General features: G+C 45.8%; 2 protein-coding genes across 2 annotated transcripts; one reads left to right on the top strand and one right to left on the bottom strand.

The window, feature by feature from the left end:
* Positions 1–17,467: 17,467 nt before the first annotated feature.
* RNF169 (ring finger protein 169) lies at positions 17,468–45,628 on the top strand. Its single transcript, XM_063127751.1, has 6 exons — positions 17,468–17,783; positions 27,434–27,510; positions 30,840–30,983; positions 34,774–34,886; positions 36,244–36,340; positions 37,583–45,628. The coding sequence occupies exons 1-6, from the start codon at positions 17,468–17,470 to the stop codon at positions 38,783–38,785; spliced, it is 1,950 nt and encodes a 649-aa protein (XP_062983821.1). The 3' UTR covers positions 38,786–45,628.
* Positions 45,629–48,137: 2,509 nt separating this feature from the next.
* Positions 48,138–56,208, bottom strand: LOC134399671 (X-ray radiation resistance-associated protein 1-like). Its single transcript, XM_063127753.1, has 6 exons — positions 56,085–56,208; positions 54,430–54,623; positions 53,021–53,186; positions 52,389–52,504; positions 51,217–51,322; positions 48,138–48,890 (listed from the first exon to the last, which is right to left on the bottom strand). Exons 1-6 carry the CDS (start codon positions 56,206–56,208, stop codon positions 48,580–48,582), a joined length of 1,017 nt encoding a protein of 338 aa, XP_062983823.1. The 3' UTR covers positions 48,138–48,579.
* Positions 56,209–71,413: the final 15,205 nt, after the last annotated feature.

Genomic DNA, 71,413 nt, shown 5'->3' on the forward strand with positions numbered 1-71,413 from the left:
CAGCAGCAGTGAATCTCTTCATATGTGTGCAGCTCACTGAGGCCTAGGCCTAATTTACCCCAAGCAGGATATTGCACTATGGAAGTGGTATGAAAGCGGTATATAAAAGGCAGGAGCCACACCGAACAGGATATAGCACTGTGAAAGCAGTATGTGGTTTGTGTCAATGGGCCCCAACAGTTGTCAGTGTAGTTCAATACCACTATAAAGCAGGAGTGTGGCTCCTGGCTTTTATATACCGTGTTTATTTATTTATTTATTACATTTTTATACCGCCCAATAGCCAAAGCTCTCTGGGCTGTTCACAAAAATTAAAACCATAATAAAACAACCAACAGGTTAAAAGCACAAATAAAAAATACAGTATAAAAAGCACAACCAGGATAAAAACCTCGCAGCAAAATTGATATAAAATTAAAATACAGAGTTAAAACAGTAAAATTTAAATTTAAGTTAAAATTAAGTGTTAAAATACTGAGAGAATAAAAAGGTCTTCAGCTGGCGACGAAAGGAGTACAGTGAAGGCGCCAGGCGGACCTCTCTGGGGAGCTCATTCCACAACTGGGGTGCCACAGCAGAGAAAGCCCTCCTCCTAGTAGCCACCTGCCTCACTTCCTTTGGCAGGGGCTCACGGACAAGGGCCCCTGTAGATGATCTTAAGGTCCGGGCTACATATGGGAGGAGGCGTTCCTTCAAATAACCTGCCCCCAAACCGTTTAGGGCTTTAAATGTCAATACCAGCACTTTGAATTGGGCCCGGACCTGGACTGGCAACCAATGAAGTTGTAAAAGGAATGGCATAATGAGATCTCGCCGGCCAGTCCCTGTTATTTTTTTATTTATTTATTTATTATGTTTTTATACCGCCCAATAGCCAAAGCTCTCTGGGTGGTTCACAAAAATTAAAACCACAATAAAACAACCAACAGGTTAAAAGCACAATTACAAAATACAGTACAAAAAGCTACAGCTTAGCTATAGCTTCTGTTAGTAAACGGACTGCCCTGTTCTGTACCAGCTGAAGCTTCCGGACCATTTTCAAAGGCAGCCCCACTTATAACACATTGCAGTAATCCAAACGAGAGGTTATCAGAGAATGGATAACTGTAGCTAGGCTATCTCTGTCTAGATAAGGGCGTAGTTGGTATATCAGCCTAAGCTGATAAAAGGTGCTCTTTGCCACTGAGTTCACCTGTGACAGTTCTGGATCCAAGAGCACCCCCAAACTACGGACCCGATCCTTTAGGGAGAGTGCAACCCCGTCCAGGACAGGGCAAACATCACCTCGCTAATACCACTTTCATAGTGCAATATCCTGCTTGTTTTCTAACGTCTTAGCTATAGCTTCAGTGGACACAAACAAACCTTTCACAATGTTTTTATTTTTTAAAACACACACAATAAAACAACCCTTCTACCATAGGAATTATGGGAGGAAGAAAGGCTAGATGGGTTGGGAAGGAATATAGAATACAGAATATGTGGGCAAATAGGATGCGGTAAGCAATTATTACTCTTAGTAGTAGTAGTAGTAGTAGTATTTGCGTTTTTATACCGCCCAATAGCTGAAGCTCCCTGGGGGGTTCCCCAAAACTAAAAGAATTCAAAATATAAAACAAACAGTATAAAAACATGATATAAAATACACATTAAAACGGATTAAAACATACCATACATGATTAAAACATCTTTAAAACATCCTGAAAACATTCTAAAATTTCACTGAATAGGCCTGCCACAATAGATCAGTCTTTATTGCTTTTTTAAATTCTAAAAGACTGTCAAGTTGACGAATCTCCTCCGGCAGGCCATTCCACAGTCTGGGAGCAGCAGAAGAAAAGGTCCTCTGGGTAACCGTTGTTAATCTAGTTTTTGCTAGCTGAAGGGGATTCTTCCCAGAGGACCTGAGTGTGTGGGGTGGATTGAACGGGAGAAGGCGATCCCACAGGTAGTCTGGACCCAAACCATGTAGGGCTTTAAAGGGAATAACCAACACTTTGTACTTTGCCCGGAAACTAATCGTCAGCCAGTGAAGAGATTTTAAAACTGGTGTAATGCGGTCACTCCTAGGTGTACCAGTGACCAGCCTGGCTGCCATATTTTGGACTAATTGAAGTTTCCAGACTAGGCACAGAGGTAGCCCCATGTAGAGCGCATTGCAGAAGTTGAGCAAATAGAAGGAAGAATCAGTGGGTAATGCGAAGAAGCCTTTGCCATCTTCAATTGGATCTTCCATGACCCAACTTTTAAAAGGAACTAAGCTTCTAGTTCTTATTGTTAAGTATCTTAGTTGGATAAAATGAAATCAGTGTGGGAGAAAATGACAGAAAGCTGGCAAAGAGAAGCTAATTCATGCAAATTCCTGCCACGGGTATCTAGATTAGATAGATGTAATAACGCTCAATGTGGGCCTGCCTTTAGAATGTATTTGGAATGAGCAGCTGGTTCAAAAGTAGCTGCTAGATTGTACTGGGGCTGGCCATGTGGAGCATACAAATGCTGGTTTTACATGTTCTTTGGCTTCTACTTGGTTTGCAAGCCCATTCAGTTGCTCTAAACATGCTGGGTCCAAGATACTTCAAGGACTATCTTCTCCCATAGGAACCTGCCTGCCCATTAATATCTCCCACAGCAGCCTGCTCTGTGTTTCCCTCACTGTCTGAGGGTCAAGGAGGATTTTTTATTTTTTTTACTGCTGCTAACTGCCACATGGGGGGTGTTTTCATCGGAGGGCCCAGTTGGGGAGAGAAGAATTAAACCTCCCCACACACTGCAGTTCCAACCCAGTTGGCAGGGAGTGTGTTTACTCTGAAATAAATAAATAATAGAAGGGGGGAGCAGCACACTAGTGAGTTAATGTAACGTGTAGTTTAACCCTGAAGTATAGCGAGTACTAACATGGGACCCCATTTTTTCACAGCCTATCACATTGTTTTGGGTCAGTTAAAGCTCCCAGACATATTGTAAATGGGAGGTTTCATGCAGAGCTCATTTTAGTTATTTTACAAGTCAGGCATGTTAGTTATTTGATTTGCCAGGTCTGATTTAGAAAGAAAACCTCACAGCCATCTTGTCCAATAGAACAATATTCCTAACCAATGCATTTCTTCTTCTTCTTCTTCTTCTTCTTCTTCTTCTTCTTCTTCTTCTTCTTCTTCTTCTTCTTCTTCTTCTTCCACAGAACTTTTAGAGGAGGATTCCTCAAAAGCAGAGGAATGGAGGAGCAAACTGAAGAGGGTAAGGAAGGATCTCCACCTCTTGCATCTGGGTTGCTTTCGGCTGGGTTTAACGTTGACATCAGAGAACAAAGCATAGAATTGGGAACTTCGTGGTTCTCTCTACATGATGGTCGATTTAATAAATTATTCTGGAAGTTATGCCCAGGATGGGGCCCATTAATGGCAGGGAAGCCATATTGATGTTACACCCAGGGCAGATAAAATGTTTGCTTGTCTTATGAGGCAAAACACATGGCAGGTGAAACTTCTGCCTTGCAAAACTATCCATCTTCATCAGTGGCAGCTCTGCTTTGATGGACTCCTGCATCTCCCCAGCACTGTTATCTGAGGGGTTCCCCCCTTTGTGCCAGCATGGCATGGCCAAGGACGGCTGATCAGAATGTGGAGCTCTGAACTAGGCTTGCTGGGTAACAAGACCTGAGATGATAGAGAAGTGTCCCTGTGTAACTCATGCCCTCCTGGAGGCCTACTCTGACTAGAACCTGTGAAGTAGACTGTGGCATAGCCAGAACCTGTCAGCCTAAGCATGGTAGTAGTCGGGAATGACTATTTCAGTGTCAGGGATACAATGGCCATCCTAAGAGCACCTTGACCTGAGATTGGAATCCAAAATAAAAGAGAGGAACAGAAGATGACAGGGCGCAATGGAAAGGCATGCTGGATCAAGCCTGTTCGGACAGTGGGAGGGTTAGACATCCATGAATGGTGAAAGGCTTGATTTCTTTTCCAACAGCTTGGCGCCAGATCCCTTCACTACCATCAGGAGAAGGAATTATCCGGAATCCTCCACCAAGTATTCAGGGAGGAGGGAAAGACCTCAAGGGATTCCGCCCTGCCAAAGGTCAGTGGAAGCTGTCTAAAGTTTATGGTGACCAAGCTCACCGTAAAGCAAGGTGGAATAGTCCAGTTTGGAGATGTCTTTCTAGATGCAGAGCCAGTATCTGCTTCTGTATTTTCTTTTTGATAATGAGGTTTGGTCCAGAGTGGCAGGGAGGTGTCTCTCTTTTTGTCTTTTTCTCTTCACAAATGAACAGGGGTACAGACTAGTGCTAATACAGCATGTTTAGACTATGACTAAGTTTAAGTGTGTGACATTGACATGACACGGAAGTCTTGCTCATTCATTCCTGCCTCCCCGTCCCTCCCCTCCCCTCCCCTCCTTCTGTTATCTCCCCTATGTCAAAATAAAGATTGTATATTGACCAAAACCTGCACTTTGTAAACTACCATGAAGATGTAATGGTGGTACAATAATAGTAATATCCAACTTTCTTTAGGGCAAGATGAAATCATGAGATAATGGAGTCTATCTACATTTGCTGTCCCAATAAATGCAATCTTTGCCACTCCTTCTTGCAGCTCTTCCTGTACCAATATTATGGGGCCATTCTCCATGCCTCAGGAGATCATGCCCTCGTGGAGGAATCTCTGAACAACCTCCTGCAGTCATTGCTGACGAAACCATCAGATAAGGAGGTGAGAGGAATACAGCTGTCAGGCTTGGAACCGTAATATTTATTTTGAGCTCTATTTAGCATAATCATTATTATTAAAGTGTTACATTGATACATGCATTGTATTAATATTTTACAACGTGAAACCATCCTGCACTTTTAGCTTCTTGCCTTCCATCCTGGTATGATTTGAAAAGGCCCTCAAAGTGTTGCTACAGTGACGCTCTCGGATTGTGACTGTGTTTGCAACAAGCGGGAATTTACATCCTTTGAGATCCCTCCCCCTTCGGCATCCAGGCACCTGATAAGAGGGAACTTACTTCACTGCCAATTAAATACTCCTCCTGCTTCCCCATGTGTGCACGTTAGCAGTCCGCCCCTTAATCAGACCTGGGTATTTAATGCACTTCCCTACCTGCGCTACAAAGGAATATGTCTCTGAGCAGATCATAGGCTGAACAGAGCTTGGAAAGGAAACCAACTTCCCTCATACTTTGGAGAAGAGAATTTCTTGTTAGAATATGGGGAAGCATAGCAGGGGAGATCCACAGGCTTCTAGAGTGTTCTGTTTTCTCAGCCTTTGTGGGATGCACGATGAAATTATGAATGTGCGATGTCTCGAAGATATCGCGCATTGAACAGGGATCTGTGACCCCCATTCACAATGGAGCTATAAATGGAGCCCCGTGTCCCTTTTCATTCTGTATTTCTTGCCCTGGAGTTGGAGAGCAGAAAGGAAGCACACCCTGGCCTCCAAAATCCGCCAGGCGACTGAGGGACACTGGGAGGCTGCCTCTCCTGCTTCCCAGGAATAACACCATGCCAAGGGGGAGACCAACCTGACCCATCCTTCAGCCAGAGAAGGAGCGGTTGCAGGGAATTCTCTCCTCCCTCCTTGCCAGAAAGACCACTCAGCTCCTACTGCCTGTAGCTCTGCAACTACAGTATCAACAGAGAGAATGCTCTGGTCCCATCCATTGGCCAAATAGCCACCAAATAGTATTTGAGCAAGAACCCCAGGGAGAGAACACCCGCTTGGCCCAATGTCCATTTAAATGCCACTGCTATAGCTCAGTGCTTTGTTCTGGCCTTGAAAAACAATCTCCCTCCTCTTTACATTTTCCCTCTACTCCTTGTCTCTATTGTCTCTTTACTTTGCAACCTAATGGCAAGAACTGTCTCTCTTTTCAATTGTTGTGGACCACTTTGGGAGACAATAATTTGAAAATACATCAGATAAATGTTTTTCAGACTCTCAAGGAAATAGGAATCAACTGAATAACCCCTGATTCTTCCTAGGGCATTCTTTCTGCCATCGGGCTTATTGCATCTAGCCATATCGAGTCCGTTTTCAAAGTCCTGAAGAAGTACTCTTCAGAGGAGGTCCTTTCATCAGAACCTCATCAGGTATCATGTCAGAAAGATAATGCATTTGGGAAGAACTGTGAGCCAGCACACTAAGCATGTGCGAGAAGTTATGGTCTCTCCTCACTCACTGAACTGGGGCTCTGTACATCAGGGGTGGCCAGAAGATAGATCTCCAGATGTTTTTGACTTCAGTGTTTCATGGAGATCCATGTTCTGCTCACCCACCCCCAGCATAAATCAGGAGCTTCCAGGACAAACCTGACGACTAATCATGTATCATGATGGCCTGCCTGATGCTTGTTTACGTGGTCGTAGCCAGGCAGGCAAACCAGCCAGCCTTTGGAGGGCTTTTTAGCAGGATGACTTGAAGGAGCTTCAAAGTGTGCAGGCACTGGGAAGTTCATTTGTGAATTGATGTAACATAGGGATATCCTGTTCGTGGGATTTGATCCCTGATGGCTTCTTCATACTTGCCCATAATTGTCGATTAACATCACTATACAATTTGATTAGCTAGGGAAGTTCTAAGTAAAAAGTCACTTTTACCAGTTAAGGCTGAAATCCTATACTAGGGATGTATGAGAACTTCCTTCACCTGTGAAAATGTGAGGAAAGCACCCTGAATGCAAACTTGTGCATTCTTGAGCTTGCCATCACATTTGGAAGGGTGTATCCGTTTTGAAAAATGCACACTCTAACATGAGCATTTTTCAAAAAAGGACACATTTTTACACCATGGTTAATGTGGTGTGGGGGCATTTGCATTCTTGCTTGAATAAGTGTACATTTTCCCTGTTCGGAGATGTGCACACATTTACGTGAAAATAACTTCCCTGAGGCTTACTTCCGAGTAGTCATGCATATCTGCACCGTAAGCTTTTCACATCTTCACATTACAAAATTCTGACAAGTTTCTTAATAGCACTAGAGGGACTTAAAAGATATTCTCTGTCTATTCCACTTAGGATAACATCCAGAACATACTGGTGGAGTCTATTGAAAAGATTGCTTCAACAGTAAGTGTCAATTTGAAGGGATGGTTGCCTGTTTGACTCAGCTTTTACGGTACCAAACGTATTTCGATAATCCTTATATTTTAAAGTTTGGGATACCATGAATTGCCATTCAATGTAACTAGAGGGGATGGCTTCTTAAGAGGAAGCCAAGGACTGGGGAGTGATATGAACTGTACAATAAGCGGGCAGTGCTGTGAAGTCGTTTTTCAAAACAGGCTCTTGGATTTGCACACCAAAAATCATTCCGACTCATTTCTGTACTAATCTGCAGGATACAAATCCATGGCTTGTTTTGTGTGTGGATTATCCAAAGGTGCACATGTATGCATTTGCTCTCCCCATCAGATAAAGCGACTGTGCACGTATTTGCCCACATGACGTGCCTTTTGAAACATGCACAATTTGGGGACAGATTTTTTTTAATTGATGGAACTTTAGCCCAGCTACCCAAGAAAGTGCAGATTTCCAGTTACAACTGCATTCTGGAATGCGTTTTGGTCTGAGGGATGTGCCAACTGGATAGGTCTGCAGTAAAATGGAGACCCAATTAAATTATCATCTAGCCCTAATGGCCAGTGCAGTTGAACCCACATGAGAACTAATGCTTTTTCCTTCATAACTCTTTCTCCAGGAAAGATACGGAAGCCTTTTCCAAGTTCGGCCCTTTAAGAACATGAATGAAGAACACCAGTCTTGAAGAGGGATTGATGACCTGCAATTATTTAGGCTGTCAATTCAACTGGGGCATCTCTCTCTTTCTTTCTCTCTCTCTCTCTCTCTCTCCTTTGCTAGACTTACCATTAAATCTGCAACTGAGGAGGGGAAAGCCCACGATGCAACTATCCAGACATCACGTGTGGTGAGCTCAAGAAGAGAGCAGTCATGTCTGCCATTTTTGTTTGTTTTCATGCGCACAGGTATTGGTTTTTTAAAAAAATTAAATTGATTTTCCTGCTCCCCCCACCCTGCCCCCGACGGGCGCAGCACTCCTGGGGAGCGCTGCACCCCGTGCGCGGCTCCCAGCTACCTGCGAGTAACTGCGCGGGGCCGGGGTCAATCCACAGAAACGGGCCACACCTTCCGCGGTCCTGGGCTCAGCTTGGGATTGTGGAGAAATCGGGCCCACAGGCCTTTGCTAGACCAGGCTATATCCCTGGCGTATAACCGGGATCACCCCTGTGTGTCCAGATGATGCACAGGGGATCTCAGGCTCCGGCAAGGATCAACCCTGCCTGGCCTCGGGATATAGCCCTACACTTTGGGACTGCTTTTTCCACGGTGCCGGGCTGAGCCCGGGACCGCAGAAGGTGTGGCCCGTTTCCGTGGCTTGACCCCGGCTCCACGCGGTTACTCGTGCGAGGCTGGGAGCCGCGCACAGGGTGCAACACTCTCCAGGAGTGCTGCGCCTATCGGGGGCAGGGTGGGGGAGTGGGAAAATCAATTTAATTTCTAAAAATAAATTACCTGTGTGCACGAGCGTTCGTGAGCATCATCCCTTTAAGAAAACAAAAAAATGGCGGATGTGACGGCTCTCTTCTTGAGCTCATCACGCGTGACGTCTGGACTAGTGCAACAGCCCACGATAGTTGCATCGTGGTCAATCCCCTCCTCCGTCGCAGATTTAATGGTAGGTCTAGCAAAGGCCTCTGTCTCTCTCTCTCTCTCTCTCTCTCTCTCTCTCTCTCTCTCTCTCTCTCTCTGACACACGCCTGACTCCAAGCAGTAGCACAGCCTGTTTTTTGAAGTGATGACACAATGTACTGCATGTATGAAAAAAAATATTAACATATTGTACATTAAAAAATATAAAGGTTTTATTGACTTCAGCTTCATTCTGTTTCATTATTACTGTTGGATCCTGGATTGGATCTGGTTTTTCTTTTTCCACTATTTTTCCAATTACCTGGAGACCTGAAGAAAATGAGGAGTCAGCAGAACATGCAATTCCCTCAAATGTCAAGGTGTCAGCTGGACAGTTATTGAATTGAACACCACAGGAGTTAACAGAGGCCGGATCAGAGTTAGAAACGCAGCCAGAACAGAAAGAGGAGGCGGCATTTATCCCCCCTTGCTCTCAGAGAGCAAATAAAGGAGTCCCGCCAAAGCGGATTGCCTCTGAAGCCTTTAATATAAGCTTTGAGCCGAATTCTTATGCAGATGTACAAAGATTCGGTTCTTTAGAAAGGCAGAAATGGCTAGAAGCCATGGAAAGTGAGTTGAAAAGCCTAAAAGACAATGAAGTTTTTCAAGAAACAGTTTTGCCTCCAGGGCAGAAGTCTGTAATGTGTCAATGGGTTTTTAAGCGCAAACAGTTAGAGACAGGGGAAGAAAAATTCAAAGCCCGACTTGTCGCAAGGGGTTTTAATCAAGTTAAGGAGGTAGACTATACCTCAACTGTAAAAGCAGAAACTTTAAGATTATTTTTAACTATTACAGCAAAAGAAAAGTTAAAAATTAGGCAATATGATTTCCAAACTGCATACCTGAACACCCCAATTCAGGAAAAAATATACATGAGAAAACCTGAAGGTTTTGAGTCAGATGACAACAAAGTTTGGTTCCTGAAGAAAGCAATTTATGGCCTTAGACAGAGTGCCAGGTGTTGGAATTCTGTCCAAAACACCACTTTGGTAAGTGAGATGGGATTTGAAAGGAGCTGTGTCTGTACACAAAGGGGAGTGGTCAGAATTATAAAGCTCTCATTGTTTTTGTTGATGATGTTTTGATTGCTTGTCCTAGTGATGCAGAGGTCCAGAAAGTTGCAAATCAGCTTGGAAGCAGGTATAATTTGAAATCCTTAGGTCCAGTGAAGAATTACCTAGGAGTAGAAGTTAAACTAGCAGAAGATAGAGGTTTTTTGCTCAGTCAGAAGCAAAAAATTCTAAAGCTGCTAGAGGATTTTGGAATGCAGGATTGCAAAGGGGTCAAAAGCCCCATGGAATTGGATATCCAGAAAAACCTGCAAGGAGAAAGTTTCAGTGACCCAAGCCTGTATCACTCTGTGGTGGGTATGCTATTGTATTTGGTAAGCTGGTCAAGGCCAGATCTGTCTGCTGCGGTTGCTATCTTAAGCAGGGGGGGATCCGCACGTCACTCCCAGAGCGCTTCTATGGGACCCCAGTGCACCCCGAAAACGATAGTCTGACTTCCCTGTAAAAGAAACGAGGAAGAGCCGTCCATGCCGCCGCCGCAGAGAGCTCTCCGCCGGCGAGGAGAGCTCGGCAAAAGAGCTCTCCTCTCGGCAAAAGCTCGGTGAGGAGAGCCCGCCTTCTTTTGCCGAGCTCTCCTCCTCCTCCTCGTCTTCGGCGGCATGGACGGCTCTTCCTCGTTTCTTTTACAGGGAAGTCAGACTATCGTTTTCGGGGTGCACTGGGGTCCCATAGAAGTGCTCTGGGAGCGACGTGCGGATCCCCCCCCGGTTCATTGCCAAGCCAACAGTGGCTGCTTGGCATGCAACCAAGAGAGTGTTAAGTACCTCAAAGGCACCTTAAATTACAGTTTGAAGTTATCTGCTGAGCCAGATAAAAAGCTCTTGAGTTATGTGGATTCGGATTGGGCAGGCTGTATAGAAGACCAGAAGTCAACGTCTGGAATTGTGCTAATGTTGGGAAAAGGACTAATCTCTTAGAAGTCCAGAAAGCAGGCTTTTGTCTCCAGATCTTCCAGCGAAGCAGAGTATGGGGCACTGTCAGAGTTGTGTGGAGAAATCACTTGGCTAATGCAATTAATAAAGGATTTCAAAATCCAAATTGAAACGCCAATCACAGTGTTCTGTGACTCCCAGGCATGTATTGCGTTGGCAAACGCAGACATGTTCAAGTCAAAATCCAAACACATTGCTATTAAGTACCAAAATGTGAAAGAACACATAAGTAGTGGAACTCTGAAGTTGTGTTATTGTGAGTCACAAGAAAACTTTGCTGACATATTCACAAAACCTTTAGGAGCTACAAAACACAGGGAGATTTGGGAAACACTAGGTTTCAGGCAGGATGAAATGTAAACGTCTGTACAAGTGTTGTGTTGTAAAAACTGTGGCGTAAAAATCAAAAGAACGGGTGTTGGATCTTGAAGAAAATGAGGAGTCAGCAGAACGCGCAATTCCCTTAAATGTCAAGGTCTCAGCTGGACAGTTATTGAAGTATTGTATGGAAGCATTTTCATCAATTAATCAATTAGTGATTGCATGTTTTCATGTTTCTTATTCTTCATCTTACCACATCTTGATGTATGCTGATGTGTATTGATCGTCTGTGAGTATTTGTATATATGCTGCCATAACTAAATTATTTCAACTGTCAGTAAAGGGTTTGCTTTTAACTTACAAAGAATCCTTTGCCTCATCGAGTCTTTGCTGCGTCCTAAACTGAGAGCCGCTGCTACTTCTGCTCAACTCTGGTTCAGAGTGTGATTTCCCAACAATTACGTATATTGGTTTTGGTATTTTCTTGTTTTGGTTTGCTATGCCTATTGGTTTTATATCTTTTAGGAATTATTATTATTTTTGCTCTGAACCACCTTGACAACTAAAGAATGAATGAAGGGATGCATACATTATATTTGCCCAGGAATGAATTGAAACAGCAACTACAGTTGCTTTAATTTGCTTAACAGCCCACTTCACATGCATATGGAAGAGGGATCCTTCCCATTTAACATAAAAAATAATTTAATTATTGCGGCTGATTTTCCATTTTAATTCTGTGTTCTCCTAAACTCTTAAGTTACTTTGAAGCTGTTGCTTTTATTTCAGCTGGGCTGAATATCACACCCTTCCCTTCCACAGGACCATTTGTCCCCTGCAGAAGGGGGGAAATGCCCTTAACTTGGGAGGGCAGGAGGGAATTAAATCAAATCACTTTCTGCAGTGCTTCCCATATAACTTTAGACACCATACTATTTCATTATCAAAACACATGTTGGTTTAAGACCAGGGTTAAGGCTACCTCATGTTGCTCGAGTTTTGCTAGAGAAATCCTGGAAGGTGACCTCTTCCTGTTTGTTACTTCCCTCAGTAGCTGCAGGATGGGTTACTACCTCTGTTCTAGTCTGGACTAGAGTGTTACCTGTACCTTTAAGATACAGGTAGATAAAGACTAAACTAACACACCTGTCTGCAGAACTGGCCACCATTGAATCTGTTCAATAGAGTTGCTTGGGATTGAGGGTTGAGCTCCTTAATTAACATTTGGCTGTTAATTTTATCATGTTTCTGAAACTTTGTATTTGTTTTGCAGCCAAACTTCCTGGGGTGGGGAATTAATAACTTTCTGGGACAGAAAGATTACTTAAGGTGTTTCAACTTTCCCTTACTCCCACCACATTGCTTGTGAATTGCAGCGAGTCCTAACAGAAAAGTCTCTGAGCCTTATCTGTTGCTATTTGCCAATAACTTTGTCTTATGTATGTTTTTTGGTTTTCACAGATTTAAAGATTCAGTTTGAAATTTGGCTTTCTGAAGAAGCCAAAACATGGCAAAACAGGACTGAAATGGGTGCATGTTATACTTTGCCTATCTTGTAGAAAACCTGTGTTCAATGCACGCTCTCATGTTCTCTCCGTCGCCCAGCTGTTAAACCTCATTGCTTTTTGCACTTTATTTCCGTCTTCATTTCATACTGAGTGTCTAGCATGTTTTGTGTAGACTCGTTCAATTTACTATTTTCTGTTTAATTGCATCGTTCCTATGTTATGGTTTGTCACGCATTATAATATTGTTTGTAGAGTTGTGTGCTCTTTAGCATTTATTTTTAATTGCAAATTCAACTGGTGCCCCCCTTTTATTGGACTGATGATTGGTTCTCAAGCCAGAAACGGGTGGGGGAGGAGGACACTGGAAACTCTGTGCTCCCTCCTTGGCGTGAGGATTACCAAGCGCAACCCTGCAGGAGGAAAACTGCGGGCTTTAGGGGCAACATGGTGTCAATGTGGTGCTGTCAAAGCAGCCCTCTTTTCTAGGAAGGAACTTTATTAGTAGTCTCTCCCAGGCAAGCTTTTTCATGTTACTGGGGCGGGGTTGGAAATGACCATGTGGGAGAAGGGACGGTGTAAAAGCCGGAACGGAACGGAACAGGCCGGAACAGCCCCATTATATTAAAAAACCATACCAAAAACAGTGGCATGTGTTAGCAACACTTGAGAACAATATTTTAGGATTAAAACCATACCAATATTATATCACTATTAACCCCAAAACGACGTCCGGAACAGAATGGGATGGCCGGAACGGCCACTAGGGAACGAGCGATAACAACCAAACTCACCAGTCATGCATAACTAAATGGCAGGGATGCAATAAGCCACAAAAGTTGCCCTGAAACCACGTTCAGATACCCGTTCCGGGCAAAAACGTGTATTGCGCAAAACGGGCCGTAACGGCAGCTTCCCAATGAGGTAAGTGAACCAAACTCACCAGATGCACTTGACAAGGTGGGGCAAATATAGAAAGCTCCAAAAGTTGCCCCGAAACCACGTTCAGATACCCGTTCCTGGCAAAAACACATATTGCGCAAAACCGGCCGTAACGGCAGCTTCCGAATGAGGTAAGTGAACCAAACTCACCAGATGCACATGACAAGGTGGGGCAAATATAGAAAGCTCCAAAAGTTGCCCCGAAACCATGTTCAGATACCCGTTCCGGGCAAAAACGTGTATTGCGCAAAACGGACCGTAATGGCAGCTTCCCAATGAGATAAGTGAACCAAACTCACCAGATGCACATGACAAGGTGGGACAAATATAGAAAGCTCCAAAAGTTGCCCCGAAACCACGTTCTGATACCCGTTCTGAGCAAAAACACATATTGCGCAAAACGGGCCGTAACGGCAGCTTCCCTATGAGGTAAGTGAACCAAACTCACCAGAGGCACATGACAAGGTGGGACAAATATAGAAAGCTCCAAAAGTTGCCCCGAAACCACGTTCAGATACCCGTTCCGGGCAAAAACGCGTATTGCGCAAAATGGGCCTTAACGGCAGCTTCCCAATGAGATAAGTGAGCCAAACTCACCAGATGCACATAACTAGGTGGGGCAAATATAGAAAGCTCCAAAAGTTGCCCCCAAACCACGTTCAGATACCCGTTCCGGGCAAAAACGCGTATTGTGCAAAACGGGCCATAACAGCAGCTTCCCAATGAGGTAAGTGAACCAAACTCACCAGATGCACTTGACAAGGTGGGGCAAATATAGAAAGCTCCAAAAGTTGCCCCGAAACCATGTTCAGATACCTGTTCCGGGCAAAAACGCGTATTGCGCAAAACGGGCCGTAACGGCAGCTTCCCAATGAGATAAGTGAACCAAACTCACCAGATGCACATAACTAGGTGGGACAAATATAGAAAGCTCCAAAAGTTGCCCCCAAACCACGTTCAGATACCCGTTCCGGGCAAAAACACGTATTCCGCAAAATGGGCCGTAACGGCAGCTTCCCAATGAGATAAGTGAGCCAAACTCACCAGATGCACATAACTAGGTGGGAAAAATATGGAAAGCTCCAAAAGTTGCCTCAAAACCACGTTCAGATACCCGTTCCGGGCAAAAAAAGTGCTTTCTATATTTGTCCCACCTTGTCATGTGGATCTGGTGAGTTTGGTTCACTTATCTCATTGGGAAGCTGCCGTTACGGCCCGTTTTTGCGCAATACGTGTTTTTGCCCGGAACGGGTATCTGAACGTGGTTTCGGGGCAACTTTTACAGCTTTCTATATTTGTCCCACCTTGTCATGTGCATCTGGTGAGTTTGGTTCACTTATCTCATTGGGAAGCTGCCGTTACGGCCCGTTTTTGCGCAATATGCGTTTTTGCCCGGAACGGGTATCTGAACGTGGTTTCGGGGCAACTTTTGGAGCTTTCTATATTTGCCCCACCTTGTCAAGTGCATCTGGTGAGTTTGGTTCACTTACCTCATTGGGAAGCTGCCGTTACGGCCCGTTTTGCGCAATACACGTTTTTGCCCGGAACGGGTATCTGAACGTGGTTTCGGGGCAACTTTTGGAGCTTTCTATATTTGTCCCACCTTGTCAAGTGCATCTGGTGAGTTTGGCTCACTTACCTCATTGGGAAGCTGCCGTTACGGCCGGTTTTGCGCAATACGTGTTTTTGCCCAGAACGGGTATCTGAACGTGGTTTCGGGGCAACTTTTGGAGCTTTCTATATTTGTCCCACTTTGTCATGTGCATCTGGTGAGTTTGGTTCACTTATCTCATTGGGAAGCTGCTGTTACGGCCGGTTTTGCGCATTACGCGTTTTTGCCCGGAACGGGTATCTGAACGTGGTTTCGGGGCAACTTTTGGAGCTTTCTATATTTGCCCCACCTTGTCAAGTGCATCTGGTGAGTTTGGTTCACTTACCTCATTGGGAAGCTGCCGTTACGGCCCGTTTTGCGCAATACGTGTTTTTGCCCAGAACGGGTATCTGAACGTGGTTTCGGGGCAACTTTTGGAGCTTTCTATATTTGTCCCACCTAGTTATGTGCATCTGGTGAGTTTGGCTCACTTACCTCATTGGGAAGCTGCCGTTACAGCCGTTTTTGCGCAATACGCGTTTTTGCCCGGAACGGGTATCTGAACGTGGTTTTGGGGCAACTTTTGGAGCTTTCTATATTTGCCCCACCTTTTCAAGTGCATCTGGTGAGTTTGGTTCACTTACCTCATTGGGAAGCTGCCGTTACGGCCCGTTTTGCGCAATACACGTTTTTGCCCGGAACGGGTATCTGAACGTGGTTTGGGGGCAACTTTTGGAGCTTTCTATATTTGTCCCACCTAGTTATGTGCCTCTGGTGAGTTTGGTTCACTTACCTCATTGGGAAGCTGCCGTTACGGCCCTTTTTGCTCAATACACGTTTTTGCCCAGAACGGGTATCTGAACGTGGTTTGGGGGCAACTTTTGGAGCTTTCTATATTTGTCCCACCTAGTTATGTGCATCTGGTGAGTTTGGCTCACTTACCTCATTGGGAAGCTGCTGTTACAGCCGTTTTTGCGCAATACGCGTTTTTGCCCGGAACGGGTATCTGAACGTGGTTTTGGGGCAACTTTTGGAGCTTTCTATATTTGCCCCACCTTTTCAAGTGCATCTGGTGAGTTTGGTTCACTTACCTCATTGGGAAGCTGCCGTTACGGCCCGTTTTGCGCAATACACGTTTTTGCCCGGAACGGGTATCTGAACGTGGTTTGGGGGCAACTTTTGGAGCTTTCTATATTTGTCCCACCTAGTTATGTGCCTCTGGTGAGTTTGGTTCACTTACCTCATTGGGAAGCTGCCGTTACGGCCCTTTTTGCTCAATACACGTTTTTGCCCAGAACGGGTATCTGAACGTGGTTTGGGGGCAACTTTTGGAGCTTTCTATATTTGTCCCACCTAGTTATGTGCCTCTGGTGAGTTTGGTTCACTTACCTCATTGGGAAGCTGCCGTTACGGCCCGTTTTGCGCAATACACGTTTTTGCCCAGAACGGGTATCTGAACGTGGTTTGGGGGCAACTTTTGGAGCTTTCTATATTTGTCCCACCTAGTTATGTGCATCTGGAGAGTTTGGTTCACTTATCTCATAGGGAAGCTGCCGTTACGGCCCTTTTTGCGCAATACGTTTTTTTGCCCGGAACGGGTATCTGAACGTGGTTTCGGGGCAACTTTTGTGGCTTATTGCATCCCTGCCATTTAGTTATGCATGACTGGTGAGTTTGGTTGGTATCGCTCGTTCCCTAGTGGCCGTTCCGGCCATCCCATTCTGTTCCGGACGTTGTTTTGGGGTTAATAGTGATATAATATTGGTATGGTTTTAGTCCTAAAATATTGTTCTCAAGTGTTGCTAACACATGCCACTGTTTTTGGTGTGGTTTTTTAATATAATGGGGCTGTTCCGGCCTGTTCCGTTCCGTTCCGTCTTTTACACCGTCCCAAAGATTTTGTGGGTCGATCTTTTTAGTCAGATCTTTCACGAATATGGATTTTGTGGGTCGATCTTTTTAGTCAGATCTTTCACGAATATGGATTTTGTGGGTCGATGTTTTTAGTCAGGCTACTAAAGATCTTTCACGAATATGGATTTTCGATTTTATGGTTAACACGGCTACACACCTATGTTTCCAGTTTTGTGTTTTTTTACGTCAGGGAAAGGAAAGAGAAATAAACAGCCGGTGGGGTTAGTTTGTATTCAAACAGAGCGAGCGCTTCGCGGCCCGCTCTTCTGACTGGGCGCGGCCTGCCCGCGTCCCTTTATAGGGGCGGGGCAAGGGGCGGGGCGCCCGAGAAAGGCGCGGGCCTTTCCCAACCGCCGTCCATCCGTCCGTGGCTCGCGCGCGCCTTCTCGACCCGCAGAGGGCGGCTCATGAATATGGACGAGGTGGGCGTGGCCGGCGCTGGGGCTTGCTCCCCTCCCCTCACGCCGAGAGAAAATGGCGGCTGCGGCGGCGGGGCTTGGCGGCGTACGGGCCGCGGGGCCGGTGGCGGCGCCGCTACTGCGACGAGGCCGCGGCAGGCGGAGGCGGCGAACGTCGTGCCAGGGCGGGCCTGAAGAGAAAGAGGCGTCGTCGTCAGGCGAGTCCCGGTGCCGGGCCTCTTGCCAGCCGGAGGGCCCCGGTGGCTCGCTCTGCCGTAGCCGCCTGAACAGCCTCGCCCGGCGCCAGCAGCAGCAGCAGCAGCCAGCTCGGGCCGCTTCAGGAGGGGAGCCGCCGCCGCCGCCACCACCGCTTCCCGCCCAGGCAGAACGAGGTGCGACACGTATCGTGTGAACGTGAGAGTGCGGGAGAGGCGCGCCCGGGTCTGCTGTCGCCCCAAACGCGCATGTGTGCGTGTGGCATTCGGGTCAACCAAGGGCTCGGACAAGGGACAAGCCACACACACGCCTCCCCGTGTGTGTGTCTACGTGGGGAGTGACTCGGCTGCGCTTTGACAGGCGTCAAACGCGTCGGCGGAGGAGCGAGCGTCGGAATGCGCGCGCGCGCGTGTATGTGTGTGTGTCGGGCGCCGAGTGTGACCCGCGTCTTTTGCGTGTGCAGAAGCGGGCGGTGGGGAAGCGTGTTGATTGGCTGCGTCCTTCCCTCCCGGGGCTGGCTGAGGCTCGCGCGGGCCAGGACTGTATTGACCCGTGGTGGTGGCGGCGGCGACTCTGCGCGGGGCAGCCCCATTGAATTGAATGGGACTGATATCTGAGTATATACATGCAATAGGGTTACGCTGTGTGTGTGTGTGTGACGGAGAGGGTTTGGTTTGGTTTGCCATGCCTTCAGGCAGCCTTGCCTAACCAGGTGCCTTGGATTTCCAATTCCCATGAGCCCTACCATTATTTATTATGCCAGTCCTTTTCCAGCTTCATTGGATGCCAGTCCAGGTCCGGGCCCGATTCAAAGTGCTGGTATTACTAGAACCCAACGGGGTCATTATCTCATGATAAACAGGGCAGCATGGTTACTAGCAGGGACTGGCTGATGAGACCACATCACGCCAGTCCTTTTCCAGCTTCATTGGCTGCCAGTCCCGGTCCGGGCCCGATTCAAAGTGCTGGTATTGACATTTAAAGCCCTAAACGGCTTGGGGCCAGGTTATCTGAAGGAACGCCTCCTCCCATATGTACCTGCCCGGACCCTAAGGTCATCCTCAGGGGTCCTTCTCCGCAAGCCCCTGCCAAAGGAAGTGAGACAGGTGGCTACCAGGAGCAGGGCCTTCTCTGCTATGGCACCCCGGCTGTGGAATTAGCTCCCTAAGGAGGTTTGCTTGGCACCTACATTATATGCTTTTAGATGCCAGGTGAAGACCTTTTTATTCTCCCAGCATTTTAACAGTCTATAAATAAATTTTAACTTGGTGTTTTAAATTTGTAATTTTGCATTGCTGCTCTTTTTATCTGGTTGAGCTTTTATATTGTATTTTATAGTATGGTTTTATACTGTTGTTTTATACTTTGAATGTTTTTAATTTTTGTGAACTGCCCGGAGAGCTCCAGCTATTGGGCGGTATAGAAATGTAATAAATATTTATTACATTTCTATACCACCCAATAGCCTCTCTGGGCGGTTTACAAAAATTAGGTCAGGAATCTTTGGGATTGTAGTCAAAATCACCTGGAGGGCAACAAGCTGAGAAAAACTGCCCTAAGGCACATGGTGTATGATGTGTGTGTGTGTGTGTGTGAGAGAGAGAGAGAGAGAGAGACACTAAATAAGTGTGTTTTGTTCACCAATCGGCCGTCTCTGCATGATAAGTGGCATGTATGTTTCTGTTGCTGAGATTGATTAACTTAAATGTAAAATTATTATTATTTATTATGTTTGTATACCACCCCATTGCCGAAGCTCTCTGGGCGGTTTATATCTGATAAAAACACTTAAAAACAATATACAAACATATCAAACCACAGAAACATACAAAAACAAACCCAGTCTAATTTGTTGTTAATTTGTTCAGTCGCTTCTGACTCTTCGTGACTTCATGGACCAGCCCATGCCAGAGCTTTCTGTTGGCCGTTGCCACCCCTAGTTCCCCCAAGGTCAGGTCGTCACCTCCAGAATATCATCCATATGCTAAATGCCTGGGAGAAGAGAAAAGTCTTGACCTGGCACCAAAAAGATAACAATGTCGGCACCAGGCAGGCCTCGTTAGGGAGATTGTTCCACAATTAGGGAGCCACCACAGAAAAGGCCCTCTTTCTTGTTGCCGTCCTCCTAGCTTCCCTCGGAATAGGCACCCGGAGGAGGACCTTGGATGTTGAGCGCAGTGTTCGGGTAGGTTCATGTTGGGAGAGGCGTTCCATCAGGTATTGTGGTCCTAAGCTGTGTAAGCCTTTATAGGTTAAAAACAGCGCTGTGAATCAGGCTTGGAAACATACAGGCAGCCAATGCAAGTGGGCCAGAGTGGGTCTTCTGGTCCTTTTTATCACTCTGGCTGTTGCATTTTGCACAAGCCGCAGCTTCCGAACCGTCTTCAAAGGCTGCCTCACGTAGAGTGCATTGTGGTAATCTAACTTGGAGGTTACCAGGGCATAGACAACTGAAGCCAGGATATCCCTGTCCTGATAGGGGCATAGCTGGGCCACCAACCGAAGCTGGCAGAAGGCACTCCGTGCCAATGTTCAAGGTGGCTTCCAAAAAAGAATCAGTAAATTTATTAAAATACAATACATTTGCTAAGTACAAATCCCCATTAACATCAGTAACTTGCTGGAGGACCACATACCTTGCATTCTTGAGTGCACGTTCAAAAATGTAGTAAGAATGTGACAGACATGAACCTAGGAAACTGCCTTTGCAGTGAGTCAGACCACTGGTCCATTTAACTTAGTATTGCCCACTCTACGTTGACTTAGAGCTTTATCACACCAGCGTTATACTATGCAATCACTGTGAATTGCGTGCAAAAGACTTCGAAATTTTCCAGTTTATAATCTGCTTTGACTGTGAAGTACTCCCATGCATCCTGCTTTAATCGTGTTATAAAGGCAAAAGAATCGACCTATTTTGCTACTAGTTTTGGAGCGAATCATTTGTTGTTTTCCGAGCGGGCCACTGGGGGGCGCAGGAGCAGGATTTGATATGTTTAAAGAAAAATTAAACAAATACATCTGCGTAAGTTTTAAAGATAAAGACATCAAAATTGGCACAGTAATAGATATTAAGGAGAGCTTTAAGCATACCAAATTTGAATTGGATTGGGTCATCCATTGATTTTTTTATGATTTTTTTTACATTTCCCCCCTTAAACCCTTTTCCTGGTATGCAAAGGATCTTAGGAGCGCTGCTGCCCGGGGTGTGATTTAGCTAACAACAACAATGGCGACAGCTTAGAGCTGTAGGGGATAATTCAAGGGAAACAGGTACGTGGGATGAATCTCTTACTCTACCCTGACTGGCAGTGGCTGCCCAGAGGTTCATGCGTGCAAAGCTGGTGCTCTAGAGCAGGTGTACAGGGAACAGTGCTTGGTTGTGGCTCCTTCAGTGCAAACCCTTATTTCCCCATAACGTATGAAAAAGCCGTGAGTATCTCTTTGGGTACTTTATTGTGCAATTGAGCTACCTCATTCCCAGAATTTTACAGGGTTTCCAGACAACATTTGCCTTTGATTTGTGACCCTCCCTGGTTTTCCCAAAACTGTTACCCCATCTTTCTTTCTTACACCAAAAATTCCGTGGAGGGAAAAAAAGACAGAATAGCTAAATGGTGCGTTTTGATTGTTAGTGCCGGGAGCTCTCTGTCTGGAAGCATCCTAAGTGTCACAGGTGGTCTTAACATTGAAGTAGGCATGTATGATTTAGCCACTGAATGTGTGTGGGAGATTTGACTGTATGAAGAGGCAGTGACCTTGATGGTGTGTGGCCATGAAATTGTAGGCTGCTGCTGAACTCTTGAGCTTGTATGTATTATGAAAGTGTTGCATACCATGTATAATGGTGTTCTTGGAACCTGTGTGTGAGGCTTGAAGTATGACTGAAGGATTGATGACTTTAGTAGTATAGAGAGGTAGTAGTAACTTAAGATGTGATCTTAGAATCACAGAATAGTAGAGTTGCAAGGGGCCTAAAGGCCATCGAGTCCAACCCCCGGCTCATTGCAGGAATCCACCTTAAAGCATACCTGACAGATGGTTGTCCAGCTGCTTCTTGAAGGCCTCTAAGGTAGGAGAGCCCACCACCTCCCTAGGTAACTGGTTCCATTGTCGTACTGCTCTAACAGTCAGGAAGTTTTTCCTGATGTCCAGCCGGAATCTGACTTCCTTTAACTTGAGCCCGTTATTCCGTGTCCTGCACTCTGGGAGGATCGAGAACAGATCCTGGCCCTCCTCTGTGTGACAACCTTTTAAGTATTTGAAGAGTGCTCTCATGTCTCCCCTCAATCTTCTCTTCTCCAGGCTAAACATGCCCAGTTCTTTCAGGTTTCTTCATAGGGCTTTGTTTCCAGACCCCTGATCATCCTGGTTGCCCTCCTCTGAACACACTCCAGCTTGTCTGCGTCCTTCTTGAATTGTGGAACCCAGAACTGGACGCAATACTCTAGATGAGGCCTAACCATGGCCGAATAGGGAGGAACTAGTACCTCACACGATTTGGAAGCTATACTTTTATTAATGCAGCCCAAAATAGCATTTGCCTTTCTTGCAGCCATATCGCACTGTTGGCTCATATTCAGCTTGTGATCTACAACAATTCCAAGACCCTTCTCGTTTGAAGGTGCTCTTGTAAGAAAAATGAATAAGTAACTAAATAAATCCCTGCACATAGAAGTTTACATTTTAGGCTGTGATTTTTGGCACGTTTATCTATTTATTATTTATTTATTTATTTACAGCATTTATATACCGCTTAATTATCTAATACAGATTCCAGAGCGGTGAACATAGATATAAACGGTAAAAGAGAGAAGATTAAAATAGCAAATTAAAATTATTCAATTTAAAAACAAAGGAAGAAAATATAAAGACAGTATTGGTGAGAGGGCTGCTGGGTAGCCCTGATCCTGATGCATGATCAGCATCAATTTAGAAGGGCCCCCTATGTGCATATAGTTCACTCCATGAGGGTAGAATCCTGGTCAGTTGGTCCCATCCCTGTGGAGCGAAATGTGCACATGTACATTTTTACATGCATTGGGCCTCCTTCTGATTGATATCAATAGTGTGCTGGCTGGGGAGCATTGGTTGTGCATGTGTTGGCATGTAGGGGGCAGGGCTAGCTGGCATGTTCTTGAGGCCACCTCCTTGTGTGGGTGTCTTATGTTCTCTGAATTTGTGATAGCAGTGACAATTAGGTTAATACAAGGGGTTGGATCCCCATTTAGTCATACTTAGAATCATAGAATAGTAGAGTTGGAAGGGGCCTACAAGGCCATCGAGTCCAACCCCCTGCTCACTGCAGGAATCTACTTTAAAGCATACATGACAGATGGCTGTCCAGCTGTCTCTTGAATATCTAGGGTGGGAGAGACCACGACGTCCCTAGGTCATTGATTCCATTGTCGTACTGCTCTAACAGTCAGGAAGTTTTTCCTGACGTCCAGCTGGAATCTGGCTTCCTTTAACTTGAGCCCGTTATTCCGTGTCCTGCACTCTGGGAGGATCGAGAAGAGATCCTGGTCCTCCTCTGTGTGACAACCTTTCAAGTCTTTGAAGAGTGCTATCATGTCTCCCCTCAATCTTCTCTTCTCCAGACTAAACATGCCCAGTTCTTTCAGTCTCTCCTCATGGGGCTTTGTTTCCAGACCCCTGATTTTAATGGTTCCACTTGGAGAGGAGCCATTAAAATCAATGGGAGTTAAACTAGCCATGGCTTATTTAAGTCCCATTGCTTTCAGCCAGTCTAATCTAAGTGCGCCTTAATCTGGATCCAACCCCTGATTGACTGTGAATCAAATGACATCTTGAGTGTGAATGTGGGAGTCATGCTTTGAATTATGCTGGTAATTTTAAGTTAATTGAGGGTAGGGACACACACACACGAACAGAAATGTTGGAGCATTTTAAAAGTTAATGAAAATATTGTATTAACAGATACAAAGAGAAATGGGAAACATACCTGTACAGTTTTTCTGCATGTAAAGGTGGTTAAGTATTACAGTGGGTGTGACAATCATATTACAAAGAGCCATCTGTATCAGGCACAAGTATAGTTAGTATGACATGTCACCTACTATGTGAGGTGGTGGTCATAAGAGAACAAGAGGTCGTGTGTGTAATGATGCACAAATCACATTTTTCTAACTTTACTACCTGTTCTTTGTTACCTCTGCGGAATGAGTACCACTATTTTTGTACCATAAATCGTGATCTTTTTTTATCACCTTGCTTGTATATACATGGGCGCTTCATGTGTATTTGAAGGTAACTAATATATTGTGTGATGCTGAATCTTTCCCTAAATATATATCGCTGTAAGGTGGGACTTGATATATGTGGTGAGTGTAGATTTGTACCGTCTAACATGTTCTGGGGATATTTGCCCTTTTTTGAAGTACACATGTAAGGAGTTTGTTTCACTGCTTAGGCTGGTCGCATATTTCTTGGCTTAGTGAGTAGATGTATTGAATATTATTGATTGGATGGTTTAAAAGTGGATTTAATCATGCAAGTTCTCTGGGCAGTGGACGATGCATTAGAAACATAAAGTACAACAAATAAAACAATACAAACAGCACATAATAAAACCAAGCTAAAGCCAGAATAAAAGAATAAAAATACCACAACGTATAAAACCAAACTAAAACCATCAGCAGCATTGAAGTCCAATGTTCTAAAAGCACTAAAACAGTTCCTAAAATGCCTGGGAGAATGAAAAGTTCTGGTGCTGAAACTTCCTTAATCTAGGTGCTAGGTGAGCCTCTGGGGAGGGGATTCCAGAGACAGGGTGCCACCACTGAAAAGGTCTCTCTTGTAGCTCCCCATTTCCCCTCATTTGCTGGGTGCACCCAGAGGAGGGCCTGACATAATGCCTTTAGTGTTCAAGTAAGGTAAACTAAATCTCTCTTATGACCAAACTAGATGTATATTGGAAGACTTTGGATAGGGAACCTAGATCACTACTGAATATCTAAAAAGCTGCAGAAGTGGGTGCAATATAGGAAATGTAATAAGGTAAAAATCTGGGAGGGATATGTTTTGGGCATGGAAGAATGCTTAATCCTCTACCTGCTGTTTTTCCCCCTTCCTCAGGCAATGCTCTCAGGCCAGTATTTACCACGGCTGTGAGAGAAAGAGCCCAGAGGATGCTGGGGGAAGGCACTACTAGTCCCCATGCATCTCCGTGCCACTCCTTAGATATTTGTTGTTGTTGTTAATAATAATAATCAACCTGAATTTGCCCCCATTATCCATCTAAACTTTGAATAGGCAGCTGACAATGAGGAAGTCTCAGACGCTTCCCGATTGCCAGGATGTGAGGCATACAATGTGCATCATGAATGATGGAGATGTATTTTTACGAAAGCCTCTAACATCCCTTTGGGGCCCCACCCTTCTTGACATACATTAACTGAGGGCTTTCTAGGTCTCATCCTGTCATCACATCTGGCCCTTGCTGAACTCAGAGGCTTCAGCAGTTGCGCCCTTAATTCATCTTAGGATTTTAATAGCAAGTGAGTTGGTGAAGGCGCCATGCTGACGCCCAGAAGGCAGGCACTGACAGAGGCCAGTATCTTAGGATAGGTTTGAGGGGGAAATTCCTTGCAGCCTGTTGTTTTTCCTTCTTGGAGCCACATCCACGGGCTCATGTTTGAACTAAACATGTCCACGTCACCTTGAAGTGGGTCCGGTTTTCTGTAACTTAAATGCTGTTTGTGAAAAGTTTTCTTAAAGGTGAATAGAAGGTGTAAAGGAAGTCAGGGTCCGCCTGACAACCCTGCAAGGTAGGCTCCTGGACTAAATGTCCTGAAGCGTGGATTCCTGCATTGAGCAGGGGGTTGGACTCGATGGCCTTGTAGGCTCCTTCCAACTCTGCTGTTCTATGATTCTATGAACTCCCAAGAAACCCACCTCCCTGCCCTGTCCACAACCGGGATGAGCCAGATGTTCAAGGGAATAAAACACAGACATACATTTAGAGACCAAAGCAACTTTATTGCAATCACGAAAACTACCACATAAGGCCCTGGTCGGTAAAACAGCCCCTTTTAAAATGGGGAAGGGGAGAATAAGGGGGGGGGGGAAAGCTCTAATACTTAGCCATTACCCCAAGAAGCATTCATACGACCCCACACCCAGCCGAAGTCCGGCTGGCCTTCTCCAGAATACCCACACACGTTAAAACATAAAAAAACCATTTCTAAATCCAGGCAACCTCCGGACCTGACCTTCTCACTTGACATATGAACACACCTCCAAGGAAGATGGAGGGCTTTCTTCATGGAGCTTTTTATCTCATTTTGGGACCCCCTATCCCATGACCCTAACAAGCCAATCCGTGCTCTTCTCAGACGTTCGCCCACCCCCTCCCATAGGGGCCAGGCCACCTCTTTTTCCCACAGCTGAATCCCGTTAGTTTGTCCACCGCCCTGATAATCTCCAGGTGCCGGTGGGAGTTGGACTGGCTCAAGGCAGAGATGACCTTGGCTGGCAGCCACCAAAGCCTGGCACAGCCAGTTTGAGCAATAGACCATAGACCATACCTAAGGGCAGATCTTACAACCCTGTAGCAACAGCAAAGTTAAAGGTGCAGGTTTGCACCCCTGTCCTTCACAAAAGGAATCCACAACTTCTGGATTTACTGTCCTGTCCTTTTCGACATCATATCAGTGGCTCAGTTTAGACAACACGATTCTCAACGGTGGTTTTAGAGCTCCACAGTGGAGTTTTTACACCACCGTTGAGAAATGTGTTGTCTGGAGGGAAAACCCCACCACGCAGTGGAGGTTCTTTTGGGAAAACACTTCACGCTGAATATCCATGCTGTGCAGAGGAGAGTTCCTGCACAACTATTGTGTTGCATGTTGTGTGGAGGGCTCCATGGAGTTTCCCGTTGCCTTGAGTAGACTTTTCCCACTGGCTACAGAGTTCTCTGGCAAGAGCTGCGAAAGGAGCGAGTTCCTTCTAGGAGAGCCACCGGGATTGGGCTTTTTGCAGCATCAGGCGGACTGGGGAGGAGAGAGGGTGGAGGAACTGTCAATCAAACGTCTGCCTTTTACTTAACTCCATGGGATCCCACAGTCACACAACGGTGGAGTTAGAACATGTTGTGTGATGAGTATCCCCTGCAAACTCAACTGAGCCAGTAAGATGGTTTTCTCTGCACAAGTGATAAGATAGTCAGATGACTTTGTCTTGAATGCCTTTGTAAAACTTCTCTGGGTTCAGAAAGAGAAAAAAAATCCTGACCGTTAGAGCAGTACGACAATGGAATCAGTTACCTAGGGAGGTTGTGGGCTCTCCCACACTAGAGGCCTTCAAGAGGCAGCTGGTCAACCATCTGTCAGGGATGCTTTAGGGTGGATTCCTGCATTAAGCAGAGGGTTGGACTCGATGGCCTTGTAGGCCCCTTCCAACTCTGCTATTCTATGATTCTATGAAAGTGACTTGCCTGGACATGTGTTTTGCAGCAGAAGTGGGTGTGACTACTTCTAAGGCTGCTATTAGGCATTTTACCCCAGACTGCACAAGATCTATTTACGCTATGTGCTAAGGGTACTTTGTTGTTTTAGAATTTTGCATGTTGGTGAAAGCGACCATTGTCATACCTCTTGATTTTTGGTTTGAATTTTGTTTGAAAGACCAAGAGCTGTATTAGCGTGCAAATGCAAAGTGGGTGCATCTTCCTGTGGTGGGTACCTGTATAGGGAAATATGTGTTCCTAATGGTTAGTAATATCATATTCAGCTGCATTTCTGTAGTGCTCTTATAAGTGTTGAAAGTGCTAAACAATTTTTTGTTTTCCTTTTTCTGCCTACAGATTTCATATTCAGAGCACCCATCACATTAAGCAAACCTGGAGAGCTTCATGAGGAATATAAAAGCCACCTGCGAAAGGTTGTCCAAATATGAATGATTAACCTATTAAACTTGAGATAGCTCATCTCACAATAATTTCATAATTATCTATGATGTGTTTCTAACAGGTTAACCAAATCTGTATTTTTTTATATATAACTGTAAAACTAATCCAAAAATTTTCTATTCTAAAAATGAAACCTTCGTCTGGTTGTAAATATTACGATTATACCAGCAAGAATGAGTCTTTGGTAACTCTTGAGTTGTGTAAAATATAATGAGGAAGAGTGCACTTTTTTGGAGGGTGGGGGAGTCACATGATTAAATCGAGTCTTTCTGAGTATTTAAATCAAATTGATTTAGATCAAATCCACCCTGCCAGGATGTGAAAGATTCCAAGTTTCTGGATCTCCTTAAATGGGATTTGGGGGAGGGGGCTTCTAGGAATTCATCGAAAGAGCAGTTGGAAATTGCATTTCTTAGCCATCTCCCCTCTTTAAAATGCAGCAAGACTGTAAATGTTCCTGACAGGACTCCTCATTATTTCGTCTGCAGCAAATAGGTGGAGGAAACATTTCAGTTGTTTTTGGTGCTCTGACCATGCCACGTGTACAGTTTGGAGATGTGTTTTTGGTTCCCTTCCTGTTTTGGCCTGCTGGCCCTTCTCTTTTCCAGTTTTAACTTACTGGCAGAGTTTAGATGTGCTTCCTCCCAGGGTGTACAGTCCTTTTCTGAACCGCTTCTGGGGGATGGGGGAAGTAGGGCCTGGAACAGTTCTTAGTGCTCCGTTAATCTGCTCTAAAGGGAGCTGATTTTATTGCATTCCTATAGATTGTTTTGCTTTTTAAATTAAGTAAGCTGGTTTCGAAGGTTTTGCCAGAAAAGCAGTATAAAAATAACTTTAAATAAATATAAACCCACTCTTCAGTAAAATATTAAAGTAGTTCATCCCCAAAGAAGATTCCACAAAGGTGCAGTTCGTTGGTGGCCTTCATTTTGATTTGTTGTTTGATCAAGGCTTGTTTATTTATTTATTTTACAAAGGAATTGGGAGCAGTGGGCTGTGTGAGGGAGGTGGTGAAGGATTTATAGTAATTATCGTACAGATAATTCTCCAGACAGTAATCCTAGTTTATTCATAAAATCATAGACTAGGAGAGTTGGAAGGGGCCTACAAGGCCATCGAGTCCAACCCCCTGCTCAATGCAGGGATCCACCTTAAAGCATCCCTGACAGATGGCCGTCTGTTTGACCGTTTTCCCCTCTATTAGCAATTTTGGATTTATTTATTTATTTATTACATTTTTATACAGCCCAATAGCTGAAGCTCCCTGGGCGGTTCACAAGCATGTAAACATTCAGGGAAACTCCCACCTGTAGCAAAGGTGGCTTGTAGCTTTTTATAAGGATACTGTGTTTCTATGCTTTTTATGTTTTTAAACTTTGTATATTTGTTTTAATGTTTACTGTTTTTAACTTTTGTAAACCGCCCAGAGAGCTTCAGCTATGGAGCGGTATGTAAATGCAATAAATTCATAAAATAAATAAGTAGTCAGACAGGTTCATGTTGGAAAAGGCAATCCTTAATGTACCCTAGTCACAAACTGTTTAGGCTTTAAAGGTTAAGGCCAGCACTTTAAATTGGGCCTGGAAATAGACCAGGAGTCAGTGCAGTTGTTCTAGATCTGACAAGATGTGTTCCATGCCCACCCATCCTAATCTCAGTTAGTACAAAATGTAGCAGCTAGATTATTAACTACTGTTTTGGAGGGCAGCCTCGTGTGTAGCACACTGCAGTCATTTTATTTATTTAAGAATATTTTTTTGCCTGCTCATAAACTAGCAAAACCAAAGAGGTTCCTTACAGTTCAGGTGTACCTAACAGTTCAGGAGCTTGTAGCTCCATTTGTTACCTAAAAAAAGTAAAATAGTAAATTAAATTTGTAATAATTGTTTGAATACACTGTACTTTTAATATACCAAATGTAATAATTTTATGCCAAACCAACTTGGACATAATTACATTTTATGTTACTAAAGTAACAAAGTGACTTTCAATCTCTAAAAAGTGCTAATATTGCATTATTTCAATTTTTCCGAAAACTTCCGTTTCCCCCTGAAAATTTTACATCTCTACTCTCAAAATACTAGAACAAAGCTGATTGACGGGAGATCCAGGACAAATAAGAGGAAGGACTTTGTCACACAGTGCATAGTTAAAGTATGGAACTCACTACCACAAGATGTTGTGATGGCCACCAATCTGGATGGCTTTAAAAAGAGATTGGATAAATTCCTGGAGGCAAAGGCTATCCACGGCTACTAGCCCTGATGGTTGTATGCTATCTCCAGTATTTGAGGCAGTAAGCCTGTGTGCACCAGTTGCCGGGGAACATGGGTGGGAGGGTGCTGTTGCACCATGTCCTGCTTCGTTGGTCCCTGGCTGATGGCTGGTGGGCCCCAGTGTGAACAGAGTGCTGGACTAGATGGACTCTTGGTCTGATCCAGCCTGGTCTGAAGTTGGTCCCAAAGGTCATTAGTACTTGCCCACTGAAAGGACTTAATCATCTCTCACACTGCATAATGAATGAATAAAACTTTATTGAATAAGTCTTCCGACCATTTCAAAAGATCACGTCATCGTTAAAAACAGGCTTTAATTAAAATTTACAATTTAAAACAATATACAGTTCCTATATGATACATTATTTAAGACTAACAGTTAATAAAACTCCTTGTGTTGTGAGATTTAATAAAATCTACTTATCAGGCCATTTTTTAAATTCTTTTTTCCTTATGCTGGCTGCTTTAAGAGCAAAAAGGGCAACCCTCTGAGTCACGAAAAAATTAGAACCACGTAGGAGGAAGGACAATTTATCCTTCACTGTCCAGTTTCTCATGCATATTAAAAACATAGATAGATAGATTTCTCTACATTTTGAATGCAAACAACATTCAAGTAAATAATGAGCTAGATCTTCAATAGCAGGAATGCCACATATACATCATCTATCTTTCGATGGGATGCCCAGAAATCTACCCCGTAGCATCATTGTATCCATCAGCTCGAGACGAAGCCAAGTAAAGGCTACTCTATGAACCCGTTTCGTATCGAAGAACAGGTATTTTCCTTCTTTAAAATGGACTTTAGATGTTGCTAGCCATTTCATGACCCTTGTTCATGCTGCATAAGGAATTAAGTCTACCAGCACAAGAACAGAATAAGTCCTGGCTGCTTGGTGAAAGCAGAGAAGACTGGAGGGAACTCTCTGTTTACATGATTAGCAAAGAAGAATTCTTCCTTGAGCCCCCCTTTAGCTCCTTAACTCTGTCTACATGTAAAATTGCCTTCTTGTTTGTGTTTCTAGTTAAGGGATGAAAAATTGCAAGAAGAGAGAACCCCTGAGGATTTTATTCACAAGCTGATTGTAGAGGACACTGATGCGGGGAGGAGGAAAACAGAAGATCAGAAGAAGGAGGAGTCCCTAATAGTCAAAATGACTCAAGAATGTGTAAGTAACCGTTACTCTGTGCCAAATGTGTTTATCTTCCTGCCCCCCTGCTCTAAAATTTATACCTGGTCCTAGCCAGGATTTAGTCATATTTCATATGGTGGATGTAGGAAAAGAAATAAGGTTGCCTTTTAGAAAAAAGAAACCCAGCGTTTTGAATTCTCTTCCTCCTAGAATTAATATTGAACATGCTAGGGATTGCATTGAATTATGACGATGCGTCATCTTGTTCCGAGGTTTTATTTTCAGTGAGCACATCCCAACCCTATTCAGTGCAGTATTGTAGGAAAATCTGGGTCGAGACATGAACCCTGTTTCCTCTGGAACTGCCCTGCTCTCACTGCGGGAAGCTACAGATTTGGTTGGTCAGCCATGTCACAGGACAGTTTCTTCTGAGTTTGGACTGCCCTGGTTAGAAGCACTGAAATGAGGCTCCTTCTCCTCCTAGTTATGTGAATGTCCCTAAAGACAAATGGAACAGACAGAAGTAGAGGCCTGGATAGGGTGGGGGAGAACGATGGCCTGGCATCTATTGCAGTGCCAATTTGATGCTTTAGGCTGCAATCCCATAACTCCCTACCTTGGAAGAAGCCCTGTTGAACTTGGGGGGACGGGACATGCTGAGCGAAGGAAGATAGACGCTTTTGAACTGTGGTGTTGGAGGAAAATTCTGAGAGTGCCTTGGACTGCAAGAAGATCAAACCAGTCCGTACTCCAGGAAATAAAGCCAGACTGCTCACTTGAGGGAATGGTCTTAAAGGCAAAACTGAAGTACTTTGGCCACATAATGAGAAGACAGAACACCCTGGAGAAGATGCTGATGCTAGGGAAAGTGGAAGGCAAAAGGAAGAGGGGCCGACCAAGGACAAGATGGAGGGATGATATTCTAGAGGTGACAGACTTGACCTTGGGGGAGCTAGGGTGGCAACAGCCGACAGAAAGCTCTGGCGTGGGCTGGTCCATGAAGTCACGAAGAGTCGGAAACGACTGAACGAATAAACAACAATTTATTATTTATGTATTGCATTTAGATGGCTTTTTAACAAAGCCTTTAATGGTTGAATTCAAGTTTGCACATTGTTTTAACTGTTTTAATTGTTTTTATTGCTTTTAAATTATATACTGGTTTTAACTTGATTCATGGTTTAATTTGTTTTTTAGCTGTGTATATCTATTGTTTTACATTGTATGATTTTATCTGTACACCGCCCTGAGATCTTCGTGATATAGGGCGAGATACAAATGTTTTAAATAAATAAATATATATATCCTGCCTTTTTCCTCCAAGGAACCCAAGGCGGCATATATAATCCTCCTCTCGATTTTATTATTATTATTATTATTTATTTATATAGCACCATCGATGTACATGGTGCTGTACAGATAACACAGTAAATAGCAAGACCCTGCCGCATAGGCTTACAATCTAATAAAGTTGTAGTAAACAATAAGGAGGGAAAGAGAATGCAAACAGGCACAGGGAAGTGTAAACAGGCACCGGGAAGGGTGAAGCTAACAGTATAGAGTCAGAACAAGCTCAAAGTTTAAAAGCTATAGGGAAAAGAAAAGTTTTTAGCTGTGTTTTGAAAGCTGTGATTGAGTTGGTAGTTCTCAGGTGTTCTGGAAGAGCATTCCAGGCATGAGGGGCAGCAGAGGAAAATGGACGAAGCCGAGCAAGGGAAGTAGAGACCCTTGGGCAGGCAAGAAGCATGGCATCAGAGGAGCGAAGAGCACGAGCGGGGCAATAGTGTGAGATGAGAGAGGAGAGATAGGCAGGAGCTAGACCGTGAAAAGCTTTTTATCCTCACATTTTATCCTCACAACAACAACCCTGTGAGGTAGGTTGGGCTGAGAGTCTGTGATTGGCCCAAAGTCACCCAGGGAGTTTCCATGGCCGAGTGAGTGGGGATTAGAACCCGGATCTCCCAACTCCCAGCCCGACACTTGAGCCAATATACCACACTGGCTCTTTAGACATGTATAGGAGTTTGCTGTTAGTATCATGAAAGATTATAGTAGTTCCTGGAAGAAGCAAACTTTGAGCCTGGGATGAAATCCTGGCCTTCATTTACTTGGAGGTGAGCCCCCCCTTGATTTCAATAGGACCTATTTCCAAATATGTATCTTTAAGAGCACAGCTGTAGGGCAGCACCATAAGAAGCATTACCTGCACAAGCCCCTACTGTGCAGGGTCCGTGACTGGCACTAGGGGTAGAGATACGAAACAACCTCCTATAATAGGGATAAACGCCAAGTTCTACATCTAGGAAATAGAAACCAAAGGCACAGTTACAAGATGGGGGACACTTGGCTCAGCAATACTACAAACGAGAAGGATCTTGGAATTGTTGTAGATGACAAGCTGAATATGAGCCAACAGTGCGATATGGCTGCAAGAAAGGCCAATGCTATTTTGGGCTGCATTCATAGAAGTATAGCTTCCAAATCGCGTGAGGTACTGGTTCCTCTCTATTCGGCCCTGGTTAGGCCTCATCTAGAGTATTGCGTCCAGTTCTGGGCTCCACAATTCAAGAAGGACGCAGACAAGCTGGAGCGTGTTCAGAGGAGGGCAACCAGGATGATCAGGGGTCTGGAAAAAAAGCCCTATGAAGAGAGACTGAAAGAACTGGGCATGTTTAGCCTGGAGAAGAGGAGATTGAGGGGAGACATGATAGCACTCTTCAAATACTTAAAAGGTTGTCACACAGGGGAGGGCCAGGATCTCTTCTCGATCCTCCCAGAGTGCAGGACACGGAATAATGGGCTCAAGTTAAAGGAAGCCCGATTCCAGCTGGACATTAGGAAAACTTCCTGACTGTTAGAGCAGTACGACAATAGAATCAGTTACCTAGGGAGGTGGTGGGCTCTCCCACACTAGAGGCCTTCAAGAGGCAGCTGGACAACCCTCTGTCAGGGATGCTTTAGGGTGGATTCCTGCATTGAGCAGGGGGTTGGACTCCATGGCCTTGTAGGCCCCCTCCAACTCTGCTATTCTATGATTCTATGAGGATGTTGGTGAGTTACGGATTTCTGGGCCCAGTCGTACAACCTGGATTGGGCAGTCCTTTGCCCTTCCTGTTTCTCTTTCTTTCTTTCTTTCTTTCTTTCTTTCTTTCTTTCTTTCTTTTTTTAATTTTTTATTGAAAATATACAAGAGATGCAATAATAATAATCATATAAGATAAAGTAAAAAAATTCTGAGGTATATTACAAATGCAAATGTAAACATGGACGTTACATTAAAAGGAATGATTATGTTTTATGTAGACCAAATATTCCTGAATGGATGTGTGTCACTATCATTATTTATATATGTAATAAAGGTCCCCCGCTCGGCGGCAAACCTATCTGATTTTTTTTGTCCTTTTGCTATACATAACTTTTGAGTTAATTTTTCTATTAGTGCTACTTCTCATACCTTATTATACCATTTTAGTTATTGAAATTCCTTGTAGATCCTTCCAATATCTGGCTATCCTTCAACTTCCCTCTCTGTTTTCGGGGGTGGGGGGGAAGCCAAAACGGTTAAATACCTCTTCTTTTCTCAGCTGGACCCAGCTTTGCAATGTGTGATTTTAGTCCCTTAACTATGAAACTCCTGTCTCAAACCTGGTTAGAGCTAAAAAAAAAGAAGAAGAAAGAAAAATAGAAATGCTAGTGTGTTCAGTCCATATTCCATTGTTGCCACTCAAAACGCTGCGTGTGTGAAAACACTATCAGTCACAGCAAAGTACTGCCAGAGTGAATCTCTTCATAAACTGTCAGCTAATCTTTCCTTGATTAATTTCAGTTTCCTGAGCGGCTCTCTGATTCTGAGAATGAGGAACCGTTCCAGGGCAAATCTGCGCATCGGTCAGCTTTTGTCCCCAAGGGGAGCGCCTACTCAGTGGTGTCGCTGGCAGGGTGAGTCCTTTCTCTGACTCTGGCTTGGCTGAAGAGGAAAATGCCGGCTAAGGGAAGGAGGACAGGTGGGAAGATGAGCATGTGCAGGTGAACTCTAGAATGCGCCAAAGAGGTCCAGAATCTGTTCTGGGAATCAACTGCACATTGGGCCTGCATCTGTGGCGGGTGTGTAGGAGTAGATGCCGATCTGAAGCATAGACTGCAGGAATGAAGTTGTAGTGCCCAGCTTTTGTGAAGCGGTTGGGATGATGGCAGGGCTGCAGGAAGGATCAACTGAGCAGGATTTTTGTTCATTTGCTTTGAGATGTTTCTTGGCAACTGTGTGGACCGGAAACACTTAAAGAGTGGGGCTCTTAATCTGAAGACTTCCCAGCCTCTTCATGATCTTGGTTGGGGGTTTTCCATATGGCACAAACAAAGCTGCCATTTATTTTTCTCATGTATTTATTAGGGCTGTGTTCCGCTCTGATTCGGATTGCGAATGTGGAGCGACCCAATCCGCCTCCGCCAAAGGCGGATCCAAATCGGGTCGGGGGAGCTGCGGATCGAGGCAAAGCGGTTGGCCTCCGTCCGGAGCTCTGAATGCAGGTGAGGGGGGTTCACCTGGCGCCGCAGTCTGTGCGGGGACAGCGGAGGAGGGGGGCTTACCTGCCTCCGTTGCGGTCCGGCACAGGCCCTCAGTTGAAGCCTGTGCCGGACCGCGACGGAGACAGGTAAGTGGGGGGGGGGAGAGGGGGGCTTACCTGGCTCTGCCACCGCAGTCTGTGCGGCGGAGCCAGGTGAGGGGGGCTTATTTGGCCCCCATTTTACCCCCTTCCCCATTTACCTGCCTCCGCCGCCTGCCACGGAGGCAAATAAGTAGGGAAGGGGGGGCAAAATCTCGATCCGCTCCTCCAGATCTTGCTCCGCGGAGCGGGGGAGAGCCAGATTGACCCGAAGCGGATTGGCCTGATCCGAAAGTTGCGGATCGGGCCACGAAGCGGTTCGTGGGGTCTGTGCACAGCCCTAGTATTTATGCCACTTTCTGAGTATTTCATGTGCAAAGAAGTTCACTACATTAAAAGGAAAGTGCAATCGTTAACAACAATAAAAGCAATTAAACCTGATTTCTAGATATAAGGGTAAGGGTGGTTGAATCAGACCAGTATTGAGCGCAAAATGTGTCTCCCTGGAGATATACTGTGGGTTCGTGTCAGTGGTATCTCTCCCCCACCGCACCCACCTAGGTGTAGACATGGCACAGAGGACAAGCCGATGTTTAATGATAGCACTGCGTAGGCATCTTAACGGCTTAAATAAACTTATTCACATCTTGTGCTTTTTCCACTAAGCTTTTCTTTTCTTTTAATATTTGTAGAAACTTAAGCTCCAAAGTAGAAAGGAGCCAAAGTTGCAATGACACCCTTCGGGATCGATCCAAGAGCAGGCAAAGATCAGCTCCAGTCAGAACAAAGGTACCTTGTGACGCTTTTGAAAACGCAGTAGAAGCCCTAATAGGTTCTCATTGCCTGAAACTGTCCTGAGGCCTCCTGCGAAGAGTCTTTGCTTTGACGATGTGTCTGAGGCGGAGGGATGGTTTGTTACAACTGTGTGTCTTAGCAAATGCCTTTGCCTACTACTACTACTACTACTATTATTATTATTATTATTATTATTATTATTATTAATTTATTTATTTATATAGCACCATCAATGTACATGGTGCTGTACAGAGTAAAACAGTAAATAGCAAGGCCCTACCGCATAGGCTTACAATCTAATAAAATCAAAGTAAAACAATAAGGAGGGGAAGAGAATGCCAACAGGCACAGGGTAGGGTAAAACTAACAGTATAAAGTCCACACAACATCAAGTTTTAAAAGCTTTAGGAAAAAGAAAAGTTTTTAGTTGAGCTTTAAAAGCTGCGATTGAACTTGTAGTTCTCAAATGTTCTGGAAGAGCGTTCCAGGGCTCTGTGTGTCTCTGTGCTTTAATAATTGTGGCCTGCTGTCAAGTCTTCTCAAGTAGTTTATATCCCTGGAAGTTGGGGGAAACTCTAAATCTCCAAATCTGCCTTGATATAGAGACTTCTCCACCCCAAATTCAACAGCAGGCCTTGAGTGCATAGCTCGGCACCCTCTATTTGTTGAACGTTACAGGAAAGAGTGGCTACCTGGGAAAACCAGAGAGTTTTTTTCTGTTCGCCAATCTGTAACATGCATCCAGGTAACGTCACGTGGGCACACTCAACAAAGCTGAGCGAATTCTGACACCATTTGTGCCTCTGATTTTAAAAGCGCTTGTTGCCCAGGATCAGGGAACCTATGGCCTTCCGGATGCTGGAGTATAACCCCCACCGTCCCTGACCATTGGCCATGCTGGCTGTGGCCGATGAGAATGGGTGTCCAAAAACATCTGGAGGGCCATACATTTCCCTGCCCTGCTGTAACCTTTTAAATTCAGTCATGTTCTGGTTCGTGTCCATGAATCTGCACCTGACTGCTAAAATGTGCGGTTGTGTGGGTTGTTTGTTCTGGGCAAGGGAATAATTTGATTGCCAGATGTGCTTCTCAGTGCATGTCCATTAACTTGCATCTAGCCATCGTGAAAGAGCCGTGTTAAGTAACACAACCACATCATCGTCATCATCCTGAATTGAGCTGTCAGGTTCGGCACAGTACTGACTGTTCTGACTTATATAATTGTTTGTCTTTCAGGTAAACCTGTTGACCAGTGCATCCACTCCGCTTGTGGGAGTTCTCTCCTCGACCCAGAACAATCGCTGTCTCTCGGCCCCAGACTTGACATCAGATAAGCGCCTTGTTTTAAATGCTGCTGCTTCATTCTCCCTCCTCCAAAAGCCGGAGCGCTCCGTCAGTCCCGAGAGCAACGACAGCATCTCAGAAGAGCTCAATCACTTCAAACCGATCGTTTGCTCGCCGTGCACTCCTCCGAAACGGCTTCCCGATGGCCACGTTTTGAGCCCTTTAATTATCAAGTCTACTCCGAGGAATCTGACAAGGAGTCTGCAGAAGCCGACCACCTACGAAGCAAGCCCCAGGATTCTGAAAAAGTGGGAGCAAATATTCCAGGAACGCCAGATCAAAAAGACTCTTTCGAAAGCCACCCTGACGTCCCTAGCCCCGGAAATGGGGGACGATTTCCTGATTCCCAGCGTGAATTCACTCGTCAAAGAGACGCAGCAGATATCGAATGATCTGCTGCCCCCTGGCGCTGTCACCACGGCACAGGCAGAGTTAGACTGTTTCCCTTCCATCTGTCTAGCAAAGCTTGAAAGTTCCGGCAATGTTAAAAGGGAGGCAGTGGCTGCAGACGCTGGTCCAACAGTACCCGTGGCAAGACCCAACAAGAACGCTGTGAATGCCAGAATTTCTGAAGTCTCTGATACAAAATCAGCGTTGCGTCTGGCTGGCTCTTGCCTTAGCATTGATGCCAAAATGGTGGCCCGAAAAGTAATTCGAGCCAACTCCGCGTTCCCAGAGAACGGCACGCTAGGCCCTTCTGTCAAGGCAGCTGGAAGGAAGCAGTTTAAATATCTGAACGACAGCGAACTGCGCAACTTGCAGAACGGCGTCTGTCTTGAGAGAGCCGTCGCTGATGACCCCTCGTCTCTGAGGCGGGGGCGAAAGAGACAGTGCAAAATGAAGCACTTGGAACACAGCAGCTCTGCCAAGAGGCAGAGACCGGCAGGCTGTCACGGGGGGCTGGCTGTCTCCGACCCCCGGAGGAGGAGGAGGAGAAGCGAGATTGCGCAGAAGTTGAAGCAGGAGGAGGAGGACCGGCGGCTGGCCTTGCAGCTCCAGCGAAAATTTGATAGTGAGAACAGGACAGTGGCTAGGCGGGAAGGGCGGGTGGATCAGTATTTCTTGCGGTCAAAGAGCACTACAAGTGCGAAGTAGCACTTACTGAACAATGTTGCCTTTGCTCGATAATGTGAGGTTGATCAAAATAATCGGAGGAGCAGGAAGAGGAAGAGTGATCTTGTTCTCCTTCCTCTCCCCCACTCCGCTTGGCATTTCTTTTCGATGGTAAGATGAGGTAGGGCCAGTTCATGCTGGACCCCAGGGCCTCCCTACAGACGTAAAGCCTCACTCGACCCTCCTGGCTGGAGCCGCTTCTGAGATTACAAATCTCACTCGCAGGAGTGTGCCTGTAATTCGCTCTGATCACCAGGACGTCTGTTGCCGAGTCCCACTGGGATGCAGGCTGTTTTCAGGAGCCTCAGTTGAACCTGTGTCTGATTTATTAACAGGTGTGAGTAAGGTGTCTTTTGAAGATTGCCATTTTTGTCGTACACATATATTGCTGTGAGTGACCTTTTGTAACCTCAGGAGCAGCCTTAAGTTGAGACGTCAGCCAGTTGAGCTGTGGATGCACTGAAATGTTCTTAAATATACAACGTATTATTGAGCATTCAGACATATGGACAGCTGACCATCTGTGGGTGCTAGTTGTGCTACCTGTCTCATGCCAAGCACAGTCGGCTTGCCCAGTGAGTCCTCTGTTAGAGGACTGCATTTCCATGGATGGCTTTTTGAACTTAAGGCGCACGTGGGTTGAGTCAGACCAGCAGTGTGAAAATACAAGGCAACCCACTCTGTGGCGAGGCAGAATTGGAGGCACCTGGTTCTCTCTCTCGCCAGCATGGTGTTACACTGGTTACCCCAATCTTCTTCGTTGTGTTCATCGTGCAGGCTGGATGCTAGGGATAAAATCTGTGAGAGGAGGTGTCCGTGTGACACGTCAGAAGAGGAATGATGCTTAGAATCACACACACACACACACACACACGTCGTGTGAATGAGATGGCAGCGGAGTGCCTGGTAATTCCTCCAAACTCCCTTCAATATCTGGTTTTTAAGATTGTTGAGCGGAAAGGCTCTCCTGCAGGTTACTTAAACTACCCATTCACATTTTGAATCGGGAATGGGCTGTGGTGAATGGCCACCCCTAGACTGTCTACCTTCAACGTTTACATGGTGAACAGGTTACAGGTCCCCTCACATGGTAGTTTGCATATTAACAGTGTCTTGAGAAATGCTTGTTTCCTAGTGTTTGAAGGACATTGTTAGTTTTTGTGGTTTTACAGAATGGGTTTTCCCCCCCCACAAATCTGGAATTTGGAGTGGAAAAGTTGTCCCATGGCAATTCTTTAGAAGTTGCTGCTGCTTGGATCCGCCAGACGTACTCACTGCAGGAGCAGTGGACTAAGGTGTTCGTTTTTTAAAGCCCCTTTGAACCAAAAGTGGCACGACACATTGACATTGTGGGGCCTCCATGTTTGCTGCTAGTACAATTATGAAAAAGAAAAGCAGAAAGCTGCAAACCATGAAATAAATAGTCTCATCACCACCTAAAGAAAAAACATCCCAGTTCATTAAGGGGCAAATGAGCTCTTCCTCAAGGAACAAAGTCCTTTAATCTTTCAAAGCAGGCTGCAGTTCAAAAATATCCTAGCGTTTCAAGAATCACTTGTAGAATCAGGTTCCTGTGTTGAATTGGGGCAACCCCTTGACAAGTTGAAGAGGGGGCGGGGAAAGCACTTCTCAGGACTTCCCATTCATTGCGTTATAAATTCCCTGGGTATCACCACGAAAGACTCTCGTAATTCCCACTCTGCCTTGTGGTATTTCTGTGAGGATCCTGGCAACTTCCTCACTACAGCTGTTTGCTTGGAGGGGTGGCGCTTTTGCAGGCTGCACTGTAGCATCAGCTCTGACTTGCTTGAGCCAAGCAGACCTGGCACTTAAAAGTATTCTCTGAATCTCACCCAACTACTGGGTGGAGAGAAGTCCTGTTGCTGTCTGGTGCCCTGCGTTCAGGTGGTTTTTGAACTAATCAGGATTGCTTTCCCCATAACCAGGATTGGAACCAGTTTTGGTTTTATTTCTGCTGGTCCACTCCTTAGAAGTGCAAGGACCCAACATATTTACTCTGAAAGAATTCCCGTTGGTTTCCACGGAACTCACTGCCTAGCACATGTAGAGTTGCAGCCTCAAATGTTTTCTTGATTTGAATTGCATTTCTAAAAGGAATCCTGGACAGAATGCCTGTATCTAAATTGCAGTGTTTTGTTCCTCCTGAGAACTTGCATCAGTTCGTATTATTCTCAACATACATCAAATAACTGCTACTGCAAATCAAGGCCAGGCTATTTTGGCTGCCTTTTCACCTTTGTGCGTCAGCTAGAAGGCTATGGCCCGTTTGTAAGAAAAGGGAACAGAGCCAGGGGACGACAACTGACATTACGTTGGTGCAAAGGGCATCAAGGCCTGTCTAAAAGCAGTCTTTGATGGAAAGAATTGGAGTTCAGTTCAGTGCTTATTTCTACATAACCTCTGGAGAACAGAGAACGCATTTTAAGGGATCTAACACCTATGCATGTATGAGAGGAATTTTTTATGCCAAGTGACATTGGGATGAATTGATTATCGCGTCCTAATGGGAATTTAGGGTCATCCTGCTTGCAGAAGCATCCCTGGAAACGTTACGTGGGCATCTGATTTTGACCCCGTTCTTCCAGGCACATGTGGTCATGGTATCACTTGAGAGTCGTTCTGTGAATGCTCAGCATTGCATTAGATTTGGCTCTTAAGGCCCCATTAGGTCCAGCTCTTGATTTTGCCACCCGGGCCATGGCAGGAGATAAAAGCTGACACTTTTGCTTCTAGCAACGGAGCAACAGAGAGTATCACTCCACTGTAGCTCGCTACTGTTAAAAAAAGTGTAGGGGGTAGGCTCAGGTCTCTCAACATGTACATTTTTTTTTTATCAGTACACCTAAGCCATACATGTACATGATAAAGTGGGTGCAAGAAATATGGGTACACCTGTTGGGAAGCTGAGGTTATACATGCTTTAGTTGAACCAGGTTTGGTGCTGTGTGATATGGCTCTGGGTGAATGTTCATCCTAGGGACGTCTGCTGTGGGTAAACCCAACTCTTTTGGAGCGCTGTGGATTCTAGCAGTGCCGTCGGCTCTGCTCACATTTGCCAGCTAAACCGGGAGTTTGTTCCCCAAATCCGTGAACTTTTGTAGAGTTTGTTTTCCCCCTTTAAAAAGCAATTTAAGCAAATTACAGACGGAATTCACACCAATTATGGAAATTACAGCTGTATTTTGTGTAAATTCTGCCATTGTTAGCTGCAATTTGTGCGAATACCCATCATAATTTGCAGAAATTATGGTCGAAATTTGTGTAATTTGCCCAAATTGCACCAATATTTTTTTAAAAAAATCCGGAACTCTGTGAGCTGTCCCAGCTCAATGTAGATCAAGTGGGGCCAGCTTGTGAGAAAGCAAGCTGGAATCCGAGGGGGTCAAAGCTGACAAAAGTTCAATGACCTTCATCCTCTATACAGATTCCTCCAAAATCCCTACCTGTATAAGCGCTTGGAGGTTCAGAAGCAAAGCTTGGTTCACAGAGCCCTAAGCTGTATCTGCACTAGCTCTCTCTATCCAGGATGTACTGTGGAAACAGCTGGTTCAGTCCCTGCTTGGTCTTGAGGGAGCCAGTGCTGATAGCAGTACTTTATGGAAATGCCAAGATTTCATGAAAGGGGCAAAAAGGACTGTTCCAGCCATTCTATGGGAACAAATCCAGGTTTTCGACTGAGTGTAGGCTGAAAGCAAGGTGAAGCCGGTCTTGGTGTCCTGATGCAAGTCCTTACTTGCATTGTGATTGATTGCATGTGTGTGTGTCTGTTGGTCTCTCACTCATACTCACACACAGACTTAAAGTTAACTATGCACCTCAAAAACTGATGGGTGAGTTGACTCTTACCTTCCTTACCGGGATCCAAAGAGCTACTTTAGATGCACCCAGGGCCTTAGGGGTGCTTAACTCTGTGTGTGTGTGTGTGTGTTTCCTTTTAAAAGGTGGGTGCACACAGCCATATCAGAAACTAGTTATGAAATTCTGCAATTGCAAAAGGGCTTTCCCTGTAGCATTGGGAATGGGGGGCATTCTGATATTTGAGGAAAAGGTCCACCTTCCCTTAGGCCAGCCTTCCTCAACCTGGGGCGCTCCAGATGTGTTGGACTACAACTCCCAGAGAACGCATTTTAAGGGATCTAACACCTATGCATGTATGAGAGGAAATTTTTATGCCAAGTGACATTGGGATGAATTGATTATCGCGTCCTAATGGGAATTTAGGGTAGGGATATGCTCCGCTTCTAATCGGACCGGCGAATTAGAAGCGGAGCGGGGGGCTTCGCCTGCCCTTAAGGCGGAGGCGAAGAGGATTGGGGGGCCGGCGGAGCGTGGCAAAGAGGATCGAGGTGAAGGCCGATCCTTCGCCTCGATCCGGAGCTCCGCTGGAAAGGTAAGTGAGGTTTACTGGGCCCTGCCGCTGTCGCTGTCGCTGTCGCCCAGGGCCCGGTAACCCCCCCTCCTCTCCCTTACCTGCGTCCATCCACGGTCTGTCGGCTTCTTCAATTGAGCCCGTGGTTCAACCAGGAAGTTTAGGCCGCACTTGCGGGCTGGGGCATTCTGGGAGATGCAGTCCAACACATCTGGAGCGCCCCAGGTTGAGGAAGGCTGCCTTAGGCCAATGGAACTAATCCCACAATTTTGTGATGCAGGAACTGAATTGAAACACCTTAAGAAAGTGAATCTAAACTAGCAAGCAGCTTCAGTATGATGTTTCAAATACAGGCATTTAGGTACCTTTGTGGATCTGTGTGTGCACATTGAAAATATTAATGTCCCAAACTGCAGAGAAATGAAAGAAAATGGAGTGCTGGTGTGGGCCCAGTCTGAAGGCCAAATTAGACGTGAGAGAGAGAGAGAGAGAGAACTGCCACTTCCTTATAACATGAAGTTGCCACACAGTGGACCTCCCTGCCTTGCATCATCACCTAGAAGGGGTTGTGGAGATTCCAGCATGATGCCATCTCACAAGCAAGTGGGCGAAAGAGGGATCGAGAGGCCGCACCGTGCCTCTTACATTCTCTAGAATAGGACAGTTCAATACTGCAAGCTACTTGCAGAGTGTTTTTACTTCTGGTGCCAGTTGGCCAGTCCTGATGCCAAACGTGAAGACATTTGGACATATGGACCATAGTACAAGTCTGTACTTGGGTATACAGGCTGTTGAATGTATTCAGGCCCCCCCTCCCCGTGGTTAGACTTTGTATGGAAGCAGGGCCCTTAAAAATGCTCTTCCTTTTCTTTTCTTTTTTTATAAAGGCACTGGCGTTAGTCCGGGGGACATTTTTCAAACAATCCAGAAGGGTTGTCTTAACGTTGCCTGGGTAGTTGTCTACATAATAGCCTAAACAGTCATTTTCTGTTTCCCTTGCTCTTCTGTGGTCTGTTCTCAGCCTAACCCTTTCCTGCTGACTGATCAAACATGACATGGTTTCCTCAGAGACTAACCTATGCTCCCCCCCCCAATCAAGCTGAGCAGTCCAATCCATTCCCTTCTCACTGAAGTCGGGGGGAGCCTTGCCACCCATATCAGCGAATGCTACCTTTCTGCATATCGGTTCTTGTCTTCGTGAGACTCCTGCTTTTTCTTTAAAAAAAAAAAAAGGCTTCTGTTTATAGCCCTATTAGATGGCCAAGTGGGTTGCATTGCTTTATGGCACTTCCCTGGGTGCCGCAAAGGGGAGGGGTGGGAGAAGGGGTCCCCCCACACACACACACACAATAACTGAACAGAAGGGTGGGTTGGGGATTTTGACAGTAAACTGAATGATTACAACTGCCAAAGACACAATCTGACTCTGAAAATCCACTCTGATCCTCTTCTTTTATGGAAAAGGATGTATCGCAAGTTCTTCTTGGGTCAGTGAGCTCTGGATATCGGTAGAGAAATGAAGGGAAAAGTGCCAAAAGATTGGATTTTGTAAGATGATTGTAGCGCATTTTCTTATGTCACTGTCAGTGTTCTTTCCCTTCAAAGACATTGTGGGGCATGTCGTGGAGTACAGGTCGAACACGCACTTTGTTGCAGGGCTCTCGTTGAAAGCCAGGGAAGAGGAAAGTACAAGCCTTAAAGACTCTCTCGCGCATTGATTTCATTTTATTGTTTTAACAAAACTGGCCTTGGAGCATTGCTTCAACGGTTGCCTGCAATTCTTCCTGCTGGGTTTCTAGGATGATGCCGGCATCTTGGTTTTAACTCGACAGGTGGACAAGCAGCTCTTACCTTCAGGAAGATGCCGTCCAAACTCCGTTTCAGTTTTTGGAGAGAACGAGACGCAGTCTCTAAAAGTAACGTTCCTTGCCCAAGGTCCAGACGTGGATGTGAACGTCCCATCAAGATAACGACACTGGTCTGTGAGATCTTCTGTGCTGAATCCTCACAGAGAGGTCAAAACTGCACTGTGTCCCACTGAACTCTACAGCTGGCACCACCATCTTTCTAAATGTTGTGTAATAGGGAGTCCAACGGGAAACATCTTTCCTTCCCCAGCTACTTAAAAACACTGCAAGCAGGTATAGAGTTAGCTGTCCACTATGCAAACAAAAACCAAACCACCTTTTGGTTACAACTGAAGGGATTTCATGTGTGACACTTTTTTTCTGGTGTTTAACTGTCAGATGGTTTCAAGAAAAATGGATGTTTGCTGCATTTCTCTATTTCCCCTACCCCAACACCCATCCCGGTCTGCTTTAAATCATTTGTGCTCTGATGTGCATCTTCAGCTTGGTACTGCAAACCGGTGCAGTACAAGACAAAACATTTTTGAGATCACAACTGAATCACTGTGGCTTCATCAGATTTTTTTTTTTTTTATATAAAACAAATCTGTTTACCGAGAAATGAATTTGTGCGTGTCTTTGTGGGTAATGGTTCACGGGTTGCTCTGGCTGATTTTTTAAATTGTGGGAGAAGATTTTATTTATTTATTACATTTTTATACTGCCCAATAGCCGAAGCTCTCTGGGCGGTTCACAAAAAAGACCTGCTTTTAAGCCACTGCAGCTCTTTAAAAGATGTTCCATAGACCAGAGTAAGTGGATATCATTTAGCACAGCCCAAACGCAATGAAACTGTGCTGTATGTCATAAAAAAAAAATACTTACATATTCGATGAGCACCTCTAAAAATGGGATTGCAGAGTTCACCAAAAATGGGATATGTAAGAGAAGATCAATTTTGTGACTATGCCGCAGCTTCACCAACCTGGTGCCCTCCAGATGTGGCTGGGAATGATGGGAGTTGCCGTCCTACACATCTGGAGGGGCCCTGGTTGGGGAAGGCTCCTGTGCAGTTACAACTCAACTTGGTTAATACCTCGTCTGTAGTGATCATATAAATTGGGAGACGCAAGTCGTAACACAGCTTTCATGCTAATCTAGCAGTCGTGATTTTAATAGTACTTTAGAGAAACTTTATTTTATGCTTTCACCCATTTGCGATTGTAAACCTAGAAGTTGCCAAGGGGCTGTGTGCACTCAGTAACTTATCTGTGATTTTTTAAAAAAAGCCGGTTCCCAATATCTCAGCCCATGGTACTGTAACGAAGACCCAGAACCCAGGGCAAGCCTATGCAGAGTTGGCTCGGCTCTCGGTGGGTCTTACTGGAACAAAGTTAAATATATTTTAATCTGGGGTGGTAGAGTGCTTCTCCAGACAATGGGATTGACAGGGAGGAAGGCGGAGCTCCTTCAGTGTGTGTTTTTATGTTCACCTATGATAGGTATTCACACATGCAGGTGAAAGCCAAGGGTTGTGGCTCAGCCTGTTCAGTGTTCGGACGCACAGCAGCTGTGCCTGAGCCAGGGAGCTTTGTGGGGAAAGGAATGAAACGCTCTTTCCCACCTAGCCTGGTGAAGTATGGGGACTCTTAAGATGGTCCTAGGCATGCAAGCTGAATTGAGGTGATCATTGCTCTGGCTTCTCTCCTTGCTGCAGTACTAAGCTGTCAGCCGCTCACCTTCCGAAGTAGTTACTTTGGATCAAATTGTCTAAGGCAGAACATGGGCTTCAGCTGGCATTGTCAATGGGAGAAGTTCCTAGAACTGCAGTTGCAAAGACCACTGAGTTGCCCTCTGACGATATACCAGCGTGGGTGGGAGTAATTTTTGAACGTTTTCCAGAAGTCGTGAAGAGTTGTGCAAAGATATAATTCTTCCTGCTAAAGGGTAGGAGCGAGTCATTTAATTACTTGCTTTGAGATGCTTTAAGGCATGCTCTAAAGCTAAATCTGAAGTTGAGCTTGGCCGTTAAAGTTAGGAGTGGGCACTGTTCAATTCAAATCCTGCAAAAATGTAACATGAAGCGCAGAATTTTTCCAGTAGAAGCCAGGCTTCAGAGTTCTGTGAGAGGCAAGGCCTAGCCGTGCACCAATTCTGTACGTTCAACCCAGTTTACTTTTGAACTGGGGCTATTCGTACATGTACACACACACCTTTGTCCCAATTCTTCCTGCCTGTAATTCTTCCTAGGCTGTGGAGAAGTCCTGCAATGCCTAACTGTTAAGTTTCATTGCTCACAACTAGGTATTTAACTGCTTCCCCTAGACAGGCTGTGGAGAAGCCTTAACTTTTGTGAACCGCCCAGAGAGCTTCGGCTATTGGGCGGTATAAAAATGTAATAAATAAATAAATAAATAATAAACTAACTTTCAACATCTTCCAGCCTGCTTTGATCCTTAGAAGGTAGACACCGTGATTGCCCTGCAGGATTCAAACCCATATAGAATCATAGAATAGCAGAGTTGGAAGGGGCCTACAAGGCCATCGAGTCCAACCCCCTGCTCAATACTTAGTTGATGATCTGATTTGATGATCTGAGTTGATGCTATAGCTTAGTTGTGATCTGAAAAAAACACCTGTGATAAGTGCCCATTCTCTAGAGATAAAAAAGTGGTCCGTGAAGAAAAACTGGGTACATAAACAAACGATTAATTGCACAGAGTTTTTAAGGATTAAATATTTAATTGCATTAATTTTCTAGAGCCACAACCTATGGGGAAAAGGACAGCGGACCTATGAATGTATCATGTAAGAGAGAAAGAAAAGTGATCAAAACTGCCAAATGGAAGAAGTTGCGTTCACAAGGGAGCATGGCTCTGTGGCAATCTTTTACTTCCCTGGTTTGACACAACTTGAAGGGAAGTGTGGGAATTTCTAGTAAGCCATTTGGGCATGGGAGTCACTGCTATCCTGTACTAAGGCACTGAAAATGCCATCCACTGCAAGGATGAAGCACAGGTATGCCAGTTACTGCTTCTATACAAGGCATCTTGTAATGCCCTGATCAGCAATGGACATTCTTGGGCATGGTCTCCGATGGGATTCTATGGAGTTCCTTCCATCAGAACACTTGTCAAGGGGCGTTCTTGTCAAGGGGGGGGGTCCATTTTATAAGACCAGAGGCCCACCACTGGTTTAGCTGTTTATTTCACCGTTTGCAGCTGCTGCATAGATTCAAGGCACATGATTAAGATGGAAAGTGCTTTTTGAAACTGCCGTTCAAAGGGCACGTACATGTTTCACCAGGTTTCTGTTGTGCTTCTGAAGTTCTGCACTAAAGTGGGATTAAGCTACTCTCAGCCTGTAACTGAGCAGTGCTGAAAGAACGGAATAGGTCAACATCCTGTGTTTCATAGTTAGTTCCAGAAGCAGAGGTTTCCTCTGCCCCTATGGCTACTGGTTCCTTGTACAACAACAATTCCTAGATTCCTGGAGCAGGTAGTTTTTCAAAGTCTACATCCTCTAAAACAGGTGGTTTTTCAGCACTGCTGTGTAGGCGGAAAGTTTTTTTCTGGTAAGATGGAAGAAAGTCCTTCATCCTCTTGGGTGACTCGAAAAGGGAATTCTTCTTCTAGCTGTTCCTTATTCACCTTTACTTTAGGAATTGTTCTGAGCAACTGGTTTTGATTTATGACATCTGCATCAACACCATTCTTACTCATTGATTTGGATTCACCGGCCAGATTGCAGGAGGCCACTGTGGCTTTATAGTTTTTACGGAATTCCTTCAACAGTGCTAAGGCCTCCCGATATTCGCGCCAGTTCTCCTTCTTCCGCCGCAGGATGCACACTACAAAGAACAGAACCATTAACTTGCCACCCATCCCCGAATAGCTAACTCAGATAACAGGTCTGTGGGATCTATGCCATACCGTCTGAATTCCGCACTCAGAAAAGCCAGATCATAGAGGCTGCGTTCAGACAACACAATAGTCAACGGTGGAGTAATAATCAACTAAACAGTCGTTTATCTAGGGCAGAGCTTTCCAAACTTTTCATGTTGGTGACACGCTTTTTAGACATGCATCATTTCGCGACACAGTAGTTCAGTTTTACTAGCAAACCGGAGGTTAAACTAACCCCTTATAAGAGATACGGACACATACATAAATTGTAATAATGAAATGTATGGGGACACAACATATCTCGTGAAAACCTTTCATTTATATTTTTAAAAATATATGATTTACAAGATAATAGCATACATTTCCAAGACTTTTCACATTGAACCAATTTTGTCGAGCTGCGATCGAGCGGCGGTTGAGACGGTGTTCTATCAAAAAACTGGACCCACGGAATTTCTCGAATGCGTCACTTCCGGTGCAGCCACATCACTGGAAGTGACGCGGAATCGGCTGTTTCGACCCGATTATGCATACCGCGCATGCGCAGTACCTGTATGATCCCTCGACCGTGGTGTGCATACGCGGATACGACGGAAGGGGAACATACTAGTGCACCATACTAATTGGCACCTTTGCTGCGTAAAAATGCAGGCAAATTGGTATTGTTTATTTCACATAGATTCAGAGGTTTCTCGTTACGTTCACGTGACACACCTACACACTGCAGCTGACACACTAACATGTCGTGACACACAGTTTGGAAAGCTCTGATCTAGGAGGTACTCCCCACACAACAGGATAATAACCATGGTGTCATTAGGATCAGCGTTGACTATTAGTCTATGCTGCGTTGACTCACTCATTTCCCTCCTCTCCCCCCTCCAGTCCTCCCTCTGGTATCCCATCAGCCATTGCTGCCGAAAACCTATCCTGCCCACTAAACTCGATCGGCAGCCACCATTTCGACTGCTCTTGCCTTGCGACTGTGGCTGATGAAATGACCAACAGTGGCTGAGGAAATAACCATTGGTGCCCTCCACATGACACGATAACCAACGATAGTTCAAACAGCCAACTCTGCACAGCACTGGTTATTTGCGTTGGTTACTTCGGCCAAATAACCAACTGTTGGTTAAAAAAACTCCCGCCACACAACACGATAACCCATGTTGGGTTAAATAATCAACTGTTGACTATTTAAACCACCTTTGGTTATCATGTTGTCTGAACCCAATCACGGTCTGATTAAACGATCAAACATATTCCAACTGCACTTGCATTCTTCCACAGCCAATACGCGTTCAATACGGGCTCCTTTGAACAGTGACCAACTGTGACTGTGAATTTGAATTGAAAACTTCCCCTCTGGGAAATGCTATTCTGTAAATTAAACACCACTTTCTAGTGGTGGAATAATAGCACTAAACCAATTTTACACGCTGGGGAAATCTCATGATAAATCAGACACTGCATTATCTCTATTTTTAAAAAAAGCGGGATTACTAGGGGAAACCGCGGGAGATGTCCTGGCTGTTGATGATGTCATGTAACGGATCCACAAACTTCCATGGGTGGCCAATCACGTGCTATAAATTGCTCATTTACAGAAGCCCCTAGTCTCCCTAAATACGGTATAATATATATAGCAGTTTTGGTCAACGACTTGAACTGAAGGTATGGATACTCCCCAACTAAACTATTGGGTTAACAAGAAATCCCTCAGATCCCTCAGTAGAGATTATCTGTCCCCTGTCTGAAGAGGACACTCTTCATTGTGCTATATTATATAGACATATTTCACTCTTGTATGTTGCATTTTTGGGGGTCTACACGTGAAATAGTACATTGCGTTTTACCTGTAAAATGCACTGTGTAAAGCAGGCCTTCCCTAGCACCAGGGAAAGGGCCTTACGGTACATTGTTGGCTTTGCATGCGGGAAGTCTCAGGACCAGTGGCTAGCTTCTCTAGTTAAAAGGCTCTCAGGCCAAACTCCACCTGTCACCAGAGTTCCTTTTAACTTCGGTCTTTCTACCCCAAGCTGCTCTGTGCCCCACAGGGGTAGCGGGAAACCTAAAAACCACAATGAGCAGCTGTGTCCAATACGACGGCTGCGTATGCTGCCTCCCCACAGGCCCAGGGCAGCTTTGCCTTCTCTATCTGCACTACAGCTCATCTCGTCTCACTGACCCACCCGAACCCACCTGTGATCGACCTCAGGCCATGGGATTGCTTCACTTCCAAGTACTCTGGATTTGTATCTGAGTACCTACCTAGTGGCACCTGTACAATGTTGGTGGGGTTCCTCATCTTCAGTAGGATTTCTTCCAGTCGCTCTACCTTGGTCTTTTGAGCTGGTGGGGCAGGGACCCTCAAAGCCTATAGGAAAAGCAGATTTAATGTCCAGAGCATGGACATGGCTTCAGTTGTCCATGCTCTGGTAACCTCCAAGTTAGATTACTGCAATGCATAGGGCTGCCTTTGAAGACGGTTCAGAAGCTGCAGCTCGTGCAAAATGCAGCGGCCAGATTGATTTCAGGAACTAGAAGGTTTGAAAGTATAACACCTGCTCTGGTCCGCTTGCACTGGCTGCCTGTATGTTTCCGAGCCCAATTCAAGGTGCTGGTTTTGACTTATAAAGTCTTACACGGCTTGGGACCACAATACCTGACAGAATGCCTCTCCCGACGTGAATATACCCGGTCACTACGTTCAACATCTAAGGTCCTCCTCCGAGAGAGGCTCGAAGTGTGCAACGAGGGACAGGGCCTTTTCGGTGGTGGCCCCCAGACTGTGGAACGATCTCCCTGACGAGGTTCGCCTGGCACCAACGCTGCTATCTTTCCGGTGCCAGGTTAAGACTTTCCTCTTTGCCCAGGCATATGGCGGCACATCTTAATCACCCACATGTTTAGTGTTTTAACGGTTTTTAATGCTTTATGTGTGTATGTTCTGTGTTTTAGAATTTTAAAATTTGTATACTTGTTTTTATCTCAATTTCAGAATTTCTGTAAACCACCCAGAGAGCTCTGGCTATGTGGGCGGTATATAAGTGAAATAAATAAAGAAATAAATTATAAAGGAGCAGACCACTGACCATCGCCAGCATTTATTCACCATTCCCTTGAGATTTTCAGTGAACCAAAGTAGTTGATCCTTTTTAACAATCCAGAATCAACACCTTTCTGAAAGGACAATTCTTCTTGCTGATATAAGAAGAAGTTTGGGAGGCCGACAATATATCCTACTCTCTCCTTTGGGGTGTCCCAACCTCAAATATTCTGCAAAACCCTTTGCAGTCAATGCATATCGATCCCCTCAACAACCCCATGAGGGTTATTTCTGTATTCTTCCCATTTTACAGATCGATGACTGAGGTTGAGAGGAAATGATTGGTCCAAGCACCTCCCAAGTCTGGCACCAAGACTCTCCCTGGACCACTGACCTTCTTTTCTGCAGGCACAAAAGGCTTCTGGAAGGTGTCTAGCTTGGCCTTCGATTCGCGGTACACACGCTGATACCGGAGTGCCTTCTCCAAAGCTTTGACGTTTTGCTGTATTCCTGGTGGAAAGAGCAATCTTTGTAAACCACCCAGAGAGCTTCGGCTATGAGGTGGTACATAAATGTAAATTAATAATAATAATAATAATAATAATAATAATAATAATAATAATTATTATTATTATTATTATTTTGGGGGCGTTCCGGTGAAAAGGGAAACCACCTTTTTGGGACCATAGTTAGGCAAACCACATTTAGCACACAGTCCTATCTATGCATGTTTAGACGGGGGGGGGGGGAGCCCTGCAGGTCCCAGCACTCCCCAACCACAATAATAACAATAATAATAATAATAATAATAATAATAATAATAATAATAATAATAATAATAATTTATTTCTTGCCCGCCTCTCCATTTTGATCGAGGCAGGTAACAACAATAAACGATAAAATACATAACACTCAATTAAAACATAATATACATTGTTAAAAACATCCTAAAAACATTTTAAAAACATCTTAAAATTCCACTGGACAGGCCTGCCGGAAGAGATCAGTCTTTATGCAGCAACTCACCCAGTGGCTCAATGAAATCTGGGCCGGGGTCTCCGCCCAGCAGCTCTTCATAACCCTTGTACTTCTCGGGCACGTTCTGGTATTCTCTCTTCTTGTCTTCCCTTGGCTGCTTTAGCTGGGGCTCCTCCGTCAGAGGCTTCAAATGAGAACCAGAGGCCTCGTCCCCCTTCAGACCCAAAGAAGGAAACAGGGGAAGTTGTCACCACGAACTGGAAGCCCTAAAACAGCCTTCCTCAACCTGGGGCGCTCCAGATGTGTTGGACTGCATCTCCCAGAATGCCCCAGCAGAGCTGGCTGGGGCATTCTGGGAGTTGTAGTCCAACACATCTGGAGCGCCCCAGGTTGAGGAAGGCTGCCCTAAAACAATGCCTTCACCTCATCACATTGGGGGAATGTCCTTCTGCCCCATGGCAGCTGAACTGTGGGGTGCCTCAAGGCACCATCCTTTCCCCAGTGTTATTTCATATCGATATGAAGCCGTTGGGAGCGGTCATCAGGAGATTTGGAGCAAGGTGTCACCAGTATGCTGATGACACCCAGATCTATTTCTCTATAACATCTGAATCGGGGGAGGCCGTGCACGTTCTGAACTGGTGCTTGGATACGGTTATGACTTTGATGAGGACCAATAAGCCGAAGATCCATCTAGTTCAGCACTCTGTTCACACAGTGTCTAATCAGCCGTCGGCCAAGGATGAACAAGCAGGACATGGTGCAACAGCACCCTCCCACCCATGTTCCCCAGCAACTGGGGCACACAGGCCCATTGCCTCGAACACTGGTGACAGCACACAACCATCAGGGCTAGTCGCCATAGAAAGGCTTTGCCTCCAGGAATCTATCCAACCCCCTTTTGAAGCCACCCAGATTGGTGGCCACCCCAACATCTTGTGGTAGGGAGTCCCATAATTTAACTCTGTGCTGTGTGAAGAAGTCCTTCCTGTTATCTATCCTGAATCTCCCACCAATCAGCTTCATGGAACAACCCCGTTGGGTTCTAGTATTTTGAGAGAGGGAGAGTTTACTTCCTCTAGTCCAGAAGGCTGATGCCGTAAGGAGCCCTGAAATTCGCATATGCTGGTCATTTCCAACTAGCGACGGCTGGCCCCAGGGCAAAATCCCATCCTGGACCAGTTGGCACTCCAGTTACCAACCCAGAAGCAAAAGAGTCCAGTGGAAGGGGTGCCGTCAGCGGCAGCAACAGGACGTCCTGGCGAACCACTGTGGGGGATGGAGTGGGGGGAGGGGATCCACCTGGCCCACTACCCTCCAGCCCCTCCCCCTTTGTGTAAAACTAGTTGCTGATCCATTTTTTTAAAAAAAACCAACCCATTGCGGCTCTAGAGTTCTCCATCTGTAACCCCCACCTCCAGCTTAATCCTTCTGTGACACCTCCCCGGCTCACCTACCTGGGTCATGAAAAAGGATTCCGATTCTTCGTCCTCCACGAACTCCCCACTGCTATGGGACATCTCGTCCTCGCTGGAACGTTCACCAGACAGTCCGAAAGGCACGGCGTCCGAGTGGGCTTTGGCAAATAACTTGTAAAGCTCTCCGGAAGTTGATTGGGATGGCGGCACAAGCACGGAGGGAACCGTTCGCGCTGAGAATGGAAAGGCATCCATCAGATTCTGGTTTTCAGGAGATGAGCTGCTGGATGGAGAAGACTTGGGAGTGGCTGAAGGCGATCCGACCCACGGTTCATATTCCGACTGGTTTGATCCTTGGAATGTTGAGGGAGCAGGTGGGGCAGGTTCTGAACGCTCTCGCTCTGCTGGAGGTGACATTGTTGGTACAGAAGTCTGAAGATGATATTCAGATGAAGGTGGGAGAGACCCGTCCAAGTCCTCCTCTCCTTCAGATTTGGTTGGTGGAATGGTCCGGGAAAGATTATGTTCTTCTGAAGGTGATGTGGGCAATGGAACAGATTCTAACTGATCTTGGTCTGCTGGCAGTGATCTGGTTGGTGGAAGAGGCTCAGACAGACCCTGTTCCTCTGTTGCTAGAGACATGGGTTCTAACAACGCCTGTCCTGGTGAAGTTGAGCTGTTTGGTAGAGCTGGCTCTACCTGATCGTGCCCTTCTAGAGAACTGGTAGGTGAAGGAGTCCCAGATGGATGTGATGAAATATATCCTGACAAACCCTTTACTTGGGAAGTAGAAATGCATGGTGGAGATAGTTCAACGTGATCTTGACCTTCTACAGGAGAAATGGTTGGCGAAAGGATCCCAGAAGGTTGCTCTGAAACAGAGGCTGACAAGCCTTCTAGTTTGGAAGTTGAGATGCACGGTGGAGATAGTTCGACCTGATCTTGACCTTCTAGAAGAAAAGTTGTCAGTGAAGGAGTCCCAGATGGATGTGATGAAATGATTCCTGACAAGCCCTCTACTTTGGAAGTTGAGATGCAAGGTGGAGATAATTCAATGTGATCTTGACCTTCTAGAGGAGAAGTGTTCAGTGAAAGAGTCCCAGGGAGAATTCCTGCAGATAATCCAGTTGGTGAGACAAATTCTGATAAACCTAGCGCTTGGGACGTTGAGCTGGCAGGCGGAATGGGTTCTAGCTCATCTTGTTCTACAACAGGTACTCTGGCTGGTGCGAGAGCCTCAGACAGATTCTCTTCTGCCGACAGTGATCTGACTGGTGGAAGAGTTCTGGCCAAATCCTGTTCTTCTGCAGGAGGTTCACTTGGTGGAGCTGGTCCTTCCGAAAGACTCTGTTCTACTAAAGGTGAGTTGGGCGGTGTAACTGGTTGTGACTCATCTTCCTTTGTTACAGAATTGACAGGTGGGAGACGCTTGGGCAGATCCTGCTCTGGTGTCGGTGGTCCAGGTGCCGGGACAGGTTCTTGCAAAGGCAAGTTGGGAGGTGGAACAGGTTCCCGTTGGTCCTGACGTTCCAAAGGCAATGAGATTAGTGGAGCATTCTCAGATGGATCTCGTTCTGCTGAAGGGTTTTTCATGGGCGGGCCAGAGGTGGACAGATTCTCTTCTGGTGGAAGAGGCCCAGACAGGTCTTGTTGTGCTGAATGTGTCTCAGCTGGCACTGCAAGGTCCAACCGACCTTGTTCCTCTGAAACCGATCTGCGTGGTGGGAAAGATCTAGACAGAATCTCATCCAGCGAGGACCGGGTTGAAGGAACGCTCCCGAACAGCAATGCGTCTAGCGAGCATTGGGCCGTCGGCATGATTTCGAGCACCATCTCTTCAGAAATGGAACTGACTGCAGAAGGAGGTGCGGACATATCCTCCTTTCGAAGAGGAGGTATGATTGGTTGTTCGGGGTCATATGGTATCGAATAGGATCTGATTGGTGGAAGGGGGTCAGCGAGGCTCGGTCTTTTATTAGGATCCAGGTCATCACCAGTCCACAGCTGCCAGAAAGTGGTCTCGGGAGGAGCTTCTAACATCAGAGGGCGCTTCCGGACCTTGGGCAGCTGAGTTTTCACCTGCAAGAGGATGATGATCAGGATGATCAGGGGTCTGGAAACAAAGCCCTATGAAGAGAGTCTGAAAGAACTGGGCCTGTTTAGCATGGAGAAGAGAAGATTGAGGGGAGACACGATAGCACTCTTCAAATACTTAAAAGGTTGTCACACAGAGGAGGGCCAGGATCTCTTCTCGAACCTCCCAGAGTGCAGGACATGGAAGAACGGGCTCAAGTTAAAGGAAGCCAGATTCCAGCTGGACATCAGGAAAAACGTCCTGACTGTTAGAGCAGTACGTCAATGGAACCAGTGACCTAGGGAGGTCGTGGGCTCTCCCACCCTAGAGGCCTTCAAGAGGCAGCTGGACAACCATCTGTCAGGGATGCTTTAGGGTGGATTCCTGCATTGAGCAGGGGGTTGGACTCGATGGCCTTGTAGGCCCCTTCCAACTCTGTTATTCTATGATTCTACCTGCAGGATCGCCTTCTCCCGTACAATCTGCCCCACATACTCAGGTCCTCTGGGAAGAATCTACTTCAGTCAGTTAAAGTTAGGCTAACGGGTATTACCCAGAGGACCTTCTCTTCTGCCGCTCCCAGACTGTGTAACGGCCTGCCAGAGGAGACTCGTCAACTTGACGGTCTGTTAGTATTCAAGAGAGCTATCAAGACTGATCTCTTCCGGCAGGCCTATCCAGGGGGATTTTAGGATGTTTTTAGGATGTTTTAACAATGTATATTATGTTCTTACTATATACAAAAAGGGTATAAACCTTAACCAAAACAAGCTCATAACCAAAAACAAGAATCAAGGTAAGCAACTCTATTTACAAGATCACTAAGTTTGTTTGAACGCTAAGTTTGTTTTTTAATGGACCCCAGAATTGTGGTTTTAAATGGATGCTGCTGTTTTTATACTGTTGTTTTTATGTCTCTGATGGTTTTTAAATTTTGTATATTTTTAATGTTTATTGTTTTTAGCTTTTGTGAACCGCCCAGAGAGCTTCGGCTGTGGGGCGGTATATAAATGTAAATAAATAAATAAATAAATAAATAAATATCACCAACAGTTAACATCTGGAAAAGACATTAAACTTGCATATAAACTAGTAACCGCCATATAATATACACATATAAACATAGAAATTTTTATAAAAACGAAATGATAAAAACAGGTCAAACGCGTTTCGACAGAGGGGTAGTTTCCCCACCCTTACTACAGTATGCCTAATTTGTTTTCCCATGTTTTAAATTTTTCAGGAGTCACTGAAGAAGACACCTCTGTCGAAAGACGTTTGACCTGTTTTTATCATTTCATTTTTTATAAAAATGTATATGTTTATATTTGTATATTCCATGGTCCGGAAGCTTCAGCTGTTACAAAACAGGGCAGCCCGTTTACTAACAGTGACTGGCCGGCGAGATCACATCACGCCAGTCCTTCACAACTTCATTGGCTGCCAGTCCAGGTCCGGGCCCGATTCAAAGTGCTGGTACTGACATTCAAAGCCCTAAATGGTTTGGGGCCAGGTTATTTGAAGGAACGCCTCCTCCCATATGTACTTGCCCGGTCCTTAAGATTATCTACAGGGACCCTTCTCTATGAGCCCCTTCCAAAGGAAGTAAGGCAGGTGGCTACTAGGAGGAGGGCCTTCTCCGCTGTGGCAACCCGGTTGTGGAATGAGCTCCCCAGAGAGGTCCGCCTGGCGTCTACACTGTACTCCTTTCGTCGCCAGCTGAAGACCTTTTTATTCTCTCCGTATTTTAACACTTAATTTTAACTTAAATTTATTTTTTACTGTTCTAACTCTGTATTTTAACCTTATATCAATTTTTGCTGCGTGATTTTATCCTGGTTGCGCTTTTCATACTGCATTTTGTATTTGTGCTTTTAACCTGTTGGTTGTTTTATTAGGGTTTTAATTTTTGTGAACGGCCCAGAGAGCTTCGGCTATTGGGCGGTATAAAAATGTAATAAATAAATAAATAAATAAATAATGGTGGTTACTAGTTTATATGCAAGTTTAATGTCTTTTCCAAATGTTAACTGTTAGCGATATGATCTTGTAAATATAGTTACTTACCTTAACATTTCTTTTCGGTTACTATTATGTTCTTAATTCAGTTTATGTGTTTTATATTTACTGTTGTTCCCTGCTCAATCAAAATGGAGAGGCGGGTAAGAAATAAATTTTATTATATCATACTTCTTTATTGCGATCCATAGATCCATTAAAAAACAAGAATCAAACATGAAACATCATACAGTTAGAGCTATTATCAACATTCGTCTAATACGCAGCGAGCTCTAATCCTGGCCGCCACTGTAAGAAATTTAGCAACAGCCAAAGTTACTTTTGAGGACTTATCTTCCAACAGAAACTTAACATAAAATTTGTCTGAACTTCTGGACAGTTTGCTCAACAATGGGGTGAATTTTATTATTAGTATTAATATTTATTGGGCCCTCTTTGTCTAATTTAACTTCCCCAAAACGCTGCCAAAGTTTCTTTCAAGTAGGAACCACCCAATTTTGCCTCTAAATTTTGCAGTGTCCAAACACTCCAGTTAGCAGTTAGCCTCTGGCCCTTTTCATCCAGTTGACAGCAGGTCAGAAAGCATCCGTCAATTAAACAGTGCCATCCAGCCCCTCGCTCACTGCACACAAGAAATATCAGAGTGCAGGACACGGAATAATGGGCTGAAGTTAAAGGAAGCCAGATTCCAGCTGGACATCAGGAAAAACTTCCTGACTGTTAGAGCAGTACGACAATGGAACCAGTGACCTAGGCAGGTTGTGGGCTCTCCCACACTAGAGGCCTTCAAGAGGCAGCTTGACAAGCATCTGTCAGGGATGCTTTAAGGTGGATTCCTGCATTGATCAGGGGGTTGGACTCGATGGCCTTGTAGGCCCCTTCCAACTCTGCTATTCTATGATTCTATGATTCTATGAAAATGGTAATTCTTTTTGTAACATTGGAGCTGCCTCCCCCTTGCCCAAATCACATTCAAGTAACCATTCTGCAACGGACAACTTTAGAGTCTAGTTAGGTTCATACCTTCCGGTTCGCCTTGTTGGGTATAAAGATACGCGGCTTCTCCAGTTTGGAAATTTTCTTCCTAACCAATTTTATGCCCAGTTTGTTCTGAAGGAAACTGGTGAGTAAAGGTGGATCGCCTGGAGGCAGGGCAGAGGGGAAAGGAATGAGAGACAGACAGACACAGACACAGACACAGAGAAGGAGATGTCCTTTACAAGAGACCAGATAATCAATTCTGCATACATTGGCTTAGTTTACATCATGGATCCAGTTTCTGCTAACAAGGGAAGAAGGGCAGATAAGGAGCACAGATGTTTTAATTCTGCACCGAGGAAAGCTGAATTCTGCAACCTGCATAAATTATTCAAATAGATGTAAAATACATTGGTTCTTAATTTTTATTATGTCACATAATTTATTCCGGCTTTTCTAGTCATGGAAAGTGGCAGGCACCTCTGCAGGGCAGAGAGGACTCCAGCCAACCACCCTGAGCTGCTGGAAATCTTATTCAGCTGCACTCCCTGGCTTGGGAGGGCTTCTGCCCTGAAAGGCTAAAACCATGTTTTAAATAATAAATAAATAAGGCTTCAAAATGCCTGCTGAAACCTATCTTTGTAACCATAGGGGGTAGAAACATGCTCATTTTTGTTAAAAAAAAAAGAAACCCTAAAAAACAAAGTATTGGCCCTAGGCCCACAGCAGAAGTAGGAACACTTGATGGACGGGCCTGAGAGGGGGCACAGATGTCACGTAGCCAACATCAGCACCTGCAAGAGGGCCGGGGACGACTTTAGGCCTCCCTGTTCCTCCAGAGCCTCCAACAGCCGCTGCAACAACCTCTTTTGGTCCAGGGCGGGGGAATGGATTTCCCGCTGGACCAAGCCCGGCTGGCCTGATGATGTCAAGGGATGATGCCCCATTCCTCCACAATGGCAGTGAAGCCCACCCACTTCTTCCATGCAAGAGAAATCCTTTTTGCTCCATGGGCTGGCTCGCCCCCCAGGACCAAGCCCGGTGGGGCTGGCTGGAGCATTCTGGGAGGTGCAGTCCAACACATCTGGAGCGCCCCAGGTTGAGGAAGGCTGCATTAAGGGGCAATGCCCCTCCTCAAAACCGCCCCCCATCCCATCCCATCATTGGCAGGGCCCCACCAACTCTTTTCCATGCAAAGGGAGGCACGGAGCTCTGCCCTTCTCTCTAGCCAGAAAGCAACTCAGCCGGTGCTTGCAGGAATTGGCTCCTGCGGCCGCTGGCTGAAGCAAGCATCTCCTTCCCAGCATGTGAGCCGGGTGGGCAGGGACCCAGCTGGTGCTTGCAGGGCCTAAGGGTGGGGGGCTCTTGCCATCCTCTGCCCAGAGCACCGGAGCAGCAGCAGGAACACCAGGTGGGCTGGGGAGAGCAGGACCCCCGGGCACGTTTTGATGGTCAGACACCCCCAATAGCACTGAAGGTACCAGGTTGGGGGAAAATAGAATGTAGATGTACGTGCATACACAATGGAGGCTGACACCGGATAGCTCAGTGGGGCTGCGGCACCCTGAAGAGCTCCTTTCGAGTTCCAATAGGTTCGGCTAAAACCTGGAGCAGATACACTGCCCCACTGATGTCAGAGGCACCAGCCCCCGCTGTTTCCTTGTACCGGGCCTTTCTGCCAAGAAAAAAAATGGCCCTCGAGGCAGCTTACAATCATAAATAAAACTTGGTTAAAATCATAATAAAATAAATGCATTAAATTGGAGCGTGTTCAGAAGAGGGCAACCAGGATGATCAGGGGTCTGGAAACAAAGCCCTATGAAGAGAGACTGAAAGAACTGGGCCTGTTTAGCCTGGAGAAGAGAAGATTGAGGGGAGGCATGATAGCACTCTTGAAATGCTTCAAAGGTTGTCACACAGAGGAGGGCCAGGATCTCTTCTCGATCCTCCCAGAGTGCAGGACACGGAATAACGGGCTCAAGTTAAAGGAAGCCAGATTCCGGCTGGACATCAGGAAAAACTTCCTGACTGTTAGAGCAGTACAACAATGGAACCAGTTACCTAGGAGGTTGTGGCCTCTCCCACCCTAGAGGCCTTCAAGAGACAGCTGGACAACCCTCTGTCAGGGATGCTGTAGGGTGGATTCCTGCATTGAGCAGGGGGTTGGACTCGATGGCCTTGTAGGCCCCTTCCAACTCTGCTATTCTATGATTCTATGAAGATACCATTAAAAACACCACCACCACCACAGAATAAAAACATTTTCAGCTCCAGGCGAAGGCTGTCTTCTACTCCCAGGCATTTAATGGCATAGGATGGGGCATTTATGCCAACCATCTGAACAGGACTACTTTCTATTGAAACTGCTTTGGCTGTCTAAATTGTTTTACATTTTTGTATATTTATACTTCTATGCTGTATTTTATTATCTGGAGAATTGTTGTAAACTGCCCAGAGAGCTTCAGTTATGGGGTGGGATCGAAACGCAGACCCGCTTGCATGCCAAAGGCCGGCTTGGATAAAAATGCCTTTTTGCCCGCCGCCAGAAGGACAGCAGAGGGGGAGCCATGGTAGGAGACATCCTTTGCTTTTCCCCATCCCAAAAAGGGCGTTTGCATTAGGTTTGGCAAAGGTATCCCAAACTTAGCCTCCTTTCCATTATCGAGAGACAGAGTACGTCTATGGTAGCCAGGGATTATGAGAGTTGTAGTCCAGCACATCCGGAGGGCAACAGGCTAGGGGAAGGCAGGCCTGTGCTGATAATGCCTGGATGCGCAGTATCACAAGCAGCCATGTTAGAACGGAATCACGTGTGCGCACATGCGCACTAGCGGCAGAGCCATGTTCTTCCATATGGCCGAATGAGGTGCCAATGACCCGAAATGGTAGACTAGGCGGGGCTGGCACTTTTCTCCCTAACGTGTTTGTTTTCTTTTTCTTTGACGGAGGTGGGGGAGCATTTAATCCTTGGATAAGCTCCAAACCAAAAATGGCGTCTCTGCGCCACTGAAATTGGATCCACCAGCCTCTCCTGCCTGGAGGGCCAGACTGGGAGGCCGGGCAGGCTGGATTTGGCCACGGACCTGAGGTTTCCCACCCTGCCATAAGCTGACAGTCCTTTCCTTCCCCAGAGACCTGAGTCCACAAAAGGCAGCCAGAACTCCCCAAATCTCTGGGAAAGGAGCCCAGAATATGCTGCTGTTGATCCCTTGACCTTTGGGTGGCCACGGTAAAATCCCAGCTGGACCGTACCGCTCCGCGAAGTGGTGAAGGGGTTGCTGTGGAAGGTCAGCTCGGTCAGCGACGGGAAGAGAGCCACCGCTAGCAAATCCTCCTCTTGTTCAATCTGGAAGTCAGAACACAAGTCGTGATTTCAGGCTATGGACACATTTGGGACTGGCAGCTGTGAAAGTGAGCGAGTCCCATGTGAAAGTGTGAGATTCAGGCCCAGTTCTCACAGAGGTGGCAATGTCGTGTCTGGGCTGTACTACTTCAAAGCTGTAGAACGGAGCTCACACAAGACTGAACGTCCCACCACAAAATAAATCCCTGCACATGGAAAATTAGCTTGTCAGCCTCACCTTCTCCTTGATGTCTGCTAGGTGCATACCTGCAGGGATTTTTTTTCCCTATGGAGGAGTATCCACCCTCATGAATCTCCACCATGGAGTTACCGCCTTCATGAGAACTAAGGCCTTAGAGATGGGACCTGAGTGTTGCCATCATATCTTATTGGAGCCAAGTGTTTGCAGAGAGGCTCAGTGGGGCAGACATATACACACAGAGAGTTGTCGCTATTATTAAACAGCTGGAAGTCACAAAAAACCTACCGATCTTTTGACTGGTGGAAGCTGAATGGTGGGAGATTCAGGACAGATAAAAAGGAAGGAATTTTTTTCCACACAGCAGCTAGTTAAACTATAGAATCCACTACCACAAGATATGGTGATGGCTGTCAATTTGGATAGCTTTAACAGGGAGGTACTGGTTCCTCTCTATTCGGCCCTGGTTAGGCCTCATCTAGAGTATTGCGTCCAGTTCTGGGCTCCACAATTCAAGAAGGACGCAGACAAGCTGGAGTGTGTTCAGAGGAGGGCAACCAGGATGATCAGGGGTCTGGAAACAAAGCCCTATGAAGAGAGACTGAAAGAACTGGGCCTGTTTAGCCTGGAGAAGAGAAGATGGAGGGGAGACATGAGAGCACTCTTCAAATACCAACCCCCTATTCAATGCAGGAATCCACCCTAAAGCATCCCTGACAGATGGTTGTCCAGCTGCCTCTTGAAGGCCTCTAGTGTGGGAGAGCCCACAAGCTCCCTAGGTAACTGGTTCCATTGTCGTACTGCTCTAACAGTCAGGAAGTTTTTCCTGATGTCCAGCCGGAATCTGGCTTCCTTTAACTTGAGCCCGTTATTCCGTGTCCTGCACGCTGGGAGGCTCGAGAAGAGATCCTGGCCCTCCTCTGTGTGACAACCTTTGAAGTATTTGAAGAGTGCTATCATGTCTCCCCTCCATCTTCTCTTCTCCAGGCTAAACAGGCCCAGTTCTTTCAGTCCAGGACCCTTGGTCTAATCCAACATGGCACTTCTTACGTTCTTACGAACGTTATAGCTGAAGAAGCCAAGGATTCAAACTGGGAAATCCTCACACAAAGGTCCAACACTGAGTTATGACTCGAGGCCTTCAAGAGGCAGCTGGACAGCCCTCCGTCAGGGATGCTTTAAGGTGGATTCCTGCATTCAGCAAGGGGTTCGGACTCGATGGCCTTAGAGGCCTCTTCCAACTCTACTCTTCTATGATTCTATGACCTCCTCCCAACCACCTACCACAAGATGGGTCTTCAAGGGCCAATAGCAATATTTAGCGCTCAAAGTCAGGTTCCACAAGATGGCGATGCAAGACTGGCACTGTTCCTAGAGAGTCTGCCACAGACACACACACATACATCCAGTTGCCAAAGGATCCACCTGGCTTGGAGCAGTGCAGAAGGAAGGATCAGGTCACCTGGTTGTTGGCCAGGCTGAGAAACCTCAGCTCTGGCAAGGGGAGAGTGAACTCTGGGCTGGGACTGGCGCAGGAAGTCTTGGACGCAAGGCACGGCGAAGGAGAATCTTCCTGAATGGAAGAGAAAGGAGGGGTGAGACAAGGAAGCCATGCCCCCACCCCACCCCTTGAGAAAAAGGCTCCGAATTTATCACTGCTGGGAGGCTGCCATTTGTTCGATTGCTCAACCTCTCGTCAATTTAACAGTCTACTAGCATTCAAGAAAGCTGTCTTCCGGCAGGCCTATCCAGTGGAATTTCAAGATGTTTTTAAAATGTTTTTAGGATGTTTTTAACAATGTATATTATGTTTTAATTGAGTATTATGTATTTTATCGTTCATTGTTGTTCCCCGCCTCGATCAAAATGGAGAGGCGGATAAGAAATAAATTCATCATCATCATCATTATTATTATAATTATTATTATTATTTGTCCCATTGGAATCTCTACATGTGCTTCTGTCACAGTCCCACGGCAAAAAACTGGTGCTTCTAAGATACTCCACAACACACACAAACACACCTATAGAAAGTTAGCAAGCCAGGAACAGAAGACTAGAATCCTTCTTCCTGAAATACTAGCTTTCCACGTGCGTGCAGTTTTGAGCGTGGAACATTTGAACGTTATTTATTTACAAACAATATTTACAAAGCTTGGGACCAGAATACTTGAGGGAACGCCTCTCCCGACGTGAATATACCCGGTCACTACGTTCAACATCTAAGGACCTCCACCTGGTGCCTTCTCTGAGAGAGGCTCAGAGTGTGGCAACGAGGGATAAGGCCTTTTCGGTGGTGGCCCCCAGACTGTGGAACGATCTCCCTAACGAGGCTCGCCTGGCGCCAACGCTGCTATCTTTCCAGCGCCAGGTTAAGACTTTCCTCTTTGCCCAGGCATATGGTGGCACATCTTAATCACCCACATGTTTAGTTTTTTAACGGTTTTTAATGCTTTATGTGTGTATGTTCTGTGTTTTAAAATTTTCAATTTTGTATACTCATTTTAATCTTAATTTTAGACTTTCTGTAAACCGCCCAGAGAGCCCTGGCTATGGGAGCGGTATATAAGTGCAATAAATAAATAAATAATATAATATATGCCGCTCCCAGTCTGAAGATTTCGGAGCGGTGGACAAATAGGACAAAAGAATAAAAGAGAATTAAAAACATCGTAAAATCGTTGAGTGTGTGGGTTCCCTCCTCCTCCTCCTGCCCCCTGCCCGCACCAACACACACCAAGCCCTCGTCTATATGACAACAGGATTGCTCCTCTTAAATATAAACCTGATTTTTCGTTGATTCTAATGTAGGTAAAGAGCGTCACACTGCAGCAGCAACAGCAATTTATTTCCTGAATTTATTTATTTTTATAGTGAGTTATAAATGAGTACCCAGTTAGCTGGGGAAAAGGTAATCACGGCCGGGGAAGGCAACGGCAAACCACCCCGCTATAAGGCCTGCCAAGAAAACGTCAGCGAAAGCTGGCGTCCCTCCAAGAGTCAGTAATGACTCAGTGCTTGCACGAGAGGTTCCTTTCCTTTCCTATAAATGCACACGTGCGCATTATTGCATTATCCCATATACAAAGCTACGGAGGAGAGAGGAATGAAGCTATAAATTTTATATGCGGAGCTCCGCAGATTCACATATCGCCGGGGGCAGACAAACTGGGAGGGGGGGAGTTACGAGGCAGCAGAGGGAAAGGAACGAGGCAGCAGAACACGTCTCCTTCGTCTGGCTGCCTGTTTCCCCCTCTTTGATTTTGCGAACCGCCCAGAGAGCTTCGCATATTGGGAGGTACAGAAATGCAATAAATATATAAATACATAAAGAAATTTGCTCTGAGAAGCTTTCTCTGCGGAGCTCCGCAGAGGGACTTCAAACTAAAATCGGCGCGAACGAACGAGGCAGCCAATTGGTGGGAAATTGGCCAGTCACGTTGTCCTACTCTCAAAGCTCCACCCACATGTCAAAATCCGACATAGCTCCCTCAAAGACACATAGCCATAACGCAGTGCAAACTCGGACGTGATCTAAGTCGTGGTAAATCGCGAATGCGAAGATGCACATTATCGGGTTAAAAACTCGGCCCTGCGCCGAATGGACGGCTGCATCATGTAACCTAAAACGCGAATATGTGCGTTTAGGTCGGGGGAAACAAGCCGTAAAGAGAAAACCCAGGGGATACACTGCTTGGATGATGAAACCCTTTACTTGCTGCTTGGAGGCTGCTGGTGCAACGCCTTTTCTGACTAGCTCCTTGCCTCTACGGGCAGGCTGGACAGCTCTCTTACTGCATCAGCAACCTTGCCCTGAAATCTCATATCCCTTATATAACACAGTGATCCTGATTGAAAAGCCTATTCCATTGTTTCTCCATCTCTTCCTTCTGGGCCCCAGTTTTCTGTAAGGAGTTCAAGGCCTCCTCACTAAATTCCCTTGCCCTAAATCAGTGGTTCCCAAAGTGGGCGGTACTGCCCCCTTGGGGGCGGTGGGATTGCATAGGGGGGCGTTAAGAGGCAAGGGGGCGGCAGGGGGGCGCTCGAGATGGTCTTTTCTGAGAAGCGCCTCTCCAGAAGGTCTTAAAACCCAGGGACATTTTTATGGGAGAAGGTAGTTTGGTCCCAAGCCATATAGGGGAAGAATCCACACATGTATTAATACCGTTTAAGAAGAGTCCTTTTAACGGTGAATTGAAATGTCAAATGTGAATTGAAAAAGCACCAAAACGCTAATGAAGAGACATTCGCTGCTTGGTGTGCCCTGCCACGCCGGCTGCAAAACAGAGGCGTTCGCTCTCTTTTCCCTCCCTCCCTCGGCAAGCCTGTGGCGGGTGCTTCGGATTTTGAATAAATATTCAATTAATTGTTAATGTTTTGAATTTTATTGTTATTATCTTCCTTAGTGGGTCGTTGAAAACCGCTATTCTGAATAATGATTTTTATAGTGTAGAGTAGGGGGCACTGGGCATGAGTTTGTGGAACCAAGGGGGCAGTTACCTGAAAAAGTTTGGGAACCACTGCCCTAAATCATCCCTCCAGCATCTGAGAGGTGTGAGTTCTACGCACAAGATGTGTGTGTGTGTAAGTATTGTGAAGAACCGGATAGGACCCAATAAGAACGGTTTCCCTTATATCCAAATCCTTTTATTAAAAGGGATTACTCTCTGACCAGCCCAAATCCCAAGCACTTCCTCCCCAACCCAAAGCCCTTGGATTTAAAACTATTTCAGTGGGACCGAATCAGCTTATGCTCTCTTAGACTTTAATGAACCGTGCCACGCTAAAGCTTTACCAGGACGGCTGGTCAAAAATCTGCGCGTGAGCAAAGACGAAGGGCTCGATCATCTGGGAAGTTCTCCTGCACGGGCTCCATCAAAATGAATGGGAGCCAGTTTGCACAGAACTTCCCAGTAGGTTTGGGCCCTACAACAGCCAGCGAGGGTACAGAGAAAGAAAGGCAGTCTTACCTGTGTTGGTGGATCTGGGGACCAGGATGGAAAGACGATCTCTGAGTTTTTTTAAAGGAATAATAAAAAAAAGAAGGCAGACAGGTTAATAATCCCAGAGTGTTAGAAAGGGATGAAGGCACCCAGACTGCACTGAAATGCCAGCAAGGCTAAGGCTGCTTTGTTGATTGACCTTAGGCCAAATCATATTTCTCCACAGCCCTGAAGCTGCAGGGCATTAGAGGAGGCAAAATAATCAGAACGTGGCCTGCAGTGGTTTCTTGCTCGATTTGATTGGCTCACATCCCATCTCAGGTGGTCCACCCACTCTTCAGGCACAAGTGGCACAGGGTAGGCCCAGGTTCCCAAAGTCAGTAAGACGGGAGCCCTATTTAACCCTTTCACCCTCATTCGCAGCCCCATCTGTAAAGTGGCTGGAGCATCTCCCCGATGAGGGAAGGTTACAACAACTGAAAAAAGGAGGCTGAAGGGGAGGCATGATAGAGGTATACAAAATGATGCATGGTGTGCAGAATGTGGACAGTGAGACATTTCTCTCCCTCTCTCAAAATACTAGAACCCAACGGGGTCATTATCCCATGATAAACAGGGCAGCATGGTTACTAACAGGGACTGGCCGACGAGACCACATCACGCCAGTCCTTTTCCAGCTTCATTGGCTGCCAGTCCAGGTCCGGGCCAGATTCAAAGTGCTGGTATTAACATTTAAAGCCCTAAACGGCTTGGGGCCAGGCTATCTGAAGGAACACCTCCTCCCGTATGTACCTGCCCAGACCCTAAGGTCATCCTCGGGGGTCCTTCTCCACGAGCCCCTGCCAAAGGAAGTGAGGCAGGTGGCTACCAGGAGCAGGGCCTTCTCTGCTGTGGCACCCCAGCTGTGGAATGAGCTTCCTAAGGAGGTTCGCTTGGCACCTACATTATGTGCCTTTAGACGCCAGGTGAAGACCTTTTTATTCTCCCAGCATTTTAACAGTCTATAAATAAATTTTAACTTGGTGTTTTAAATTTGTAATTTTGCATTGCTGCTGTTTTTATCTGGTTGAGCTTTTATACTGTATTTTATAGTATGGTTTTATACTGTTGTTTTATACTTTGAATGTTTTTAATTTCTGTGAACCGCCCAGAGAGCTCCGGCTATTGGGCGGTATAGAAATGTAATTAATTAATTAATTAATTAATTAATGAAGCTGATTGGTGGGAGATCCAGAACAAATAAAAGGAAGGACTTCTTCACACAGTGCATAGTTGAATTATGGAACTCCCTACCACAAGACGTAGTGATGATGGCCACCAGTTTGGATGGCTTTAAAAGGGGGTTGGATGAATTCCTGGAGGAGAAGGCTATCAAGGGCTATTAGCCCTGATGGCTATGCACTACCTCCAGTAGCAGAGGCAGTAAGCCTATGTCCACAAGTTGCTGGGGAACATGGGCGGGAGGGTGCTGTTGCACTCGTGTCCTGCTTGTGGGTCCCTGGTCAACAGGTGGTTGACCACTGTGTGAACAGAGTGCTGGACTAGATGGACCCTCGGTCTGATCCAACAGGGCTCTTATGTTCCTAACCCCATTAAGCTGTATTCCTCCCTCAATACCCCTGAACTTGTCAGTCCGTCCTTCCTTCCTTCCTTCCTTCCTTCCCTCCTTCCCTCCCCTTCCATTATTGCTTCCCAATACACCATCAACTCCTTAGGGTTGCTTGGTTATACCACTTGGTAAAGTGCCCTATGCACTGGTGATATTGCACAAATGTGTCAGGGTTGGTGCCGTGTATTGCTTTGGGCTCTCTTGGTTGCTTTTTAAATGTTGTTCTTAGGGTTGAGATGTCGATATTTGCATGGTTTATTGACTGAAATATTGTTGTCTTTTTCATCATGATCATATTCATTGGAGGGGGACAGTGAGTTATAAATTTTACCACTACCATATCATCATCATCTTCATCATAACAACAACAGGAGGAGGAGGAGGAGGAAAAATTCTGCCAGGAATGGACTATATGAACAGACACAATACAGCTGCAAAAATAATTCACCAACAACTGGCCATCAAATTCAACCTCATCAAACATCCTACACCATACTATACATATTCACCCGAAACAATCCTGGAAAATGCAGATCACAACATATACTGGGACAGAACAAATCATATGGACAAAACAATACCCTGCAACTAACCTGACATAACAGTCATAGACAAAAAAGAAAAACAACACTTACCTCATCGACATAGCAAAACCGAATGACAAAGACATGACTTGGCAAAGTCCGTCATGTCCGTCTAGAAAAACCGCCACGAGTGAGAAAAGAGACAACAACAACAACAATCTGAGGACCCACCAGTCCTATCTGGATCCTTGCCATTTTGTACAACGATGTACTCTGCTTTTCCGCTGAGCTCTGGGGATCCATCCTGGTGGAGCCGCTTCCCTGCGCTTTTCCGGCTGCGCAGTCCTTCCCTGATGCCTGACTTTGCCGATAAAGGATGGATGCAGAAGCAGGAATGGTCCGTGTGCTGGAGATACGGCACCTCTTTAATTCCATTTTTGTCCAGGTTCAGCTGCTTCAGGCTAAGGAGAAAAGGAGGTGGCAATTAAGGCCAGCTTCTATAGAACTCCTGCAGAGACCAGGGCAGGGCAGCTCACTTCCAAACGTGAGCCGATGCTGGCAAGTGAAACGGCGCTGACAAAATCCCATGAAGCTGATTGGTGGGAGATTCAGGAAGGACTTCTTCACGCAGCGCATAGTTAAACTATGGAACTCGCTACCACAAGATGTAATGATGGCCACCAATTTGGATGGCTTTAAAAGGGGGGTGGATAAATTCCTGGAGGAGAAGGCTATCAAGGGCTACTAGCCCTGATGGTTGTGTGCTGCCTCCAGTATTCATAGAATCATAGAATAGTGGAGTTGGAAGGTGCCTCTAAGGCCATCAAGTCCAACCCCCTGCTCAATGCAGGAATCCACCCTAAAGCATCCCTGACGGATGGTTGTCCAGCTGCCTCTTGAAGGCCTCTAGGGTGGGAGAGCCCACCACCTTCCTGGGTCAACTAGAAGGAAGGAGAGGCTGTGGAACTCACCTCCAGGCCACCCCAGACTGATCCCTGACAGATGGTTGTCCAGCTGCCTCTTCAAGGCAATGAGCCTGTGTGCACCAGTTGCTGGGGAACATGGGTGGGAGGGTGCTGTTGCACCATGTTCTGCCTTGTTAGTCCTTGGCCAATGGCTGGTTGGCCCCTGTGTGAACAGAGCGCTGGACTAGATGGACCCTTGGTCTGATCCAGCAAGGCACGTCTTATGTTCTCATGACAGCTGGTAGCCTGTTTTGGCTCGGTCAGTCACACTAGGCAGGCTTGCCCCAGATGATGCAAGCATGGGCAACTTCTCTTCCTTCCTTACCTTCGGAGGTTGGCTAGACTGACAAAGACATTTGGGTGAGAAAG

Source organism: Elgaria multicarinata, chromosome 5, assembly GCF_023053635.1.
Source record: "Elgaria multicarinata webbii isolate HBS135686 ecotype San Diego chromosome 5, rElgMul1.1.pri, whole genome shotgun sequence".
In the NCBI taxonomy this organism is placed as follows: Eukaryota; Metazoa; Chordata; class Lepidosauria; order Squamata; family Anguidae; genus Elgaria; species Elgaria multicarinata.

Bases quoted from the DNA above. Each gene is read 5' to 3' on its own strand.
- RNF169 (XM_063127751.1), top strand. From the start codon at position 17,468: ATGGCGGCTGCGGCGGCGGGGCTTGGCGGCGTACGGGCCGCGGGGCCG. The intron at 27,511-30,839 runs GTTGTCCAAATA...TTGTGTTTCTAG, and splicing joins ATAAAAGCCACCTGCGAAAG to TTAAGGGATGAAAAATTGCA. The intron at 34,887-36,243 runs GTGAGTCCTTTC...TAATATTTGTAG, and splicing joins TCAGTGGTGTCGCTGGCAGG to AAACTTAAGCTCCAAAGTAG.
- LOC134399671 (XM_063127753.1), bottom strand. From the start codon at position 56,208: ATGCCGACGGCCCAATGCTCGCTAGACGCATTGCTGTTCGGGAGCGTT. The intron at 54,624-56,084 runs GTCGGTTGGACC...TTCCATTCTCAG, and splicing joins ATCGGTTTCAGAGGAACAAG to CGCGAACGGTTCCCTCCGTG. The intron at 51,323-52,388 runs GTCAGTGGTCCA...CTTTTCCTATAG, and splicing joins TTGTGCCTGCAGAAAAGAAG to GCTTTGAGGGTCCCTGCCCC.